Here is a 72,089-nt window from a genome sequence, read left to right on the forward strand (position 1 = left end):
GAAGTTTTAGAGCTTTACCCCCCTTCATCAATGGAGGTTTAGGGTTTACTAGTTCTATAATTGAGAATGAAGAATGATTTTAAATTTAATATTTTCTTTTTATTTGTTTAATTCTGTTTTAAAGCAAAACAACGTCGTTTTATTTAATTAGAACTACGTCGTTTTGTTTACAATAAAAATAAAAAATAAAAAATAAATATTTAAATGTAAAACTAAATAGGTCTTAAAACAAATCATCTGTCTCTCTTACTCTTTTTAATTTCTATAGTTCTTCTTCCTCAATTCCTCTTTTTTCTTAAGTCTATATTGAAATCCTTAATTCTAACTAAGAGCATCTCCAAGAGACTCTTAGTGAGCTCTCTAAAAATAATATAAATAATTGACTCTTAGTGATTTAAGAGTGGCTAAGATATATCATCTCCAACAATACTTCTTATATTCACTCTTTATTTATAATTGGTTTAAAGCATTTTTTGACCCCTGATCTATCCAAAATTTGTGCATTTAACCCCTAACCTATTATTTGATCATATTTGGCCCCTAACCTAACAAATTAGATAAAATCCAACCCATATTGAATGAAAAATTAACTGTGTTGGAAAATTAACAGCAGTAACCAATAAAAAATGACACATGATACATAAATAAAATTAATTTTCACTCTATCGGAACACTAGAAAAAGTTTTTAGGATTTTTTTTACTATGTAAAATATTTACTGTTGTCATCTCTAGTTGAAAATTAATTGTATTTATGAGTCATATGTCGTTTTTGTATTGGTGACTGCTGTTAATTTTCCAACAAAGTTAATTTTTCATTCAATATGGGTTGAATTTTATCTAATTTGATAGGTCATGGGCCAAATGTGACCAAATAATAGATTAGGGACCAAATGCATAAATTTTGGATAGGTCAGGTGCCAAAAAGTGATTTAAGCCTTTATAATTTTATTATTAAGATTATTCTTTATTGTTACATTACCAATAGTGTGAGGAGAGAGACACATCAATAAGAGCATCTTCAACAGCCTCTTAAATTAGCTCTTAAGTTAAAATTTGAGGGGGGAGAATAAAAAATCAGCTCCAACAGCCTCTTAGTGGCTCCTCAAATCACTAAGAGCCTCTCCATCCTCTCTATTAATAGAGAGCCTCTCTCCACCTCTTAGTGCCTCCTAACTTCATTTTTTATTAATAATTTATTATTGATGAGTCTCTCTCCTCACACTATTGGTAATGTAATAATAAATAATAATTTTAATAATAAAATAATAAATAAAGAGTGAATATAATGAGCATTGTTGGAGATGATATATCTTAGTCACTCTTAAATCACTAAGAGTCAATTATTTATATTATTTTTAGAGAGTTCACTAAGAGTCTCTTAGAGATGCTCTAATAAATTATTAATAAAAAATGAAGTTAGGAGGCACTAAGAGGTGGAGAGAGGCTCTCTATTAATAGAAAGGATGGAGAGGCTCTTAGTGATTTGATGAGCCACTAAGAGGCTGTTGGAGATGAATTTTTATTCTCCCTCCTCAAATTTTAACTTAAGAGCCAACTTAAGAGGCTATTGGAGATGCTCTAAGATTAAATCAAAATCGACAGTCAGTCCCTCCGTAGTCGAATCGTTAATCGTTGGTCCGGCACTCCATCTCCGATCTTTGCCTCTCTGCTTTGGTATTTTTTTACTCCTACTTGAATTTTGATTTTATATTTCTGCTACTATTTTACTTGAACTTGAACTTGAGCTTTGATATCTGGTTTTCTAAAATTATTATTTTTTGGATAAAAATTATTTTAGTTGTATTGTTTGCCCCCATAGGGGAGAAATCCTGGATTCGCCCCTGGCAACGCGCAGGTACAATTAGGGGTGTGCATTGATCGGTTCGATCTGGAAACTGAACTGAACCGAAATAACTAAACCTAATAACACCTAAAATAAGAACCAAATCTAACCGAACCGAATATTTTAGTTCGGTTCTGTTCGGTTTCAGTTTCAAATAGATTATTTTTATTTCTTATTTTACGTTATATAATTATAATATCTATACTATTTAAAATTAATAAATTATTGTGTATCAACTTAGTTATGTATTTTAACTTATTAAATCTAGTTATTGTATATCAACTTATCTAGTTAACGTTATTATATTATTTTATCATTGAATGAACTAGAGTTATTAAAAATTCAAAATTGAAAACATAACTCGTAAATTCAAATGGAGAAAAAAAGATAACCCATATAATCTATAAGTAATTAATAAATAATTTATATATAATTTTTACAAACAAGTAACGGATAAATAATTTATAACTTAGTGAATTCAAATCCATAAAAGATAGCCTATAGCATTATTTAACTTATTCGTTCAATTATTTTGTTATAAAAATCGAACTCACCGATATTACTGATATATTTCATAAACTAAATTGAACCTAATAGATCGAAAAACCAAAATTTATCAGTTAGGTTCGGTTTTTGAACACTCCTAAACACAATACTACAAACATTCCTAAAATCACTAACATAATAGCTCCACTAGTCATTTATAGTTTGTCTTATAGCAGCCTATAGTCAACGGTCAATGTGCATGCTATACATGTATTACATTGACCTATAACTGTCAGGTATTTTAGTAATTTCGATTTGATTTGAACCGATGCACACCCATTGTACATATTCAGCTCCAAATTCCCACCCCCAACTCCGTGAAAGGATGAAAATGCCCTTTCATGGGTTTTGGGTGGGAAAAGATTTTTTTTTTGCCTTTCCGTCATGCGGGCGTGTGGCTATCACGCCTCACCGTGTGGTCGGACGTGATAGCCACATGCCTCACCGTGTGGTCGGGCGTGACAGACACACGCCCGACCACAAGGTGAGGCATGTGGCTATCACGCCCGACCACAGGGTGAGGCGTGATAGCCACACACCCGACCGCACGGTGAGGCGTGATAGCCACACGCCCGACCGCACGTTGGGGCGTGATAGCCACACACCCGCGTGTCGGGAAGGGAAAAAAATAGGTTTGTTCTTCAATTAAACCCGTAAATACTTGTAAACACTATACAATTTTAATTTAAACCCGTAACATGTCCACGTGTGAATTTTTTTTCTAATTTTACATTTTAATTATTATTATTCTAAACAATTATAATTATTCTAAAAAATTCTAAATATTAAAAAATTACAACAAGTCAATTCGTTCGGTTCTAAATAATCAAATTAATAAAAACTAAATTAAATTTTAAAAAATTGAATTTTGCCCACACGGGCGTGAGGCCATCACGCCCTCACGACGTATGAATATTACGTCATCTCCTGTGGTGGGGCGTGAGGCTATCACGCCTCCACCTCTGGTGCGGCGTATGAATATCACGCTGCACCAGAGGTGGAGGCGTGATAGCCTCACGCCCTACCTCACGAATCCGAATTCCCCAAAAATCCAAATTCGAATAAACAAACGTCCAAAAATCAACAAAATCAAACAGAATTTTGTAACATTAGTCCTTTTCCTTTGTCGTCCCTCTTCCGATCCATGTTTTCGTTGATAAATTACTCCGGATTTAATCCAATAGAGTTTAGAGAGGATTTAAGAATTTTAAAATTTGGTAAAAATGTATTTTCGTCCTTTCACAGAGCTAGGGGTTTGAATTTGAGACTGAATGTAGTAATTCACTTTTATTTAGGGTATTGCTAAATACCGCCCTTAATTTCCGTTTCACCGCACTGTTTTGACCATTTTACCCTTGCCACTTTTTTTCCCCCTAAAACCTTAAAAACTCTCTCTAGTTTTCTCTCCCGGGCACAAATCCCGGATTTGAAAAAAATGGATCAAAACATTCCCGAAGACAATGAGTTCGAACACGAGGTAATATTACGAGAATTAAAAACGTTATTAATCATTTTTTTATTTTTTTTATTCGAATTTTGCCTGGGCGGGTGGCGATTACCACCCGTTCCTTAGGCCGATCGGATGAACTACCCGATCGGCCTAAGGAACGGGTGGTAATCGCCACCCGCTCCACCCATGGAACGGGTGGTAATTGCCACCCGCTCCACCCATGGAACGGGTGGTACGCGCCACCCGTTCCACCTTTGGAACGGGCAGTACGCGCTGCCCGTTTCCACCTATGGTGGAACGGGTAGCCTGCCCGTTCAGGCAAAAGTGGACAGAAATTGCCCCGAACTAATTTCGAACGGGAGAAATAGGCCCGAAGTATTTTTTTTTTGTAATTTTAATGTAAATTTTTCGTATATTCAGGTACCGATAGAAGATTGGAACCCCGATAACATTGATTATAGTTCGCGTTTTATAACGGATACCGTTTTCCCCTCCAGTCAGGATGCTATTGATTGGGCAAAAAAGATAGCTATTCAGAATGGGTTTGAGCTTGTAATATCTTCGCACAAAAATGGGGGTAAACAGAAGTTGTTGCGCTGTTCACGGGGTGAACGATATAGAGGTGTTGTGAAAAATGATGAAGATCCTGCAATTAGGAAAAGTAAAACTAAAGCGTGCCGATGTAAATTTCAGATTAAAGCCTATCAACATGCAGACCTTTCGGGATGGGGGATAAAGGCTAAGGCTGGGTTAACTGGAATGCATAACCATACAATGCGTATGTATCCAGAGGGAAGTCGGCAAATGAGCGGACTCAGTATCGCATCTAAACAAATTGTGCGTGATATGTCTTCAGCTCAAGCAAAGCCTTGTGCTATTTTAGCAGCAGTTAAAGAAAAACACCCAGAGGACAACTCAGTAATTAAACACATATATAATTACAGGGACAAAATGAGGAGGGACGCGTTTGAAGGTAGAGACCTGGCTAGTCAATTCTACCATATTGTTGTGGAGAACAAATATGTCAATTACACACAGGCTGATTCAGGTGTGATAACGCATGTGTTCATGGCACATCCAGAGTCAGTTGATATGTTCAGGACTTACCACTGGTACATCGGCATTGATTCAACGTACAAAACAAACAAGTACAAAATGCCGTTTGTTGAGATTGTTGGGATGACGCCATGCAATAATAACTTCAAGATAGCGTATGCTATTGTTAAAGACGAGACCGAAGGGAGCTATCGTTGGATTTTGCAAAGGCTGAAGATTTTGCTTGGGGATGATCTTAACCCGACCGTTGTTGTTAGTGACAGGGAGCTTGGGTTATTAAAGCCGATACAAGAAGTTTTTCCACAAGCAGCGCACTTGCTATGCACTTGGCATATTAATAAGGATGTGGAAGATCGTGTGTATAGAATCATTGGAGATAAAGGCCTTGCCTCTAAATTCAAGAATGGCAAATGGAGAACAATATTAGAATCATTAACCATTGAGGAGTACGAGACCAATCTTATGATGATGAAGGAAAAGATGAGCAGGTTCAAAGGAGTTATCTCGTCCAGATGCCAAATGCCAGTCATAACTCACTTGGCCAAATGCCAAGCATCCATAATCTCCTCTAACGACTGCCTATATACAATCGCAGCATCCTCGTCCAGATGACTCATGTGATCCAGCACAGTTTCACCCCAGCCAGATAATCGACTAACCCACTGTAAAAAAGTAAGGAACAAAAAACAAGGTTAATATCATCCCGATACCGTATCCATCGAGAATATAGAGTCCTCGGGGTCTCAGTAATGGCATCAGGGCCATACGGCATCCACATGACCTACAGATGTATAAAATTACATCAACACATACAAGTAATACACAAATTTGTTTTAATTGAATAGTATTTATAATTATAAAGCAAGTATACCTCATCTGCTGTCAACACATCAAGCCGGGCACGAAATGCTCTCAACCGCTCATCGCTCTTCTCCATCGATATAGATGGCCACAACGAAGCCCTAGGAAGATCCGGGTCAACTGTAACTGCCTCTCGATGTGGCCTGAAGCAAGGAAAATACTCGTAAATCCAGGACTGGAGCAATGTCATACAACCCGTCATCTGCCCGCAATCTCCTCTGGTAGCAATACCAAGATGACGGTATAGATATGCTAGTGCAGCTGATCCCCAAGAAAGTCCAACGGCTCCAGCCGCCGAGTCCTGCACCTCTAACAGACAAGAAGGTCGGATGCGGTCACCACTCTTGTCTACGAACAAGGTGGAACCGAGCATCAGCCACGTCCAAGCTATAGCCTGGGTCTCAGGAATCCGATCACCTCCACAGCGCTCCATGACGGAAGCGGCTCGTATACCACCAGAAGCATAATGACGGGCATCTAACTCAACCCGAGTCGCCCCAAACAAATCCATCATGCACTCCTTAAGCTCATCAACAGTCGCATCAGCAGTCACCATGGCACCATCTATGGGGATGCGCAATATCTCCCACACATCATGCATCAAAATGGTCATCTCGCCAAATGGCATGTGAAATGATGACGTGTCTGGCTGCCACCGCTCAACAAATGCTGTGATCAGTGCAGCATCTATGTGACTGTGCATAATACCAGGTAAATGGAACAAGCCAGATGACTCGATACGCGACTGAATCGTCCGGGAAGAACCACTGTACCATAATCTCAGCTTCGTGCAATACCCTGATCTGGTATGACACCTAAGGACGCCCCTGTCCTGACCGGCCCATATAGCACATGCAATATGTCCCAAAAAGCTCGGGATCACAGCACCATCAAATGGACCCCCGGGGACGGGGTCCTTCACAACCTAGTCATCCTCTACACTCCTCGATCGCTTGCTGCTACCTGAAATTACAGCAAACGGTAGACATTAATTTTTTAGTATATTTTTCAATAATCACGATTAACACAAATACAAATAAACACATTTTTTAATGTCTCCTACCAGAAGAAGATGCTGCGGTAGAAGAAAATCGTCCGTCTCGACCCCTCGTCACAACGCCACGACCTATGGGGATAGTATCAGCACTAGGACGATGCATAGAAGCATCCCCGTCCATGTCTATACCAGCCGCCTCATCCCGTCCCTCAGCACGCTCCGCCTGTGCAGCATGTGCCCTCCGGGCGTCCGCCATAAACCGCTGCTGCTCCTCCCGGTCCCGCCGAGCAGATGCAGTAACAGGACGTGAAGACGTGCGTCTAGGGTCAGCTCCCTCCTTATCCTGTAATATTATTTATTTATAAGGTATATTCAATTTAACATAAATTTTTTTTTCTATACGTTCGGGTTTGCCTACGCCCGGTCCGTGCAATTTTTTTTTTAAAAAATTCAAAATTTGCCCCTTTTTGGCCTGGGCGGGTGGTTTACACCACCTGCCCTAAGGGCCAAACGGGTGCGGCATGCGCCCCACCATAAGGTGGAGCGCATGCGTTGTACGCGTTCCACCTTAAGTGGAACGCGTACGTCGAGCGATCCACCCTAAGGTGGATCGCATGCGCCGCGCGCTCCGCCTTACGGTGGAGCGCGTGCGCCGTGCGATCCACCCTAAGGTGGATCGCTCGACACTATGCATCTCCACCTACGGTGGAACGCATAGTTCATGCGTTCCACCGTAGGCGGAGATGGATTCCGGCGCCCGCCTAGGCGAAATTCTGGGATTTTAATCCCGAATTTCGACCCGATTACTCACGATTTTGATAATTTTTTTTATAGAAATACTTACCGTAATACCCATGTATCCTTTGCCGATGCCTCCTCTTCGTGTCATCTCGTTTTTGGTCGGTTTTTTTTAGAATGGAAAAGATGTTGAGAGGATTTGGAATTTCAAAACTTATGTTTGAAATAATGAGAAGGGCAAAAAGATCAATACAGGGCGGTGAACCGGAATTTTAGTGCGGTATATAGTCGTCCACTTTATTTATTAGCAGGAGCACGTGATCCTGCTTCATGAGCACGTGATCTATTCCATTACATAAATTTATAACACGCCATAGAGACTGGCGTCGTTTTCAACGCACTGTGAAATCTACTCTAAATCTACCTTTGGCTGGTTTCAACTAGTTTTCCTGTTCGTTTGCAGCCACTTTGCTCTTCAAATCAAAGTACATACAAACAAAATTATTCTTGTTAACTTGTCTGTATAATCTGATTACTTCTCATCACTACTCATAACATCTTCTTCCAATTTTATTCAGTAAAAGAACAACAAGCAGTTACAGCGATTTCGGACTCGCGCAAGGTTTTGAAAATGGCGGATGCCAGTGAGAAAGTTGTAGCTGTGATCATGGTTGGCGGCCCAACCAAAGGTAATTGAAATTCCCGTTTTCTTATTGTACAGGTTTCATTTTTGTGTTTGTAAAATTAAATTATCCATTTCTGGGTTGTATTGTAGGTACTAGATTTAGGCCTCTTTCATTCAATACTCCAAAACCTCTGTTCCCATTGGCAGGCCAACCTATGGTTCATCATCACATTTCTGCCTGTAAAAGGGTTCGCATCAATTCAAAATCTCTTAATTTCTTTCCTTTTGTTCATTTCTTCTCTTAATTGATTTTCTTGCATTAGATACCTAATTTAGCTGGGATTTTTCTGCTTGGATTCTATGAGGAGCGTGAGTTTACTCTATATGTATCTTCAATATCTAATGAACTCAAAGTACCTGTAAGGTAATTGCTACTATACTGTCAGTAATTGGTAATTTATTTAATTTTTGTTGCTGATTCCTGTTCTGTGTTGCTTTAGATACTTGAAAGAGGACAAACCCCATGGTTCTGCTGGTGGTCTTTATTACTTTAGAGACATTATTATGGAAGATAGCCCGGTTTGATATTTTCCCCTTTCTCGTTTTTTGTGTGTTGGGTTTGATTATGAGAATCCTAAATGTATTTGATGCTTCCTTGGTTGCTGCATTTATTTTGTTGGCCAGTCTCATATCTTTCTGCTGAATTGTGATGTTTGTTGCAGTTTCCCACTTCCAGATATGCTTGGTAATGTGATTCTTTTACCATTATGGTTGTGATTTTGCTAAATAAAGTAGCCGCGACTTCTTACATAGTTATCACCGGACATTCATGGTTTCTTATTGTATTTTCAGAGGAACATAAAAAGTATGGTGGGATGGGAACAGTGTTAGTAATCAAGGTTTGTGGATGATTTGTTTTCAGATTTTGTTGTATTTCTGCCAATGCATCATGAATTTTTTCTTAAGTTGCTTTCTTTTCTGAACTTATTCTGATTGTTCATTTCTTTATTTGGGTCTAGCGCAGGTGTCTGCTGAATCAGCGAACCAGTTTGGAGAATTGATTGCTGATCCAATCAGCAAAGAACTGTTGCATTATATAGAGAAACCAGAGACGTTTGTAAGTGAACGATTTAATATGAAACTCATTGGAACCTAGTAGTCTCAGTGATTTACTTATAATGTATCGGTTGTTCAGATTTATACATTTGTGGTTTAACAATATTTGTGAATTGTAGGTAAGTGATTTGATAAACTGTGGTGTCTATGTCTTCAACCCAAAGATTTTCACTGCCATTGAAGGTGTCACCACTAATAGAGAAGGCAGAGGTTCATCTTTATCTCCTGTAGATCTTAAGTTTTATCACTTTATGTCTCAATGAAATCGGCTTGTATCGCGCTTTTCTGGAATTCTGATGATTTGATTGTTGACTAATCTGTCACAAGTACACAACTTCCGAACGATAGTGCTTCTTACCATTTTAAATTTTATATCCTCATCGTGTTGAATTTCTTTCTTTCCTGTCTTTCTTTATGGCTGAGCCCTTTGAAACCTGTGAGAATTTTCTAGACAAAATAGATGATTAAAGAGAAAAATAATTCAAGCTTTGCAAATTAGATATTCTATTGTACCGAAGCCAAAATTAATCACTATATGCTTTTACATAATGATCATCCATTTCATTTATGATTAAGTTGATTAAAAACTTACCTTTTGTAACATTTTATTTTCCATAAGATGTATGATGAATATCATATGCAGTGGCATCATGTATTGATATATATAATTTTTCGATTGCAGAAAATCTTCTTCGCCAATCCAGCTTCGAGGGTCATCAGTCATTGACAAGGTTGACCTCTCATTATATATATATGTATATATATGTATGTGTGTGTGTGTGTGTGTGAGAGATGTGAGAGAGTATTACTGTCAAATGCAACTTCAGTGATAAATTTCTGAATGCTAATAATTTTGATAAAAAAAAAAAGAATTGATACTTCTCTTATACTTCATATGTTTTTTGGATGTTTTACTATGAGTCTTCAATTACAACATGTATACTTGCAATGTTCTACGATCTTCACGGCTCAACTGTTCATGGCAGCATCCTTTTCCATATATGGGATTGTTTTGTATAACACATTTTGTCATGTTAAAAACTGCAATTTCTATTGACACGTTTTTCTCTCCAGAACGAATCTGCCTACAAATTTTGTAAGATTAGATCAAGATATTTTGTCACCTCTTGCCGGAAAGAAGCAATTGTATACATATGAAACCTTAGATTTCTGGGAACAGGTCAAGACTCCAGGGTAATGTGTTCTTTCGTTTGACTTTCGAATTTAAACCATAGACAATATCTGCCTCGTCTAAATTTCTTGTTAATAATGTAGGATGTCTTTGAAATGCTCTGATTTGTATCTTTCCCAATATCGGTCTACCTCCCCACATCTTTTGTCCATAGGGGACGGAACTAGGAGTGCTACCATTGTTGGTGATGTTTATATTCATCCGTCAGCAAAAGTACATCCAACTGCAAAGGTAATTTTTTCTTCCCTTTATTTTCATTAAACCAATTGTGCATTTTTCCCACTGTTCGTTCTAGTTCATATTATTTCTTTCGTTTGTACAGCTTGGTCCCAATGTTTCTATTTCAGCAAATGTACGCATAGGACCAGGTGTAAGGCTTATAAGTTGCATTATCTTAGATGATGTCGAAATTCAGGTACGGAACTGGATTCTGTAATGAAATGCTGATTTGGGAGCTAAACTCTTTTCGTATTCTCTGGTGGCAGGAAAATGCAGTTGTCATTAACTCCATTATTGGATGGAAATCATCTATAGGAAGATGGTCGAGAATCCAGGCAAGTTTAATCTTAAGATATTGAAGGATCTCTGTTCTTCCTTTCAAATGACAACTTACTTCACAATCTTACCTCTCCACATCTCCACAGCCATTTTGCACATAGGAAACCCTGCTCATCTTGAGCCACAGGCGTTCTTTTTTTTTTTCTTGTTGATTGAACTTAAATTTTGACTGTTCAGGCTGATGGAGACTACAATACGAAGCTCGGAATAACGATTCTTGGTACTTAATTGTGCTCATCTTCCCAACTGCATAAATTGTGGGGAAACCCTTTTGAAACAATGTTGCTTTTTGTCCCTTGTGCAGGAGATGCTGTCACAGTTGAGGATGAGGTCGTGGTTACTAACTGTATTGTTCTCCCTCATAAAACCATCAACAGTGGAGAGCAAGATGAAATCATCTTATAACGATCATCTCCATTTCCCAACTCAATCCTATCTTACCTTACCCATCCCCAACTATAATCATATGGTTCACTACACTTGGGGATTTTGTATCTTCATGTTTTTGTTTTATTAATAACTCGACTCTTATAATTGTCGCTAATTGTATCAAAACTACTCGGAGATATATATGTATTTTCGTTTTGTTTCAATTCCAACAAGCTAGTACAAAAGGAATACAGTTATAAAAAAATTGCTCTTGTAAGAAAAGACTTATTATTAGCTAGTTCGTACATGAAAATGTTCCTGGGAACATCCTTACAGGTGAATCAATGGTGCACTTCAATAATCCTTCTTCTAATCAGACATTTAGATGGCTGATTCAAAAATTAAGAAAAACATCCAGCTTTAAGACAACATCAGGTTATCATCTCTAGGAAACTCTGATGGTAGAAGACCATTTGGCTCGGATCGTAAAGTTCAGACCAGAACAAGAAAAAATAATGAGCGCCCAATAGATATTACCAAGGGCTAATTATGCAAAAATCATATTTAGCAAACATACATCAGAAGCAGAATACACCAAAATGAACACATAATACGCAGCAAAATTCAAATATCATCAAGATTAATCTATAGCTCTGGCACAGGTATGCCAGTTTTTAAGAACTACATCTCATACAAAAAGATTGGTCCTGTAAATAGATAATAGTGTATACTAAAATTATGTGCAAATACCTTTTATATAACATAACAACTAAGTTGTGATTTGTTCTCTTGGCCCGTTTTATCAACAGACGTGTCATTTCCAACATAAGGTGTCAGCCCCGATATCTCCTTCACTTGGTCAGATATTACATGAGATTGTGTCAGACAGCTACTTCTGAATTTTCTGAAGCTTTGGTTATGTTGACATACCACAACATGATATGAAAAATCACTGGTTTGCCGCTAAGTTTCACCAATATGATCAAGAAATGCAATGTACGCTCACTGGTGCGGCCGTAACTCCAACTTGTACGCTTGTATCTCCATAGGAGAGATGATTACGTGTCCCTCTTGAGCTGTATCCCCAACCTGTTCTGCGTACCCAAGCAGTTCTGTATCTTCATGCAAAAGATTTAAAGAAGTAGCTTTTGCACTCAACACTTCAAGCCCGTTTAACATGCTGAAAAGGTTTACAGGCTCGTTTGAAACACTAGCACATTGTGTTCTGCCCTTATGACAGTATGCAGGATCCCAATGCCGCCTCAGTAAAATTAGAACAAACCTATGATCTCCAATCAGCTGCTGAGGAAATTTTATAGGCCGGGGAACTTTAAAATTTACTATGTGCAAGTCACATGGTAATGAAGCAGCTAAAGGAGCGAAGGATCTTGGGGGTGGCTGAATAGATAACTCCAGGGGATTCTTCGCGACAAACGCATGTAAAGGATAGTTCAAGTGAGCTCCAACAGAATGAGAAAGAAGAGACGGGCTCAAGGGAAAAGGATTTGAAATAGGAACTGAAGTAGAAATGTTCGACTCAACAAGGATATGAAAGATTACATTCATCGGACGGTTATCCATCACTCCTTGCCCAAGACCACGCCCATCATCCCTTAACAAACGGCGGTCCAGCATAATCTCTAACCATCCATCTTCCGGGCTTGCCACACCCAACGACTGTCTAGAATGGACAGAAAACCTCTGACCATTGGATCCTTGCATGAATGCTAGAGAGGGCATTGGATAATAGTTCCCCTGCAGAGGGATCTTCTTATAAGTTTCTCTACGACTCGTCTGAAAGCCGTTTAGATCAGAGTAGAAGATCCTTTCATTATCAAGATCGGTCTTGTATCTTACTATCAATTCCCTGTCATCAAATTCCTTGCCAAGAAGCTCAACATGGTATTCTTTCTCAGTGAGAAACCCTTGTACAGTATTGCCTCCATTATAAATTCTAGTACTATGGGAGATTGGAGATTGTTCCCAAGCAGTCTTAGGATAAGAGTACACTTCCTGCATTAATGGACCTTCAGAAATAATAATGTTTCCACCTTCTTCAACAATAGGTTGAGCATCACCATCTGGTTTAAATAGGTAAGCCCCACTTGCTGGACTGAAGTACATACCTATTTCCTCACCAACAACACTCCTAGAACCATCGTTATGGGAAATCTTCTGCAACAAGCCAAACTTTGCATTGAACGTGAGAGTTTGTAGTTCATTATGGATTTCAACCACATTGCCTTCTACTCTAGAGCAAGAATATGGAGTAGGGCATGAAAATGAATTGGATCCTGAGGAATACTTCAATTTTGCTGGTTTTGCTTTTTCACATCCAGCAAAACCATTGACAATATAATAAGCTTCCAACCCCATGGCAGGAACAGAAGCCTTCCAGTGAACACGATGCCTCCCAGTGAAAATCTTGCTTTCGTCGTGCTGCAGTTCAGGAGAAAGTTGGCTTGGAACACAAGTCCAGTTTGAGTCCAGAACGGCGACATCTGGCCTATTAACAATAACCATCACAACCTCTTCTCTAGTTTGCTCTAAGGGATTAAAAAGGATGACTGATTGTGAAGTCCCTTCACGTGCAGGGATTGCTTTATGCACTGGCTGAACATCATATTTCGATCTTGCTAGCTCCACCTCAAATTGGGATGGATTATGATCAAATTTTTCGTGGCGGATGCCAAGAAGTATTTCAACAGCTTTAGACATGAAAATTTGCAAGTCCAGCAATGAAGTATGCATCCGAACTCCATAGTCTCGAACAACATGATCCCTAGCAGTACCTGTCACACCATCATGGTGTTGAAAAAGAGCTAAATTCCTCCTCGCCGCAGTCAACTTGTAGCCAAATCCTGTGGCCAACTTTTCACATTGTGCTCTCTGACAATAACCAAGTAACAAGGACATCATGATTTCTGTAGCACGAAGTGTTTGCTCTAGCACCCGATCAACAGCCTTGAAGAAAGGCCTTGAAACATAATAGCCACTCCAGTAGTCCTGTTCCCTATCAGCATAAGTAAAGAAGTCGCCAGATAAAGATGGGAAACCACCAACCTGAACAGAGCCAACCTCTCCAGGAAGGGAATAATTTATTCTATCTGCCTCCTCACGAAGAGTTTGGAAGTAATCATCTAAAGTACCAAAAGTTGCCACTGCATTTAAACTAGGATTGGAGTTGATATAGTCAAATAACATTTGGTAATTGCGAAACTGAGCCTCTGCTTCATCAACAGTGACATAACGAAAATCATCTCCAAGAGGAATGAGAAGAGTATTAGTCCTGTATAGTGTTGACTTCTTTCTATACTGATCTAGTAACATTTGGGCCCTCTCCTGCACATTTTCCTGGCTGGTTTCCTCCGGATGTTGCCCCCAAGGGCACATCTCATACAAAAAGTCACGTACTCTAGCAAAATCAAACTGACAACAAATAGCAGGCTCTGGTCCACATGTATGGGGAATATCATAAGAATAGAAGGGCATCATGTGTACAAAAATATCAGTTGTTTCTGCAGCATCCCAACTCTGACGCCAAACATATTCTAAATTCTTATGTAGTGCAAGCTCCTTCTTCAGCTCATAGTGGGTTCTTTGGATAAGCATGTTCTCAAAACCCATACGGCGGAGAAGATATGCCATGGTAGCAGAGTAACCAAATGGATCTATTGCCCAAGAATTCTTCGGAACAACCCCGATGGTGTCATTCAACCACATATTGCCCTCTGTAATCTGACAGAGAATTTGCAATAATTTCATATCTAAATATTGAACAAAAATATCACAAGCATAAATTGCACATATCCAAAACACAATAATCTCTTGATTTTCTGGTAAGATCATAACTGACCTGCAAAAGCACTCGGCCTTTGACTGAGATAATATTAAAAGAAATTTTATGATCAATGAATACATGACAATAATATATGGAGCAAAGCACAAACAAGAATACCTAAGCCTAAGAAAACTAATCACCCAAAGAACTCCGACTAACACTATCTATAATTTCACTCATTAGCACCTGCATACTACAAGTGTATGTCCATGTAAAACGTGCAAGCCATACTTGTTGTGGGATATAAGTTTACATGCCAACTCACCATAATGCTCAATCCTACAAGTGAACAAGACAAGGACACAATTGACTTATGTCTTTTTCCTAAGGGTTTGATTGGATGGGGAGTTTAGAGGGGTTAATAAGGGAAGGGTTAGTAAGGGTTGATAGAAACCCTTGTTTGGGAGGGGGAAGGGTTAGTAAGGGTTTTTACAAACCCATGTTTGGAACACACAAAAATTAAAAGGGTAAGGGTAATGGAGGGGTTTTGAAGGGTTTTTCTTAAGAAATTCTATCCAATTTTCAACCCACCAATTCGGTGGGTTTTGAAGGGTTAGAAATTACCCTTCCTTCCCCTTCTTTACCTTTCCCTACCCTTCTCTACTCTTCCTTTATTTACCCTTCCCTACCCTTCATCCAATCAAACCCTAACCAATGAATGGAGGTTAATTATTTATGTTCTTTCTTGTCCAGCTGAAACAATAATTAGACAACTATCGACGAAAATAACCAAAACCCACATTCACCAAATAATGTAATAGATAGTGACATAGTTATTAAAAGCGTGCCTCGGCTAAGGCTCCAGCCTTAGCGCCTCTGGAGCCCATAGGCGGGCGCGGTCAGTCAGGCGCGCGCCTTAGTGCACCTTGGTGCGCCTTAAGCTAGGCGCGCGCCATGGCGCACCTTAGGGTAATTTAGGGTATTTTAGGGTTGAGGGTATTTAGGGTTTTGAGGGTATTTTAGGGTTAGGGTATTTTAGGGTTTTTTAAGTTCAGAAAATAAAAGAAAAGCAGGGATAGACAAAGATCGACAGTTTTTACTCCACATATCGCAACAGTTAACTCATGCCTTAGTAGTTAACTAGAACTTAAATCATGCATTTTATGGTTTTATTGTTGTTATTTGACTATTTGTGATTATTTGTGACTAGTATTATGAATTTATGATATTTTTTTTGTGTGCGCCTCGAGTCGCTCGGGCGCGCGCCTTAAGTTGCGCCTTGCGCCAAGGCTCCAGGACCCCCTTGCGCCTTAGTGTGCCTTGCGCCTTTAATAACTATGGATAGTGATATATGGGAATCAATAAAGGACACAGCTAATGATAGCTGGAGTCTGCTAAGTCAGGGGATTGATGTGAGGTTTGGGTAAGTAGTTATATTATATATATAGGAGTAATGTGGCCAGAGAAGGACAGGACAGCTTTTGGAAATTAGTCCTTTTCTGTTCCCACAAGGCAATGCCCCTTCCTGAGCTATAAACAAAACCAAAAGGACTAATTTCCAGAAGCTGTCCTCTGTCAATACCACGCGCTATGTAAAACAACTTGCCCGAACCTCACAGCAATTCCTTACATAACAAGACTCAAGCTATCATTAGCCACATGTCCCTTTAGTTCCTTACTACCAGATTTTCCCCCTAGATCATTCTCAAGCAAAATGGCTCCAACTTAAAGAGAGATACAAGTGCATTGTACCTGCTCAATTATGGCAAAATAATGTGAATTGGCCTGCATCAAGAAAAGAAATCAAACGTTGGTTAATAAGTGAATGTAAGGGTCAGGTAATAATTAATAAATAATAATGAAAAGTACTTCAGGGAAAGGTGGAAGTAGGGATGATATCATTGTTCTGATTGCAATATCTAACAGTACAGATAGTCATATAGGGTCCATCTGTTTTCCCCCAATTGAATGTAAAAGGAAAATGACATAGAAGAAAGAAAGTAAAATTGCATATAGAGGCATTTTTGGCAATATGTATTTATGAACTCATTACGATACCTCATCATTCATAACCCAACCACCTCCAACAATCTCTAACTGGCCATTCTTCACTAATCTGGTAAAAGATTCTCTTTTTTCTTCTGTTGCATCTTTCCACCATCTCTCCAGATAAGACATTTCCTCCCATATGAACTTCCGCCGAACATCCTACAAGTCCAATTTAAGTAATCTTTATCATTATAATAGCTCAAAATCAAAACCCAAAAAATTACTCAAAAGTCAACCCCTTTTCTGTGGTAGACATAGTACACATCAAAATTGAATTTGAACAGCAAATTCAGTTAAGACCTAAGTCTTCAGGGTGCATAAAATTCATACATCATGAGAATGTAGCAAGTTGAAGAAAGTTGTAGAATTTTTTTCCTTTTAACATTGTTTCTTCACAGGAAACTAAGGGACAGACAAACAGATCAAATTCAAAATGCAGATAATACATCATATTTAGAATTGCACTGCAGGATAGGAAGACAATGAACTAAGAAGCTACTTTAGCAGAAATTCTATAATACTTGTAATTGCGTGATCAATCACACGGCATTCATTCAGATACTATTGAAGATATCCCTACTATCAAAACAAAAATATTATTATTAGCAACACATAGATAAAATAAAAAAAAAATTTAAAAAAAAAAACTCTATAAGGAACAAATCCTATTCGCGCTCTAGAACTCGTACAAACAGTAGCAACAGGAAAAAAAAGGGGAAACATTCAGTCGGATTACTCGGTTTTAACTCCTCTAGATGCTAAAAAATAATTTTGATACTCACCTTTAAAATGACAAGGTAACCAAGCAAAAAGATAAGACCCCAATTTAACTCCACTTAAACATCAAACCAAACCCTCTTATATTGTCTAGAGGCACTAAAATCATATAGTCTTTTTCTTTTTCTTTTTGAGAAAAAAATCATATAGCCTTCCCAAGTCATAGCTTCTACGTTCCAAGTCTGTTTTATGTAATAAAAGCAGTTACAAATATCGGCAACCGTATAAACTAGCAGTCACATGTTAGTCACTGTTGTGTGTATTTATGTAATAATGAAATAAAAGAAGATAATGTATTTTCATCAAGAATTTCTTGAGATTCAGGGTTACCCTTAGTAATCATAGGTAGAAAATCAAATGAACAGATTAATCTTACTCGTCCCATAACCAGATCCCAGGACTGTAATATTGTTATCATGTTGAAAATAAGAAAAATCACCCTAGATGGAGTGTAAGTTTAGCGGCCGTAGGAGTAGGGAGGCAGGGACAATCACCCTAGATGGGAGAGTTGTTCAGGCCTCGGATTGCTTCCGGTATTTAGGATCTATTATCCAAACGGATGGAGAAGTAGATGGAGATGTTGCTCATAGGATTAAAGCTGGTTGGTCGAAGTGGAAGAGTGCTACGGGTTTCCTTTGTGATCCCGGCATGCCTAATAGATTGAAGGGAAAATTCTACCGGACGGCAATTAGACCAGCATTGTTATATGGTACGGAGTGTTGGGCAGTGAAACACTGCCACATCCATAAGATGTCAGTGGCGGAGATGCGTATGTTGAGATGGATGTGTGGTCATACGAGAAAGGACCGGGTGCGTAATGAAATAATTAGGACAAAAGTAGGGGTCACATCTATTGAGAATAAAATGAGAGAAAACCGACTAAGGTGGTTTGGCCATGTGAGACGTAGAGCGCTTGATGCGCCGGTTAGGAGAACCGAAGAGTGGCAAAGGGATGTAGTGGTGAGGGGTAGGGGAAGACCTAAGCAAACTTGGAGGAGGGTGATCAAGAGTGATATGAGTTTACTGGGAATTGAGGAAAATATGGTAGTGGACAGGACGGATTGGAGGGAGCGAATCTGTGTCGCTGACACGACTTGACTTTCACGGTTTTATATGATGGTTCATGTTAGCCGACCCCGAATCATTTCGGGACTAAGGCTTTGTTGTTGTTGTTGTTGAAAATAAGAAAAATGAAAAAAAAAAAAAAACAACTCATCTAATGAATTTATTACTTTAAAATAATTTCAAAAGCACCATCGCAGCAAAAATCTGTTTAGTACATCACAGGCATAAAAAATATATGATGTATGTAACATTCCCTTCTTAAGGATCGAGCTTCAAATACAATATTCCAGATAGCAACAATTTACATCCTTACACGCCAAGAATAAGTTCATCAAGAACCGCCACAATCCCCAATGCAAGAATCTAAGTGAAACCTGGTAATCAAAATGCATTTTCACACTTGATGTAGAAGTTCCACCATAATTGAGCAAAAGTCTATGTCGAATACAGAATCAATTTAGCAACCACATATCAGAAAAAGCAAAAAATCGACTTCATTCAGCAACTCTTCACCATAATTTCAAGATATACCATACAAATTTCCACTAATTAAACTTAAGCCGTCGACAGCAGTCAATATATCCAACCAAAATGAACACCATAGTTACCTTGGAAAGTGTTTGCACAATCGTATCGAGTATGTGCCTAGATTGCTTCTGATAATACTCCTCCACAGTAAATTTCCAGCCGGGATCATTATGCGAATGAGGCACCACAAAAATCTTCAGTTTCTCAGTATCCCACTCATTTCCTTTATATCGCACTTTCCAGCCTTGTTTCCAGGGCCCGCCATCCACATCCAAGAAGTCGATCTTATCGTACAAATCCTTAGTGGTTATATCCACGATACTACTCAAGAAAGGAGCCTTGGGATCGTTATCATTTACGGATTTTCTAGGGATCGTCTTGCGAGGTTTAAGAGCACGAAGAGTAGGTTTAGATTTGAATGGATAGGAAAGGGGCTTGGGGATGCCGAAATGGAAGATTGTGATGATAAAGAAGAGGAGAGAGATGGAGAGAGCAACAGTGAAGAAGTTAGTGAGGATGAAGTTAATGAGAGCCGTGCGTTTTCGTGTCTTCCTTAATGGAAGCTTTGATTTGGAGTTTGGGGCGTTGGAGGGTAGGAGTGAGTGAGTCCAGCCGCTGCCGGCTCCTCCACGGCGAGCGTTGCCGCCAAAATAGGAGGAGAGGGGCATGTTGTGTGGTTTTATCAGGCTTGGATTTAGATACACATCAGGTAAAGGGAGATGATGAGATCTATGTTAAATTCAGTAATCAAATAATTCTCCTTTGGCAAGAGACTGGACCAGAACAACAAAGCAAATGTTTCTTTTTATACCTTAAATTCAATTTCTTGCCTTATTTTTATTTTATTATTAATACTTCTAGTAACTCATTTCAAAAAAAAAAAAAATTAATACATCATTTCAACTCGTTTAAAAGGTTGATTTGTCTGCCTCTTCAATTTGTATAAAACTAGTCGAAAACCCGTGCGATGCACGGGGTATGAAACTTTTATATAATTTAAATAAATAAATAAATTGATATATTTACTTTTAAATAATTTTATATCATGCTATGGAAAAAAATTATATTATGTATATTTGAAATTAATATATATTTTTTAATGATAATTCAAATTAAATTAATTTTAAAAATAATTGACTACTTTTTTATAGAATTTTAACTAAAGATGAATGATTTATTTATTTTTACAAAATTCAATGATTTATACTTTTTAGAAATTTTAATACATTTTCATATTTCAAATATTTTGTGAAACAATAATAATAAAATAGCAGATTAATTAAGAAATATATTAGAATATAATAAAAAATCAAAAATTGAATTAAACTATAATTAAAATTAAATATTATATTTACGATACAAAAGAATTACAATATAGGTTAAATAAAAATTGAATTAAACTACAATTAAAATTAAATATTATATCTACGATACAAAAGAATTACAATCTATGTTAAAATGGAAGCAACATCAATATATTATTCTATAAACTATTACAATCAATACTTTTCTAATGTTGCATATGAAGAAACTTTATCAATTCAATATGTTACATATAAAAAAAATAAAATTCGTAAGAATTAGTCACAAATTCATTTTGATGATAATTATTTTGGTTGATGGAATTTCATGATCACCAAGTATTCGAATTCAATTATTCATTCTGCTACAATAAGTCAGTATATCTAATTGAATCAGTTTAAGATGATGATTTCTCCTATTTTCATATCGTAATATCTCATCAAGACATTCGATCAATTTGTTCTTCATTCTTTCACTATATAGAATATCAGCCATACTCGCAGATATCACTTATTTGACTTCATTAATATTTTCTAATAATTATATATTCTTGAATTTTGTAAGTAAGAAAAACAAACAAAAGAATTGAAAAAAAAATGAAGGGACGAAAAAGATAATTAGGAGAGAACCATCTTCCTCTCGGGTTTTAATGTCGAGACATAAGCGTATAAAGAGGAGAGTGAAAATATTTTTTGCCCATTAATTAAATATTTTATTTTTTCTTAATGAAGTATTAAGTCCATAAATTAATTTTAGTTAAATAGAATTAAATCGCAATTGTAACCACTCAGTACCAAAAAAAACGTTTTATAATTAATATGTGAAATTAATTATATTAATTAGAATCATTATGCTCAACATTTGAGAATTTGAAAAGGTTCAAATAATAATATTTTCTTAATTAATATTTTTCAATAATTTGTCATATGATCATATTTCATTTTCATCTGTTAAAAACTCTTGAAACACTAACAATTTTGTACGAACCATAATATAATAGTTAAAAATTATATAAGCCAATGTTGCAAAAGCAATTATCTCAATATCAATAATTAATGTACACTTTTAGGATTTTGAGCATCAAATTTTATTTTTATGTACCTTGATTTTGAATTCGTATCTAGCATAATCCACATTTTTCAAGAATAAACATCTTATCAAGCGTATTAGACGCTTACAATCTCATTGTCTAGAAATTTGGGAAAAATAAATAAATAAAAAAGAAAACATGGATAAGATAGCGAGATCTGGATAACGACAGAAATGGAATTTCATCTCTGAATATAACAACAATTGTTTAATAAAAATAAAACAACAGCACAATTGAGAAAGCCAAAAATTGAGTTCATATAAAGCCGAAAATCTAAATTTTAGTTAAGAGTTAGCAATCGAAACGATAACACCTAGCAACATATACTAAAAAATAATACAAATTTACAAAATCTTTATTTTAGTCATTTTGAAAAAAAAAAAGACAAATAAAAAAGAAAACATGCATAAGGTAGCGAGAGGTATGGAACCTGGGTAACGACAGAAATGGAATTTCATCTCTGAAAAATGAAACTATAACAACTATTGTTTAATAAAAAGAAAACAACAACATAATTGAGAACAAAAATAACTACAACATATGAAAAAAAAATCGAATAATTACCTTGAGAAACATAAGAATTTCTTGTAATTTTTGACTTTTGTGTTTTCCGGTTTTAGTTGTTCATGCATCTTCTATTTCTGACGGATTTCTTCAATTGAAGCTATCAGTTTGGAAAAAAAAAGATAAATAAAAAAGAAAACATGGATAAGATAGCGAGAGGTATAGAACTTGGGTAACAACAGAAATGAATCTGAAAGATGAAACTATAACAACTATTGTTTAATAAAAATAAAACAACAATATAATTGAGAACAAAATAACTACAACATATGAAAAAAAATCGAATATTTACCTTCAGAAATATAATACTATCTATCGTGACTAATGAATATAATGGTGGAATACTATTTATCATGCTTTATATAGAAGTTTATTTGTGACTTTTGGATTTCCTTTGCTTTGTGTTTTTTCATCTTCCTGTAACTCTTACTTTCTTTTATTATTTTAATCAATAGGCTAGTAATTATTTAATATATTATAAATATAAATTTGTTATTTTTAATTAATTAAATATTTTTAATCTGATTTTTTACTACGTTGACAACTCATCAAAAAAACCTCTAAAACACTTCTTCTCATTTCTCTCTGCTTCCGTAATTATATATAGTATAGATATCTAATTAATTTCTTGAATTTATCGTAAAATAGAATCAAATAATCATTTAATTGCGAAAAAAAATAAGTTAAATGTAAAAAATATATTGCACGCGTCTAAAAAATAAAGTAAAATTACCCTCATCTAATATTACGGAAGACAAGTTTTAGGGATTTTATACCAGGCTCCAGGTCTTCCAACTAATAAAAAGACCTCCCATTAGTATGTTGACACCTGACAATTAAACAATCCACCTGTCAAACTAAAATAATCCAATTCAATCGTAAAATCCCAAATTAAACTTGAGCCCTAGAAAACATATCACCGATCAACTGCCTTTGTTCTTCATCTCCGGCGTTTCTGTTCTTCATTGCATCCATTGCCGGTCAATTTCTACCGTCGCCAATCAAGTTGCACCGTCGTTCGGTTCGGTTTTCTTTCCGTCTGTTCATCAGTTTCGTCGGACTCCTCACTGTCTCCATTGGTAACCTTTTCTTTTGTTGAATTGGATACTTGACTGATAAGGATGATATTTACTATGTTTTCTCGTGTTTGATTTCGCCTAATCAATTTCCTTGAAACCAGCAGACATATGTAAACTATCATAAATTTAATTTGTTTTTCTTGAGACTTTTTGAACTTGCACTATTTATAAATTTCCACAAATTTGGGGTGCTTGTCAGTTTTTATTATTAATTTAACAATGGATTGAACATACTAGACTCTGAGATTTGTTATTATAGTAATTCTTCACTGTACAAATTTCAGCATCCCTATTTCCTCTCAATCAATTTTTATTACCCAAATGAGCTTTCTTATTACCGATCATTATAATATCATCAGAGTTCTTTCCTTGTCATTTTTCTAAATCCAATTTTTATTTTATATTTTAGAATGTTTAGTTGCACCATTTTTTAAAGAAATGATACATGGTGTTGTTTAAGAAGCTCAAAGATAGCAAGAAGCTTCAAACTAATTAAGCTAGTAGCACATTTTACTACAACAACTTTGAATCAAGTAACTAAATAAGAATTTCTAATATCTTTGTTGGAACTAATTGTATTTATTTGTGTAGGTTTACCCCTACAAACTCAACATCATGGTTCATCAAATGAAGAATGGTGAAAGAGATTCTCAAAAGACACTCAATTTGATGGTTCTCGTCCAATAAAGAATGGTGAAAGGGACTGTCAAAAGAAGCCATTAACTTTTTGGTTTACATAGTTTATGATGTTATGTCTCTTGATTTTACATTGGATGTATTTTGAATATCACAATGTTTTTTTTAAATTAATTGTTTCATTAATGGTTTAACTTATTGATTGTAAAGAACAACCCATCAATTTGTTAATGTTGTGCAAAAGCACGAGGCATTTGATATTCTAAAGTTACAAAATTTGTACATAATGTCATTTTCATGATCTGTTTGAAATTATTTAGCTCTATCTTTATGTATTGTTATTTTATAAAAGGTAGAAATTTGTAATATATATATAGGAAAATGACAAGAGTTGTTGTACAACATCAATTGCAGAAGACATTGAAAATTATAGGAATGAAATGTTGTAAATACAATTTCTGCAAGCTTAAAGATGATAATATTGAGCACATATCAGTTGGGTTTGAAGTTGCTTTCCCTTCGTTCCTCCGGTTAGCTAAAAAATTAGAGATTGAAGTTAGAAGCTACAATTATGTTGGGAAGAAATTGCTTTGCTTTTGTATATATTATTATTATAAGATAAAGTAAATTACATGTAAAAATATAGAGTTCGTTGTACATAACCAAATTAATAACAAGAGAGAAAAAAAATTAAACTGATAAATATAAACTTCTTCCTTGAAGGCATCGCCAAAGATTAAAGCTAGATATTTATAACTTGCAACCAATTTTCTTCCATGTCTCAGAGTGAGGTTTAACAATGGTCTTCTCTTCAATGAAATTGAGTAACTTGGTGGCTATATCTTCCCCAACCTCCTATTCTTGAATATTTGTCTTCACAAGGTGTTTATTGCTTTGTATTACATCCCATAGTGGAAATTCTTTCTTAGCATTACAAAACCAGGACTTCCATCCCCAACATACATTAAATGATTAATGTTTCATTCAACCAAAACACAATCTCCTTTTTAGAACCGCACCCTGCATCCCAAATGCATCAAAATTATATTGATATGACCATGCCAAATATATAAGCTAGTTTATCCCCATATTTGTAATAATGCTATATTTTTTTTATATGCAACTTAAAGACAAGTATGAAGTGTTAATAAGAATTATAATAGATGATCCAAGGAACTTAAAATCAGAAAGACTAGTTGAACAAGAATATATCCCCCAAATATGAAGTGTTATTAATAACTAGATTTCATTAAAGACAAATTCATTGACGGCAACCTTATAAACAGAAGCAGAGTTTCCAAAGTGAAGCCTGGGTTTTTTCTTTTAGAAAAAGGGGAAAAACACATTATATGAATTTTTAAACAAATAGAGAAATTGTTTGGCTCTAGCGGTGTAACATCTTTGAGAAAAATAGAGAAATATGCTTTTATTTTCTTGTTCCGATGCAAACAAGTAAATGATGTAGTTCTTATTCTGATGCAAACAAGTAAATGATGTAGAAAGCCATGCGATGAAGTTGAATGCGCATTGGATACATAATATAAACATATATACATACAATGATGAGAAGAAGAAGTTGGAATTCGAAATTTGACAGGGCTCATCATGTGGCTTCATGGGTGTTTAACTAGCCAAATTCAACATCATTTTCAACTACTGCTGCTGTTGAAAATAACAACAGTTTATTACAGTGTCACAATGTGTACATGAACAAATAGTTTATTGCAGAATGTTGAAGAATGCTAAGGTTATGACTGTATATAAACACACTTCTCATAGTTTACCTTCTATTGTGTCTAATGATTTCAATTTTTCTTTTATTCTAATGATTTATACTCAATTACCTTGAACTGGATAATGATGAATTTGTTGTATATACATTTCAAAGCCCATTTCTCTCATACCTTCTATTAATGAAACTTCACTTCCTCTCTTCTCCTAACAGCAAAAATACTGAAATCAAAATCATGCAACAACACTCGAGAATGACAAACTTAAAATCATGCAACATCACTTTCTCTCTCCATTTAACTTTAGTCGCCAATTATTCACTACTTCTAAGTTCTAAGTTTTAACTCCATCAAATACTTAATCAGTGAAATCAACATTCAAGCCAGAAGTCTAAATTCCCCACAAATTCTTTTAGCTCCACTCTATAAAGGAGCAATAACCAAAGTTCTAATTTATCACAGCCAAAGATGATTGAACTAAGCCCAAATTCAAGGTAAGATAAATTTTATCTTGAAATAAAGACAATGAGTCTACTGAGGAGTCCAACACTATTATCTCAATGTTTAATCTATTTGGGTAGTAAAAATTGATTGGGAGGAAGCAGAGCTGCTGAAATTTCTGCAATGAAGAATTTGTATAAGAAAGAAACTCAGAGTTTACTATGTATTACCACTATTAAATTAACAAAAACTGATAATTTGTGGAAATTTATGAATTATGCAAGTTAAAAAGTCACAAGAAAAACAAATTTAAATTATGATAGTTTACATATGCCTGCTGGCTTCGAGGAAATTGATTAGGCGAAACGGCACACTAGAAAACATAGTAAATATCATCATTATCTCAATAATTGTGTATGTTGATCATGAAAGTCAAGTATCCAATTCAACAAAAGAAAAGGTTACCAATGGAGACAGTGAGGAGTCCGACGAAACTGATGAACAGACGGAAAGAAAACTGAACCGAACGGCGGTGCAACTTGATCGGCGACGGCAGAAATTGACCGGCAATGGATGCAATGAAGAACAGAAACGCCGGAGATGGAGAACAAAGGCAGTTGATCGGTGATATGTTTTTTAGGGCTCAAGTTTAATTTGGGATTTTACCATTGAATTGGATTATTTTAGTTTGACAGGTGGATTGTTTAATTGTCAGGTGTCAATATGCTAATGGGAGGTCTTTTTATTAGTTGGAAGACCCAGAACCTGGTATAAAATCCCCAAGTTTTACAATTGACAAGTAAGAACTTCATTTTTAATCAATTCTATGAATTATGTAATAACATTCTAAAGCACTTGTAACACATTTTCCGCATGCAGCTTTCTTTTTTTGCCACCAAATGATTAATTGATTATATTTTATATAAGTTTAGGAAGCTAACTGATATTTTGTGTAAGTTGAGATGACTATCGGAACACTTTACTTTTTGAAGGATGCAATCAAATATTTTGAACAATCTCAGAGGATAACATTATGGATTAAGCTTTAAAAAATTAACTTTGTAGTTATAAATTAATGGCAAAAAAAGTCATAATTTCTTTTGTTTTTAATAAAATATTGAAAAACTCGTGTTAAAAAGCTATGTAATCAATTGTGTTTAAAATGAAGCAGATATTAATGACCAACCCTCTCTGGCCACTATAGAGAAATGGGTTCAATGGATCAAACCAAACAACCCTTGGATAAAGCTCAACACAAACGAAAGATACAACAACCTGTCGAAAGAAATTGGAGCAGGAGGCCTGCTAAGAGACGCAAATAGAAGGTGGATTTTCGGGTTCAAACATAAAATTGGTAGAGGCGATAGCTTCATGGCAGAGCTCTGGGGAATTTACAGTGGGCTCAAGAAAACGGTGGAGCAGGGCTATCAGCACATCGCGGTGGAATCAAACTCGTTTGAAGTCATAAACTTTCTAAATGGCAGAATAGAAGATCATCAGAACCATCCACACCAGACATTAATACAAAGCATCATCTCCTTTACAAAGACGTGCAATGTAACCTTCACTCATGTCTATAGGGAAGCAAATCGATGTGCAGACAGTTTAGCCAAAGTAACAAACACGGATCCAATAGGCGTGATATATTTCACCCAACCTCCAGAAGGCATTATTCAAATTCTCCATGAGGATTATAGAGGTGTTATGAAATCGAGAAGGACTCCGGACATCCAGATTAGGTTGTGTTTTTTTGTTGTGCTTTTGTAGCTTTCTTTTTTAATCAAAAAAAAAATCTCCATATACACCAATGAAGTTTTAGCATGATAACAGTGGTGGTAACAAGTCTTTGTTACTTACTAGCTTCATTAACAAAAGTAAATAATACATTGTTACAATCATTTGTTACTTTTAAATTTTGTAGGACCCATTTCAATGCTTTTCAGTTATTCAATGATTAATCAAATTAATCACCATTAGATTTAAACTTATTAGAATCTTAGGATGGAGATTACAATCGTCCTAAAACTTAAAATCTAAATGTGACTGAATATGTGAAATTTAATAGGATTCGCTTATCATAAACTACTATATATTCATTCAATTAATATATAATTAATAATATTTTACCTAATAAAATAATTAGTTGAATACTTATTAGTATTTTTTTATAAACAGTTCAATACTTATTATTAATTCCACAAAAACTATAAATCCAATAAAATAATTAATTCAATACTTATTATTATTTCTCTAAAACTATAAATCCAATAAAATAACTAATTCAATACTTATTATTATTTCTCTAAAATTTAATAATTAAATTCATAATAATTCAAAGCACAGTAATAAACTACAACCAAAATAAACATAATTCAAACATATAACACAATTACAGAAATTCATATTTAGAATTAGTGTGTTTGTAAAAAAAAATCGTGTTATAATAGTTGTACTTCATTCATCCCCAAAATATTTTTCATGATGATTTCGAAATATTTTTATTTAACCGTTTAGTCTGATTACGAATAAAGATTATTTCTTGTCGCACTAAATCTTCAATTGTTTTAACTTTTTTTCTTGTATTTGTTGAACTTAAGAATAATATTAACTAAAATTATCTTGATTATTATCGATTGGAACAATAGAATTTAATGAAAAATTAGAGAGAATTTGAGAGATTGTAATAAAAAATGAGGAATCGTGTTTATTTATAGTATTTTTTTCGGCAATATATTGATGTTATATATCCGTTATAATCAATTAAAAAACAAACTAAAGGCGTTTTAAAAATAACTTGACTGAAAAAAGAATATTACCGTTTGATGTTTTAATAAAATATTATAGGATAAATTACATTAATAGTAATTGAACTTTGTATCAATTCACATTTTGTTACCTAGATTTCATTTTATCCTAAAAATTTACTTTAAATAATGATAATCGGACAATTAAATACAGTTAACTGGTCAGTGACCGATCAACGCGAATTTGAACAATTTTTTTATGACTCTCAAAGGTCATGTTTGATAAAGAGCTTTTTAGAGTAAAATTAGAGGTTTGAGCCACTTTAGAGCTTTTTTACTAGTCAACCCTCTAATAGAAGTGTTTGGTGAAGAGAGGTTTGAAAGAGTTTATTGGGTCCAAAAATCTAATTTTGAAATGGCTCATTTTACAAGCCTTTTCAATTAGCTTATTGCTCCATCTCTTTTGAATGACATTTTTACCCCTGATTATTACCCTTTAATCCAAAATAAATGCTTTATCATGTATTTATTTGTCATTTACCCAAACAGCTATTAGCAATCAGTTAAGTTTTACCAAACAAGTTTACACAATCAACTAGTCAAATCAGCTAATAAAAAAAAGTAGTCAACTAACAACTAATGTAATCAGCTAATAGTTATTTGCCAAACAGACCAAAGACTTTCTCTGTCATTCGATTGTCTCTCTTTCTCTCTTCTATTTTCTTACTCTCTGACTTAGATTTTTCCTCTCTCTCCATATAATTCCATTAAATTCCCCCAACAATCGATGCGGAGTAGTTCACTCCAATCCTCGCAGTGATCCAAGCTTTGGTTTAGGGCCCACTTGGTTTGATGTGAAGGAAAGAAATGATCTTTCTAGCGACTCAGTTCCTAGAGGGTTCCAAACCTAGCCTTCTAAGATGAGAGCAAGACCAGCAGCTAGGGTTTTCGCAAAGGATCCATATTTCCATGGGAAGACTGATTACATGTCTTTATCATCTTCCACAACCTCCACCATAAAAAATTCATCCCTTCCGTTTCTCCTGCGCATTTTCTTCTCTCTTTTCCTTTCCTTTCTTCTCCTCTTTGGTCGTCTTGAAATTTTAGCCAAATTCCTAAACTTAAAAAAAAAAACTAGAGTTAAAATCCTTGGCCAATCTATCCATGTACAAAATAGGACTTATTTCTGCACCATCCCCATCTACTTTCTTATAAATTTGTCAATTCAATGCATCGACATTACCTTCTTCATCATAGCTATCACAATTTCTGGTATCTTCCAAGAGAGACGAACTCTTGTTCCACTTCATCTCTAGGAACTCTAGCAATGTTGTGAATTTGAGGCCAGTTCAGGAGATGGCCGTGGAGTCTGCTCTCTAGAGCAAAATAATCATTTGTATGGACTCAAAGTGCAGCTATATCAAATACTCGAGTGAACTACTCCACATCGACTATGGCATTTCATTGAATATTTTGGTTTTTTCCAGTGAAATGAATCAGCCTTTCCATGATAAATCTTGACACCATGGCGTTAGATGTAAGATGACTTCGAAAAAAGAGAATGAAAATCGAAGAGAGAGTGATAATGGAAGAGAGAGCGAGAGAAAAAGAGAGAGTTTGTTTTACTGTTCCAGTTTGTTGTTACTGTTTATTATTTGATTATTAATATTTGGTAAAATTACAGTTGTCTATTGTTGTTAGTATGTAAAATGACTAATATGAATATGTTTTAAATTAATCAATAAATTAATATATAAAATTAAATTCTAAAATTAATTTTAATTATTAAATAAAAATTACAATAATAATAAATAATTTTATTTTTTCATATATATATATTGAAATTTAAACTGCTATAAAAAAATTTATAATATTTGTTCATTTTTTAAGATTAATTCTTGTCTCTAAATAGTTTAGAAGCAATCAGATCTCTTAAATCATTCATCAGAGCTGCTCTAGTTTGTTGGCCCTTATAACGTTACAAGTATAGTTCCAAGGGGGGGTTAGGAACTATTTAAAAATTTTAAGTTAGGACAGACTTCTTTTTTGTGAGAAAAAGGTTTTAACAGCGGCGCTGAGTGAATAGCAAGATACTGGCTTAGTCAACTAGTGACTAGGTCAGTTTCTTTACTTGAGTTAGGAGATAGCACTTAGAGTCTATTCCTGAGCTCAGATATTCAATGCGCACAACTCAGCTTGACCTCTTTACTTGGTCAGTTTTTGTTTAAGCAAGCAATAAATGTATAAAGGAGTTTAAGGTTAGAAATATGTTACTCAGCAGATTTATCCAGGTTCGGCCTCCAAGCCTACGTCCTGTCCCCGGAACACGTTCCGAGATTTCGAATTCTATACTGAGCTCTTTAACGGTAGAGCATCAAACCTTTTACAATCTTAGCAATTGAGTATAACAAGAGTACCTTCCTCTATACCTCTACTCAATCCTAATCTCTCGCTGAGTACTATAACCGAGTACTCAGCCTCTCCTTTCTAATCTCTAGAAATGATAAGTGTTTGTCCTAAACAATGATTGCTAAGACACCTTAGATGATTGAATAATCACTCTAGACTTTTACACAAAAGATATGAAATTTAGTGTAAGATTGCTTTGCTTTTTCTTGTAGAACTTCGCGTAGAGATTTGGTCAGCGTAATGGCTTGATCAAGTTCTGTCAAAAATGAAGCAACTGAAGGGCTCTATTTATAGAGACGTCTGAGGCATCGGTCATTTCGAATTTTGAAATAACCGTTAGAGGGAAACGGCTTCCTGTCGTTGTCATCCTGTCTTGCTCAGAGCTCTCGGCCAATCAGATTTGAGTATCTTCTGTCCTCGGTCAGCTTTTGGTCAGCTCGGTAGAATGTCTCTCCATTTATGGTAAGGTCAACTAGACAGCATTCTGTGTCTTGTGAACTTTACCCAAAGTGGAAATTCTTTATCTGGAAGTTGTTCTTAGCCAGCTGGTGTCTTGTACACTTTGTCGAATCAACTCAATAGCTTCGTCCCGAAGTTGTTCCACGAAGGTCTTCTAGATCCTTCTTCCGCTGAGCTGCGTTTTGTACATAACGACAGCGTTTTTGACATACGCGGGCCGAGTTGCCTTAAACTGTTTGACTTGGGCTTTAACTTCCGTATTGGGCTTTGGGCCTTTTAATCTTGTGTCTTATAAACAATTTAACTCAACATTGAACAAACACATTAGTAGAATAAATCAAAGAATTTAAACTTAGTGTGTTTAGAATATATTTTTTAATACACTTAAACAATTTTGTCAAATCAAAATTATGTGGAAAGGTGTTTCAACAAACTCCCCCATTTTGATGTTGGCAAAACTATTCAGCGAAGAACTCAGTATTGAGCTCCCCCATGATAGTTGACCTAATATTGCTTAGCAAACTCCCCCGTCAGGGTTGAGCTACTGACTTAGTTTTACTCTAAACATTTAAAGGTTTAATGGAGTAAGTCTAAGGTCAATTTTTAGATATAGGTCAGCTCATGGAACATATTATATTTTACTCAGTGTTTAAGCGGAAGTTTTATCATTCAGAGGGCGCTGAGTAATTTGTTGTTCAATGAGTTTTATAAGACAATGTTTTATAAACATACAAGTCAATGTCAAACATGTTATCAGCATTGGGTTCAATCAATAGGTTTTATAAGCATTAAACATAGCTGATGTAATTGAAGATACATAATGACTTAATACTTAGCATCGTATTGAATAACTCATGTTTTGGATAAATAGATGAAATTATTGATATTGATAAAAGTAGTCAGCGTATACAATAAAAGACAAAAGAAAAACATAGAGACTACACATAGCATATACTGAGCTAGCCTACATCTATTTATTTTTCTTTTGCTTAGACTGACTAAGCTCATGCTGTGTTCTAGCTTGTTCTTTCTCCCCCGTTTTGTCAGCATCGGGAGGAGGAATCCTAAAAGCGTCGGTTAAGACGGCTCTGGTCAGTTCTGTGGATAGCGCTTTAAGTCTATCGGCGCTTTCATTGACGCCGTCAAAGATAGCAACTCCATCATCTGAGACCCCGACGGGTATATTGAGTTCAGCAGCGCTGATCATGCTTACTATGAAAGCTTGAGATTTACCTATCCAGGTAAGTGCATCGGACAGACCAGCAACAACTTGATGAAATGTCTTCAGTAAGGATGTGTCGTAGTATTGACGCTGAATATTGCTGTGACGTACATGGTTGAAGGTTTGTCTGGTGACAGACAGTATTTCATTTTGCTTCATGGCGTCAGTGTCCATCTCTTGTTTGTTCAAGTTCAATAATCGAACAGCCTCTCCAATTTGCTCCACTGAGCATTGAGAATAGGAGACCATTTGCTCGTTGGTCTTGATTTGCTCAGTGTGAAGCTGAGCAAAGAGCATTTTGACTTCATCAGAAGTGGCATATCGTGTGTTCGCAGCTGACAAGGTCTGAACTTGACCTTGAAGAGTGTTGAGGTGTTGAACAATTGTCAGCTGGAGCTCAGCCAGCTTTGTGATGGAATCCTGCTTAGGTTGCTGTGCTTGAATGGAGACTATGACACTCAGCAGATCCTTGAATCCCTTAACTTCATTGAGAAGCTGAGTTACATGGGAGAGCTGAGTTGTCTCAACAGTAGAAGACCCAGCAGCAGGTGAAGTGGTTTGATGAAGGTCTTTAATTAATGTTTGCACTGAGTCGATGATTCTTTTACCAGACTCGGTGGTATGCAAGTAGCTGAGAGAGCCTTCATGAACTTGCCTAGTTTCCTCAGTTTGACCGGTTGGAAGAGGAGTCAGTGGAATAACATGGTCAGTGACTGGAAGTGTGTTTTCAATCTGCACTTGAGTCTTGGGTAGAGCTGATTGATCGGCAGAAGTGTTAATTGGAGAAGAAGTAATCCGAATGCTGTATGTGCTGACTGGAGCAGGAATGTCCTGAGTCAGCACAATGCTTGTGGTAACAGCATTGACGGGAATTGGCTCCACTTGGCTTGTAGAGTTAGCGGAAGCATTCAAGTCGGCGTGTTCCTTTGGTGAAGAAACAGAGGCTTGCTTTTCAAGAGAAGCCGATGGAGTAGAGGATGGTTGTTTTCTGAAAAATTTCAGCATGAGTGCAGAAGGATCCTTGGTCGGCTTCTGGATAACAAAGTCAGGGACAGTTGGTTGTTGAACAGGAAGGTCAATGACTGACTTCTGACTTGCCTTAACTAATCTTCTTCTGCGAGGAGGAGTGTCAGCTTGAATAGACTCTCCTGAGTGAGATGGGGAAGTTTCTTCTTGATTAGCATTAAGCTGGTCAGCTTGTTCTTGTTCTTGATCAACATTGTGTTGGTCAGGTTCTTGTTCATCTCCAGTAGCCAACCCAGTATTGGTTGGCTCAGCATCAACCTCGCTAGCTGTCTCCTCGGAGTCAGTATCATCCTGACCGCTTGCTTCTTCTTGTTCATCATCTTCTTCACTATCGCCATCTAACTCTTCCTCAACTTGTGCAATGAACTGATCGTCCAGATGTACATCATCTTCTGGATGCACAGCTTCGGTTCCTAGACACTGTGTGTAGTGAGAATCACCGGGAACAACGACGTCAGTAGGGATAGCATCAATCGGGGTCAGTTCTGAAGACTTATTCTTCTTCAGGGGATGCTCTTCTGTTTCAGGCTCATCTTGCCTGCTCCTCTTTTCAACTGACTTAGGTCTTTCCTGACCTTGATGAGTAGCTGACTTCTGCTTCTTAGTCATAGGCTCAGCTTTCTTCGAAGGACTCCCAACAGCTTTCCTTTTGCGGGCAGCTAGAGCCTTTGTCCTTTTGCTTTGCTTTGGAGCTGTTTCCTCAGCTTGTTGTTCAGCAGCAGCTTTTCCTTTCTTTATTGGCTGATTGAACTTCAAAGCCCTCAGCGAAGTAGCGGTTATCTCAGATCCTCTAGCCTTAGTTTCCTCAGATAGATCAATTTGATGATCTAAGAGGATTCTGGTGATGAGCGGTCCTAGCCTGAGAGTTCCAGTGCTTCTTTGGAAGCCAGCAATCAAGAATATTGGCATGTTGATCGGCTTATAAGTCAGCATATGCCATATGAAGCATTGCTCAAAATTCGTTGCTGAGGTAGTGCAGATGATCTTGGGATAAATGAAGTAGGTCAGCAGATAGTGAGCCATCTTTTGGTGCTGACCCATTGAGGTGCTCGAGACTTCTCTAGAGTGGCTAGAGGGTTTACAAAAGGTGGTATCGTATCCAGTTCCTTCGTGATCCCCAGATCTCCTCAGTTTTGTTCCCTCATTCTTTAACTTCAGCAAGTTAGCAAGATAAGTAGGGTTTATGAAAATGGTCTTTTCCTTTACCACAGTTACCAGATAGTCCTGGTTATCATCAGCAACTCGGAGATTGTGGTAGAACTCCCTTACTAGGTCAGGATAGGTGTGATCCCTAATGGAGAACAGCTCGGTCCAGCCATTTTTCGATATCCATTCACAGAAAGGTTGCTCGGATGTCACGAAGGCCTCAGAAACCCATCGTGAGAAGTCTACTTTCCATTCCCTCACGTCTTCGAATACCTTTGTATAGGTTCTGGCCTTGGTCGGCTTACCCTTAGAGGAGGTAGCTTGGCCAGCTTTGCCTTTGCTCGGCGTAGTGACCTTGGTGGTTTCAGGCAAAGTAGTTTGCCTGGAGGGTTCATCGGAACTGGTCTTAGGGTGATCGGCACCGGAGATGTTGACGGAAACTTTAGTCATGGTTTCAGAAAAAGGATTGGGAAGCTTTGAGAGTCTTAGAGAGAGAGAATGCTTTGCCAGAGAATTCGGTAAGTGTAAAGAAGATAAAAAATGGGGATTTACCCATTATTTATAGCGGTGAGGAGTGGATCTTATCGAATCCATGTGTCAGTTTTGCCTTGGGATTGTCAACCGACAAAGATCCTGGCTTTTATGACACATTCGGCGCATACGTCATCCTAGGTGGCTATTCGCGTGCTTTTGCATTTAATGCAACGGATCTAACACTCAGCGTTTAGAATACTAAGCGTTTTATATTCTGAGTGATCAGTAGTATAAAAGGATGATGTCTCAGTTTGAGATAACTACTTGGTGTGCACATTTACTCAGTATTGATGAGTATTTTAAGTACTCAGCATGACAATCACTCAGCATGCATTTGCATAAATCATCCAGCGTAGTAATTCACTCAGCATAAATTTACATTTAGAACAGGAATTTACTGAAGAGGATTAAACATACCAATGGCTTCTCTCAGTATGCTGAACTGTTCACGAGCCAGTGGCTTTGTGAAGATGTCCGTAAGCTGCTCATCCGTTGGGACATAGGTCAGCTTTATCTCACCCTTGAGTACATGGTCTCTTATGAAGTGATGTCTTATGCTGACATGCTTCATTCTGCTGTGTTGAATTGGGTTCTTTGATAGATCAATTGCACTTTTGTTGTCACATTTGACCTCAATTGTCTTTGTTTGAACACCATAGTCTTCAAGTTGTTGCTTAATCCATAGGACTTGAGCAACACAGTGACCAGCAGCAATTTACTCAGCTTCAGTGGTAGACAAGGCTACTGACGCCTGCTTCTTACTGAACCAGGATACAAGACAGCTTCCTAAGAAATGACATCCTCCAGAGGTGCTTTTTCATTCTAGCTTGTCTCGACCGTAGTCAGCGTCAGTGTATCCAATGAGAGTAAAGCCATGAGTGTTGGGATACCATAAACCTGCGTTTACTGAGCTTTGCAAATATCTAAGGATTCTTTTTACAGCTATGTAATGAGATTCCTTAGGGTTAGATTGATATCTAGCACAGTAGCATACTGAGAACTGAATGTCCGGTCTACTTGCTATTAAGTAAAGTAGAGAGCCTATCATACCTCGATACAATTTGCTGTCTACCGACTTACCATTCTCGTCAGCGCAGAGGACAGTGTCAGTGCCCATAGGAGTGGATATTGGCTTGCAATTTTCAAGATCATATTTCTTCAATATCTCCTTGGCATATTTAGCTTGACTGATGAAGATGCCATTCTTTCCTTGTTTGATTTGAAGTCCAAGGAAGAAGTTGAGTTCTCCCATCATCGACATTTCAAACTCAGTCTGCATTTGCTTGCTAAATTCCTTGCACATTGACTCATTAGTAGCACTGAAAATAATATCATCAACATATATTTGAGCCAGCAGGGTATCTTTACCCTTTCTCTTAATGAATAAGGTTGTATCAGCTTTGCCTCTGACATAATTTCTAGTCAGCAGGAAACTGGTCAGCCTCTCATACCAAGCACGTGGTGCTTGCTTGAGGCCGTACAGAGCCTTTTTGAGTTTATAAACGTGGTTTGGGAATTTAGGATCCTCAAACCCTGGAGGTTGATTAACATAAACTTCCTCGTTTATAACTCCATTAAGAAATGCACTCTTAACATCCATTTGAAACAGTTTAAAGTTCATGTAAGATGCATATGCACATAAAATCCTAATAGCCTCTAGCCTTGCCACTGGGGCAAAGGTCTCACCGTAGTCAATACCTTCTTACTGACTGTAGCCCTGAGCTACAAGCCTTTCTTTGTTCCTGACTACGTTTCCTTGCTCATCCAGCTTGTTGCGGAAGACCCATCTTGTTCCAATGGTCTTCTGACTCCTTGGATGTGGCACTAGCTCCCATACATCGTTTCTTCTGAATTGGTCAAGTTCCTCTTGCATTGCGCTCATCCAGAATTCATCTTCCTCAGCATCAGCGAAGTTCTTAGGTTCCTGAACTGAGACGAAGGCTACATTGCTGAGGTACCTCCTGAGTTGGTTTCTTGTCATCAGGGTATTCTCAGCGGCATCAAGGATTGCACTCTCTGAGTGCCCTTTTGGAATCCTTATCTCCTTGGGTAGATTGATGTCTTGTGCTGTCTGTGTTTCAACAATCTCTGCAGGTGAAGACTGGTCAGTGAAAACAATATTTGGTTCACTTTTACCTTTGGTCAACCCTTGAGGGAATGATCAGCGCAGTATCTTGATCAGCGGGTGCTGAGTGTGGATCATCCTCGGTCAGCGGTAGATATCTTCCTACAGGGTTAGTTTCGTCGAACTCAACATGTACTGACTCTTCTAAAACTTGAGTTCGTTTATTGAAAACTCTGTATGCTTTGCTGTTTGTTGAGTAGCCTAAAAAAATAGCTTCATCAGCTTTTGAGTCAAACTTAGCTAGGCTATCTTTGGTGTTTAAAATAAAACATTTACATCCAAAGGCACGAAAGTATCCAATGTTGGGCTTCCGTCCTTTCCAAAGCTCGTAGGGGGTTTTCTTTAGTATAGGTCTAACAAGAGCCTTATTAAGGATATAGCACGCTGTGTTAACAGCTTCTCCCCAAAAGTACTTTGGAAGCCTATGCTCACTCAGCATTGTCCTGGCTATTTCAACCAAGGTTCTGTTATTCCTTTCAACAACCCCATTTTGTTGAGGCGTCCTAGGAGCAGAAAAATTATGGTCAATGCCGCTGGCTTCACAGAATTCAACAAACCGTTGGTTTTTGAATTCTCCACCATTATCACTTCGGATGTGAGCCAATTTTAGGTCTTTGTCATTTTCAAGTTTTCTAACCAAATTTGAAAATGTCTCAAAGGTCTCATCCTTGCTACTCAGCAAGATGACCCAAGTGTACCGAGAGAAGTCATCTACAATGACCAAGGAAAATCTTCTTCCACCCAGACTCAGCGGCTGGACTGGACTGAAGAGATCCAAGTGTAGTAACTCTAACGGACGCTTAGTTGAGACAACATTTTTACTATGAAAAGATTGTTTGGTTTGTTTTCCAGCTTGGCAAGCGTGGCATAATTGATCTTTTTCAAATCTAAGTTCAGGCAGTCCCTCAACCAATTGCTTTCTTGCTAATTTGGCCAGGAGGTCCATGCTTACATGACCAAGTCTCCTGTGCCATAGCCAGGAATTTTCTTCCTTTGAAACTAAGCATACAGTTTTTGAAAACATTTTCTCTAAGTCTAGCATAAAGACATTATCAATTCGAGGGGCAGTTAAAATTAACTCATTTGTTTTTCCCTCGTATATTTTACATCCAGTAGCATCAAATATAACTTTTCTCCCATTGTCACATAGCTGAGCTACGCTGAGTAAGTTATATTTGAGTCTGCTGACTAGGGAGACTGACTCAATAGTAGGATTACCTCCGATGGTTCCTGACCCTACTATCTTACCCTTTTTGTTGTCTCCAAAACTTACGCTTCCTCCTCGTTTACGCTCAAACGTGATGAACTGAGTTTCATCACCAGTCATGTGCCTCGAGCATGCGCTGTCAATATACCACATCTTTGACTTCTCAGCACACCACAGGCTTACCTGCATTGTAACTAGTTACTTTTAGGTACCCAATTCTTTTTGGGTCCTTGCTTGTTAGGTTCACCAGGTAAAGCATCATATTTTATTTTATGGCGGCATACTTGGATGGTATGGCCATTCTTTCCACAGAAGTCACAACTGACCTTCCGTTTAGGATATCTCACTGACTGGTCAGCACCCCAGTGCTGAGTGTGCCAGCACACCTTTGTGGTGTGTCCTTTCTTCCCATAGAAGTCACACTGGACATTCCGCTGGGGATTCCATCTCTGCTGACCAGTACTTTGGTACTGAGCATTCAGAGGAATATTTCTTTTGTTTTGAACCTTTAGTTGGTTCTGGATATTTGTGACGTCCTTTCTCAATTTCTTGGAATCTGATTGGACTTTAGAGACAGACTTATGTATGATCTCCATGTTATCATGCAAAGTTGAGTTGTCCTGAAGAAGGAATCTGAGGTCACTTAGCTTGACCTCTTCAACCTCGTCACAGCGCCTGCTGAGTGCTCTAATTTTCTTATTACACTTTTTGACAAGTGTATAGAGGTCACTCAGGGCATTACCCATTTCGTTTCTAAGCTGGGAAAGTGATATTACCTCATTTGATTGCTCCTCATCATCAGATGCAATGGAGGGGTCAGCATGCTCAGAGACGCACGGCTCAGCAAGTTCGTCAGCCATGAAGCATATCTTTGCTGACTCGGTGGCCTCAGCTTCTGTTGATGAAGACTCATCACTATCGCTCTATGTTGCCACCATTGCCTTTTTGCCGTTCTTCTTTTCTTTCCTCAGCGTGGGGCAGCTTGACTTGATATGGCCAGTTTGATGACATTCAAAGCATGTAATGGGCTTTGAGTTGTCCTTCTTGTATTTGCTGTCGCTGGACTCAGCTTTATACTTATCAAACTTTCTGTAAGGCTTCTTAGAATATTTGTCATTCTTTCTGAACAGCCTTTTCATCTTCCTTGTGAACATAGCCATCTCCTCATCATCTGTTGAGCTCCCATCAGTGGAGTCAGCTTTCATGACAAGAGATTTTTGCTTCTTGTCTTCAGACTTTTCCTTCACCTCGAAATTCTTCATCGAGATCTCATGGGTCAGCAGCGAGTCGATGAGCTCATCATATTTGTAGGTAGTTAAGTCCTGAGCTTCCTCAACAGCGGTCTTCTTTGCTTTCCAGTCTTTGGGAAGGCTCCTGAGTATCTTCTTGACTTGTTCTTCCTCAGTGAAGATCTTCCCAAGTCTCTTGAGCTCATTGATGATGTTGGTAAACCTTGCATTCATGTCAGATATTCCCTCGTCATTGTTCATTTCGAACAGCTCGTACAGTCTCATCTGCTGGTTCACCTTGGACTCCTTTACTTTATTGGTTCCTTCGTATGTGACCTCCAGCTTCTTCCAGATCTCTTGCGTCGACTCACAACCTGAGATTTTATTATATTCTGCAGCATCGAGCGCATAGTGAAGCATGTTTATAGCCGAAGCATGATTTTGTAGCTTCTTGAGATCATCCTCTGTCCATTTGGCCTCAGCTTTAACAACTGTTTGGCCAGCCACAACTTCGACAGGTACAAATGGGCCTTGGACTATGGATAGCCAGGCACTCATATTTGTAGCCTGAATGAAATTTTTCGTCCTATTCTTCCAGAAGGTATAGTTAGACCCGAAGAATAGGGGAGGCCGAGTAATGGACAGCCCCTCAGGTAAGATCTGAGTTGTTTGGTTTCCTGGGAGAAACCGAGTGCTGTTTTCGCCCATAGTGGGGATCAGCTCAAGGTGGTTAAACCTTTTACAGTGAGCTTTTAGGCTCTGATACCACTTGTTGGTCCCTTATAACGTTACAAGTATAGTTCCAAGGGGGGGTTAGGAACTATTTAAAAATTTTAAGTTAGGATAGACTTCTTTTTCGTGAGCAAAAAGGTTTTAACAGCGGCGCTGAGTGAATAGCAAGATACTGGCTTAGTCAACTAGTGACTAGGTCAGTTTCTTTACTTGAGTCAGGAGATAGCACTTAGAGTCTATTCCTGAGCTCAGATATTCAATGTGCACAACTCAGCTTGACCTCTTTACTTGGTCAGTTTTTGTTTAAGCAAGCAATAAATGTATAAAGGAGTTTAAGGTTAGAAATATGTTACTCAGCAGATTTATCCAGGTTCGGCCTCCAAGCCTACGTCCTGTCCCCGGAACATGTTCCGAGATTTCGAATTCTCTACTGAGCTCTTTAACGGTAGAGCATCAAACCTTTTACAATCTTAGCAACTGAGTATAACAAGAGTACCTTCCTCTATACCTCTACTCAATCCTAATCTCTCGCTGAGTACTATAACCGAGTACTCAGCCTCTCCTTTCTAATCTCTAGAAATGATAAGTGTTTGTCCTAAACAATGATTGCTAAGACACCTTAGATGATTGAATAATCACTCTAGACTTTTACACAAAAGATATGAAATTTAGTGTAAGATTGCTTTGCTTTTTCTTGCAGAACTTTGCGTAGAGATTTGGTCAGCGTAATGGCTTGATCAAGTTCTGTCAAAAATGAAGCAAAGGGCTCTATTTATAGAGACGTCTGAGGCATCGGTCATTTCGAATTTCGAAATAACCGTTGGAGGGAAACGGCTTCCTGTCGTTGTCATCCTGTCTTGCTCAGAGCTCTCGACCAATCAGATTTGAGTATCTTCTGTCCTCGGTCAGCTTTTGGTCAGGTCGGCAGAATGTCTCTCCATTTATGGTAAGGTCAACTAGACAGCATTCTGTGTCTTCTGAACTTTACCCAAAGTGGAAATTCTTTGTCTGGAAGTTGTTCTTAGCCAGCTGCTGTCTTGTACACTTTGTCGAATCAACTCAGCAGCTTCGTCCCGAAGTTGTTCCACGAAGGTCTTCTAGATCCTTCTTCCGCTGAGCTGCGTTTTGTACATAACGACAGTGTTTTTGACATACGCGGGCCGAGTTGCCTTAAACTGTTTGACTTGGGCTTTGACTTCCGTATTGGGCTTTGGGCCTTTTAATCTTGTGTCTTATAAACAATTTAACTCAACATTGAACAAACGCATTAGTAGAATAAATCAAAGCATTTAAACTTAGTGTGTTTAGAATATATTTTTTAATACACTTAAACAATTTTGTCAAATCAAAATTATGTGGAAAGGTGTTTCAACATAGTTTTCTCACGATTTTCATTTGTATCAATATCGTATGAATTACTCAATGAGTCATACGACACAAAATCGGGATCTGCATCTGAACGTGTAAATCCTAGATACACTAATGCAGTTCTTCGAATATAATTATGTAGTGCCATTGAAGCAATCACAATATCTCTTTGTGTAGAAAATGCATACGAAGGCATCGCTCATAAAATTCTCCAACTATCCTTCCAAACACCAAAAAGTTCGTTCAGTACAATATCTAAGAGATGAATGACAACGATTGGAAGTCTCTTTATATCCTCTTGGTCCACCGCCACGTTGAAAATCAGGAAAATGATATATTATTCCTTTATATGGTGCAAGACATCCTTCAATTTGTGGATATCCAGTGATATCGGGATACTAATTACTTTTTTACCACGAGTCTTAAGTCGCGTGAGAATGAAGAAAACAGTCAGACGGGGTCGGAGACCAGCGAACCCTCTCTGATGCCTAAGTTAGTATGAGAAATACGTAACTTGAAAGCTATTTAGTGAAAGTAGTTAGTATAGAATTATGTACCTAATTTATGATTTTTATGCTATTTATAAACATTTATTTACATTAGTGTTTGTGCCATTGCACACGTGTTAGCTTGTCATTGGTTCGGAATCTATATTTCCATAATGAAATGACTTGAACGTGCTTTTTGGAGTCTGAAGCTCCTTTCCCGTATAAATTATGGAAAGATCCTTCCTAATTGGATGGCTAGCCAAATATATGAAATAATAGGGGTAAATTACATACGTGGTGTACAACCTTTACCCTAAATCACACTTTGGTGTACAACCAAAATTTTGTCACACTAAACCGTACGAACTTCAGGTGACCTCCCACTAAAGTGTACAACCGGTTTTTATGACCGGTCAACGCTGGTCAAAGTTGCCATATCATCATTTTTCATTATAGCATTAAAAAAAATAGGACCCACTATTTATAGAATTACTAAAATAGCCTTATTCTTTCTAAATTTACTAAATTATCCTCATCTTCTTCCTTCAAACCCTCTCTCTACCATTTCTCTCTCTCTCACTCCTCTCCCTCTCTCTACCATTTGCAGTCATGGAGAGGCCGTAATTGATGAAGAATTATGGGTACCCATCTCTCAATTTACGGATTTTGATAGTTTTGATCGGTGTTTTAAAGTTGGACGATTAAAATGAAATTGAAATAGTCAATTGTTAACCTCAAAGAACAATGTTAACTACGCAGAAGACACTAGGACTGGTCTTAGAAACTAAACCCTGAGCTTCAACTCGAGCGGATCCCAAAAATTCAGGTATTCCAATAATGCTATGAGAACCAAGGGATCAAAACCCTAAAACTTAGCCATTAAACTTCCAATCAATTTTAAAATCCAGATACAAGGACTACTAAATCCATAAATCAACCGTATAAACATGAATAGATTGAATGAGTAAATCGACCACCATATAGAGAGAGAAGAACGCCCACCTAAAATTCTCTCTGTGGGTTGACTCCTGCCCAGCTTCAAAGCACCAACACTCGATACAAAGACAGCATACCGCAGAATTCCAACGAAAGCTCACTTCCAAATCTGCATTTTTAACTTGATCCCATATTTTCAAAGCACCAACACTCGATACAAAGACAGCATACTCGAACCAAGAAATTCTTGAAGAAGCTGTATTACTATTTTCCATTAATAAATTAAATATAATCTGTAAGTTCGATGGAAAGTCCACCTTATTACTTGATCCCATATTTTCATTGTTCAACAATCACCAACCTTTTCTTATTATTATATATAAATTAAATTTACAATTTATTGAGTAAAAGTTCATTTTTGTTTATCATTTTTGTTGATGGGAGAGAGAGAGGAGTGAGAGAGAGAAATGGTAGAGAGAGAGGTTGAAGGAAGAAGATGAGGGTAATTTAGTAAATTTATAAGGAATAAGGCTATTTTAGTGATTCTATAAAGAGTGAGTCCTATTTTTTTAATGCTATAATGAAAAATGATGATGTGACAACTTTGACCAGCGTTGACCATTCATAAAAATGGCTGTACACTTTAGTGGGAGGTCACCTGAAGTTCGTATGGTTTAGTGTGATAAAATTTTGGTCGTACACCAAAGTGTGATTTAGGGTAAAGGTTGTATACCACGTATGTAATTTACCCAAAATAATAGGCATGAGCTTGTTTGCCTAAGCCCATTATATTATTTCGTACCATATCAGGAGCCCTCATCCCCCCCAAACAATAAGTCTTTTGCAATGCCCTTTAAGTCTTGTTCGGTCATTTTAATGTCATTATTACTTCTGACAGTAATGATGTCATTTATGACTTCCCCAATTAATGTGTCGTTTTCCTCCTAGAGCGTTTATTACATCTTAGTAATAAGTGCTTCAAATGAATTCGAAACTCTTCATTCTCCTTCTATTTTATAAATTGTAGCACAACTACAAACGTTATTTCTTCCTCTACCTCTGCAATTTTCTAGCAAACTTGTAAGTTTCTTCATACTCCTTTATTTCTTCATCTTTTTTGTAATTTCTCTTTTTCTTATGGCTCCTAAAGCTGCTACTACGAAAGTCTGTCAACCCCAACCTCAAAACCAAACTTCCAAAGATGTAGAGGTAGCCAAAAAACCTAGGAAAGTTAATCCTAGGATCCCTAACCAACCCTCTTCCTTGACCGAAGAAGATTTTGATGAGATCAAATAGCAATATGAATGGCTGGAAATAATCATAATTTCCCTTCCCAAATCAAACGAAAGAGCCCATAACTCCCGTTTCGAATTAAAATTAGGTCTTTTTACCCAATATTTGGAGTGGGAAATGAGTTTTCCACTCCTCGATGGTGTTGTTTCGATTCTTCAGGAATTCAACATCTGTCCATGCCAAATTACTCCTAACGTTTAGTTAGAACTCTTAAGCTTTAACGAAATTTATGGAGACCTTCGTATTAATTTAACTAGCTCCTTGTTTCGACGGTACTGTCATCCACTCAAGAAAAGACGATCAAGACATAGTATATTGGACAAACTATAGTAAATGAAAACCCTTTATCAAAGACAAAATTCAAAGCCACAAAGACTTTAAGCCAAAGTGGTTTTGGATTAAACCGAACGGAATCAATCCAAACAAATCCTATGAATTAGGCTTTCCTTTTGCCATAAAATGGAATATGGATCTGAAATCATCTGACACCTGAAAGCTGGAACAAGCTTTAACTGCAGACGAAGAGGCCGCAAAGGCGAAGATTGAAGCTTATACCCATAAATGGCTTTATAAGGACATGATCCATGTTCTTTAGACCGGTAGCCGAACATGCTTCTACCATCGAACCCACGACATTGTCTACCTGGGGACTGGAAGATTTGCCAAAGCTGAAGGTGTCTTCCTCTTTCTGAATTTGATTTGCTTTCACCCTTTATTTTGCAGGTAATCTGACTATGTTTATTCATGATGTTATCATAGCTCGGCTGAGATAAATTGAAAGGAAGCATGAAGCATCCCTTCGGAACCAACAACCAAACTCCGAAAATCTTCCACTAGAAATTGACAGATCTGAGACGTCCAATCCAATACACCTCCTGCCCAAGCATAGCACAAAGCTAGCACCTCCTCACATCTTCCTGCACATATCTCTTCTCCAACTCCCACTCCTCGAGGAGAAATGACTTAGGAAGCTTACTATACACCTCCTTTCGGGAATAGGATGCATGTGAACACACCCCCTTCACTAGGTGCCTTTGGAGCAACTCCAGCAATCCCCGAAGACAAAGATAACCTTGAAGTTCAAGCCATTAACTTGACTTCCTCATTTGAGATGTCGGATTCAATCGCTCCAAACAAAACTATCGGGGAAGCTTCCAACAAAGTCCATCAAGGAACCGAAGTCATCTCTGTTGAAACACCTTTCCACATAATTTTGATTTGACAAAATTGTTTAAGTATAAATTAGAATACATATTCTAAACACACTAAGTTTAAATGCTTTGATTTATTCTACTAATGTGTTTGTTCAATATTGAGTATAAATGTTATAAGTCATAAGGATTGGAAGGCCCAAGCCCAATACGGAAGCCAAGGCCCAAGTCAAATAACTCAGTACACTCGGCCCGCGTATGTCAAGACGTTGTCGTTTTTGGACAAAAACGCAACTCAGCAAACGGAAGGATCTAGAAGACCTTCGGGAACAACTTCATAATGAAGCTGCTGAGTAGTCTCGACAAAGCGTACAAGACAGCAGACTGGCAAAGGAAAACTTCCAGACAAAGTGTTTCCTCTTTTGGCAAAGTTCAGACGACACAGTATATTGTCCAGTTGACTTTACCATAATTGGAGAGACCATCTGCTGTGCTGACCGAGGACAGAAGATACACGATTGTGATTGGCCGAGTGAAGTCAGGATGACAACGACATATAGCCGTTTCCCTCCAACGGTTATTTCGAAATTCGAAATGACCGAATGACCAGACGTCTCTATAAATAGTGCCATCACAAGCTTCACAATACACATAACTTGATTAAGCCATTACGCTGTCCAAATCTCTACAAGTTCTGCAAGCAAGAAGCAAAGCAAAATTCTTACACTACATTTTCATATCTGTGTAAAAGTCTAGAGTGATTGTAAATTGTCTAAAGTGTCTTAGCACATCTTTGTATTAGGACAAAAACACTTATCATTTCTAGAGATAGAAAGGAGAGGCTGAGTACTCGGTTTTAAGTACTCAGCGGAGAGATTAGAATTGAGTAGAAGTATAGAGGAAGGTACTCTTGTCATACTCAATTGCTGATATTGTAAAATGTTTGAGGCTCTACCTTTAAAGAGCTCAGTAGAGGATTTGAAATCTCGGAAGTGTTCCGGGGACAGGACGTAGGCTTAGAAGAAGCCGAACCTGGATAAATCTGCTGAGTGAAGTATTTCTAAACCTTAACTCCTTATTTATATTTCCTGCTTAAAACAAACTAAAACTGACCAAGTAAAAGTGGTTAAGCTGAGTTGTGCGCTGCCAACGAATTAGTTCAGGAATAGACTCTAAGTGCTATTTCCTGACCTAAGCAACGAAACTGACCTAGTCACTAGTTGACTAAGCCAGTGTCTTGTCGATTGATCAGCGCCGCTGTCATATAATCTTTTCTCAGATAAAAGAAATATGCCCTAATCGTTTCAAAAGGTAAAATAGTTCCTAACCCCCCCTTGGAACTATACTTGCAACCTTACAAGGGACCAACAAGTGGTATCAGAGCTTAAAAGCTCATTACTAAATGTCTAACAACCTTGAGTTGATCCATACCATGGGTGAAAACAGCACTCGGTTTCTCCCTGGAAACCAGACAACTCAGATATTACCTGAGGGGTTGTCCATTACCAGGCCTCCCCTATTCTTCGGGTCAAACTATACCTTTTGGAAGAATAGGATGAAGAACTTCATTCAAGCTACAAACATGAGTGCCTGGCTATCTATAGTCCAAGGCCCGTTTGTACCTGTGAAAGTTGTTGCTGGCCAGTCAGTTGTTAAAGCTGAGGTTGAATGGACAGAGGATGATCTTAAGAAGCTTCAAAACCATGCTTCGGCTATCAATATGCTTCACCGTGCGCTCGATGCTGCAGAATATAACAAAATCTCAGGTTGTGAGTCGGCACAAGAGATCTGGAAGAAGCTGGAAGTCACCTACGAGGGAACAAACAAAGTAAAAGAATCCAAGGTGAATCAGCAGATGAGACTGTACGAGCTGTTCGAGATGAACAATGATGAGGGCATTTCAGACATGAACGCAAGGTTCACCAACATCATTAATGAGCTCAAGAGACTTGGGAAAATCTTCACTGAGGAAGAACAAGTCAAAAAGATACTCAGGAGTCTTCCAAAGACTGGCAAGCAAAGAAGACAGCAGTTGAGGAAGCTCAGGATTTAACCACCTACAAATATGATGAACTCATCGGTTCATTGCTGACCCATGAGATATCCATGAAAAACTTTGAGGTGAAGGAAAAATCTGATGACAAGAAGCAGAAGTCACTTGTCATGAAGGCTGACTCCACTGACGGGAGTTCAACTGATGATGAGGAGATGGCTATGTTCACAAGAAAGATGAAGAGGCTGTTCAGGAAGAACGACAAATATTCTAAAAAGCCTTACAAAAAGTTTGATAAGTATAAGGCTGACTCAAGCGACAGCAAATACAGAAAGGACAGCTCAAAGCCCATTACATGCTTTGAGTGCCACCAAGATGGCCAAATTAAGTCAAACTGCCCCACGCTGAGGAAAGAAAAGAAAAGTGGGAAGAAGGCAATGGTGGCTACTTGGAGTGACAGTGATGAATCTTTATCAACAGAAACTAAGGCCACCGAGTCAGCGAAGATATGCTTTATGGCTGACGAACTTGCTGAGCCATGCATTTCTGAGCATGCTGACCAATCTGATGAGTCAGATAATGAAGAGCAATCTAATGAGGTAATCTTACTCTCTCAACTCAAAAATGAAATGGGTAACGCCCTGAGTGATCTCTATACACTTATTAAAAAGTGTAACAGGAAGATTAAAGCACTCAGCCGGCGCTGTGATGAAGTAGAAGAGGTCAAACTGAGTGACCTCAGATACCTTCTTCAAGACAACTCAGTTTTGCATGAAAATATGAAAATCATTCATGAGTCTGTCTCTGAAGTCCAGTCAGTTTCAAAGAAACTGAGGAAGGATGTCACAACCATTCAGAACCAATTAAAGGTTCCAAACAAAAACAATTTTCCACTGAGAACTCAGTATCAAGGTACACAGTACCAAGGTACTCAGCAGAGACGAAATCCCCAGCGAAGAGTCCAATGTGACTTTTGTGGGAAGTTAGGACACACTACTAAAGTGTGCTGGCACGCTCAGCACTGGGGTGCTGACAAGTCAGTAAAAAATCATAAACAGAAGGTCAATTGTGACTTCTGTGGAAAGAATGGCCATACTGTCCATGTATGTCGCCATAAAATAAAATATGATGTTATACCTGTTGCACCTAACAAGTCAGGACCCAAAAAGAATTGGGTACCTAATGCAGGTAAGCCTGAGATGTGCCGAGAAGTCAAAGATGTGGTATATTGACAGCGCATGCTCAAGGCATATGGCGGGTGATGAAACTCAGTTCATCACGTTTGAACGTAAACGAGGAGGGAGTGTAAGTTTTGGAGACAACAAGAAGGGTAAGATAGTAGGCTCAGGAACCATCGGAGGTAATCCTACTATTGAATCTGTCTCCCTAGTCAGCGGACTCAAATATAACTTACTCAGCGTAGCTCAGCTATGTGACAATGGGAGAAAAGTTATATTTGATGCTACTGGATGTAAAATATATGAGGGTAAAACTAATGAGTTAATTTTAACTGCCCCTCGGATAGATAATGTCTTTATGCTAGACTTAGAGAAAAAGTTTTCAAAAACTGTGTGTTTAGTAACAAAGGAAGAAAATTCCTGGCTATGGCACAGGAGACTTGGTCATGTAAGCATGGACCTCCTGGCCAAATTAGCAAGAAAGCAATTGGTTGAGGGACTGCCTGAACTTAAATTTCAAAAAGATCAATTATGCCATGCTTGCCAAGCTGGAAAACAAACCAAGCAATCTTTTCACAGTAAAAACATTGTCTCAACTAAGCGTCCGTTAGAAATGCTACACTTGGATCTCTTTGGTCCAGTCCAGCCGCTGAGTCTGGGTGGAAGAAGATTTTCCTTGGTCATTGTAGATGATTTATCTCGGTATACGTGGGTTATCTTGCTGACCAGCAAGGATGAGACCTTTGAGACATTTTCAAATTTGGTTAGAAAAATTGAAAATGAAAAAGACCTAAAATTAGCTCATATCCGTAGTGATAACGGTGGAGAATTCAAAAACCAAAAGTTTGTTGAATTCTGTGAAGCCAGCGGCATTGACCACAATTTTTCTGCTCCTAGAACACCTCAGCAAAATGGGGTTGTAGAAAGGAAGAACAGAACTCTTGTTGAAATAGCAAGGACAATGCTGGATGAGCATAGGCTTCCAAAGTATTTTTGGGGAGAGGCTGTTAACACAACATGCTACATTCTTAATAGGGCTCTAGTTAGACCTATACTCAAGAAAACCCCCTATGAACTTTGGAAAGGACGAAAGCCCAATATTGGATACTTTCGTGCCTTTGGCTGTAGATGCTTTATTTTAAATACCAAAGATAGCTTAGCAAAGTTTGATTCAAAAGCTGATGAAGCTATCTTTTTGGGCTACTCAACAAACAGCAAAGCATACAAAGTTTTTTATAAGCGAACTCAAGTATTAGAAGAGTCAATACAAGTAGAGTTCGATGAAACTGACCCTGCAGGTAGATACCAGCCGCTGACCGAAGATGAACCAAACTCAGTAACCATCGCTGACTCAGAACCAACTACTGAGTCATTCACGAAAAGTCTGACCAAGAGTAAGAGTGAACCTAAGATTACTTTTACTGACCCATCTACTTCTGCAGAGATTGTTGAAACAGGAACAGCACAAGACATGAATCTACCCAAAGAAATAAGGATTCCAAGAGGGCACTCCGAAAGTGCAATCCTTGATTCTGTTGGGAATACCCTGATGACGAGGAATCAACTCAGGAAGTACCTCAGCAATGTTGCTTTCGTCTCAGTACAAGAACCGAAGAATTTCGCTGAAGCTGAGTACGATGAATTCTGGATGAACGCAATGCAAGAGGAGCTCGATCAATTTCGAAGAAATGATGTATGGGAGTTAGTGCCTCATCCAAAGAGTCAAAAGACCATCGGAACAAGATGGGTCTTCAGGAACAAGATGGACGAACAAGGAAACGTAGTCAGGAACAAAGCAAGGCTTGTAGCTCAGGGCTACAGTCAGCAAGAAGGTATAGACTACGGTGAGACCTTTGCCCCAGTGGCAAGGCTAGAGGCAATTAGAATACTGTGTGCATATGCATCTTACATGAACTTTAAATTATTCCAAATGGATGTCAAAAGTGCTTTTCTTAATGGAGTTATAAACGAGGAGGTTTATGTAAATCAACCTCCAGGTTTTGAGGACCCTAAGTTCCCAAACCATGTTTACAAACTCAAAAAGGCTCTGTACGGCCTCAAGCAAGCACCACGTGCTTGGTATGAGAGGCTGACCAGTTTCCTGCTGACTAGAAATTATGTCAGGGGTAAAGCTGATACAACCTTATTCATTAAGAAAAAGGGTAAAGATACCCTGCTGGCCCAAATTTATGTTGATGATATAATATTTGGTGCAACTAACGAATCAATGTGCAAGGAGTTTAGCAAACAAATGCAGACTGAATTCGAAATGTCAATGATGGGAGAACTCAACTTCTTCCTTGGACTTCAAATTAAGAAAGGAAAGAATGGCATATTCATCAGTCAAGCTAAATATGCCAAGGAGATCTTAAAGAAATATGACTTGGAAAATTGCAAGCCAATATCCACTCCTATGGGCACTGACACTGTCCTCTGCGCTGATGAGAATGGTAAGTAAGTAGACAGCAAGTTATATCGAGGTATGATAGGCTCTCTACTTTACTTAACAGACAGTAGACCGGACATTCAGTTTTCAGTATGCTATTGTGCTAGATATCAAGCTAACCCTAAGGAATCCCATTACATAGCTATAAAAAGGATCCTTAGATATTTGCAAAGCTCAGTAAATGCAGGTTTGTGGTATCCAAATACTCATGACTTTACACTCATTGGATACACTGACGCTGACTATGGACGAGACAAGCTGGAAAGAAAAAGCACCTCTGGAGGATGCCATTTCCTAGGAAGCTGTCTTGTATCCTGGTTCAGCAAAAAGCAGGCGTCAGTAGCATTGTCTACCACTGAAGCTGAGTACATTGCTGCTGGTCACTGTGTTGCTCAAGTCCTATGGATCAAGCAACAACTTGAAGATTATGGTGTTCAAACAAAGACAATTGAAGTCAAATGTGACAACAAAAGTGCAATTGATCTTTCCAAGAACCCAATTCAACACAGCCGAATGAAGCATGTCAGCATCAGACATCACTTCATTAGAGACCATGTACTCAAAGGTGAGATCAAGCTGACCTTTGTCCCAACGGACGAACAGCTGGCGGATATCTTCACGAAGCCACTGGCTCGTGAGCAGTTCAGCATACTGAGAGAAGCAATTGGTATGTTTAATCCTCTTCAGTAAATTCCTGTGCTAAATGAATATTGAATGCTGAGTGAATTACATGCTGAATGATTTATTGTTTGCTGAGTATCTCATTGAAACTGACTGAATATACAATACTGAGTAAACTTGCACACTGAGTAAATTAGTTTAGAACTTGAACTTAAAATCATCCTTAAATAATGCACTGACCACTCAGAATATCAAACGCTTGACATTCTAAATACTGAGTGATTAATCCGTTAGCATAAATTCCAAGCACGCGTATAACCTAGGATGACGTATTCGCCGTAATGTGTCATAAATGCCAGGATCCTTGTCGGTACATGATCCCAAGTCAAAACTGACACATGGATTTGGTTAAGATCCACACCGTTCAACTCGTCTATAAATTATGGGCATTTCCCCATTTTTTACTCTTTACGCTTAACAAATTCTTAAGGCTAAGAAATTACTCAAATTTCTCTCTCTCAAATACCTCTATTCTCTCCATCTTAGAAGAATGACTAAGCTATCCTTCAACGTCTCCGGTGCCGGCAACAATAAGTCCAGCTCCGATGAACCTTCACGAAACCCTTCCACCTCTAGCAAGGGTAAAACTGACCAAAACTCTGGAAAAGAGAAAGCTGTGAAGATACGAACCTACTCCAAAGTCTTCGAAAGTGTCCTCGATTGGAAAGTGGAGCCCTCCAGATGGGTTTCTGAGCACTTCGTCCAACATGAGCAACCGTTTGCCGAATGGATTGCAAAGAACGAATGGACTGGGTTGTTCTCTGTCAGAGATGAGATGTATCCTGACCTGGTAAGGGAGTTTTACCACAATCTCATGGTTGCCAGTGACTCCCTTGACTATCTAAGCACTAAAGTACGAGGAAAGACGATCTTCATCAACCCTCTGTACATTGGAAACCTCCTCCAGCTCAAAACTGAGGGAGTCAGGCTGAGGAAGTCTGGAGATCAGGACAAGACCGACTACGTCCATACCTTCTGCAAACCTGAGGGTCACTCAGGCGAGATCTCAGCATCTTCAATGGGATAGCACCAAAAGATGGCTCACTACCTGCTGAGCTACTTCATTTACCCTAAGATAAACTGCACGACCTCAGCAACGAACTTTGAACAGTGCTTCATATGGCACATGCTGACGTACACCCCCATCAACATGCCGGTCTTCCCACTCGGCATGTTCCTGTTGAGAAGAAACAGAGGCTTGTTTTTCCAACGGCGTTGTAGTAGAGGAAGTTGAGGGCCGTTTGAAAAATTTTAATTGGACGGTAGAAGGATCCTTTGTTGTCTTAGAGAGGACAAGTTCAGGAATGGATGGTGGTTGCATACGAGGGTCACTGACTATTACCTCACTGGCCTTAACCAGTTTTCGCCTTCTACGCGGTGGAGTGGTATGATGAGCAGGTTCTTTTGAGTGAGTAGGAGAAGGTTCCTTTTGCTCAGTATGAATCTGGTCAGCTTGCGCTTCAACTTGTTCAACTCCCGCAGCCAACTCAGTGTCAGTCTGCACAGCTCCACCTGCTAACCCAGTGTTAGCATCCTCAGCTTCTATTTCACTGTCATATTCCTCAGAGTCATCAGCGTCATCCTGACCGCTGGCTTCAACTTCTTCTTCTTCAGCAGTGCTGTCTCCATCAAGCTCTTCCTCAACTTGGGAGATGAAGCGGTCATCTAACTGGACCTCAGTTCCCTCAGCATCAGTACCTTGGCATTGAGTGAAGTGAGAATCACCCGGTACAATAAAATTCGTCGGTATGACGTCGAGAGGGGCCAGTGTTGAAGACTTCTGCTTCTTCTGAGGGAGCTCAGCAGCTTCCTCAGTGTCAGGCTCATTTTGCCTGCTTCTCTTCTCAGCTGACTTTCCAGCTGACCTCTGTCTCTTTGCTGGAGACACAACATTAGGTGTCTCAGCAGATTTTCTCTTGCGAGAAGCTGGGGCCTTAGTTCTTCGCCCTTTCTTAGGCTCAGCTATAGTCTCCTCAGTCTGATCAGCTTGGCTAGCAGCAGCAGTAGCAGCTTTTCCTTTCTTCAAAGGCTGCCCATATTTCAGTGCCCTCAGCGAGGCAGCTGTGATTTCGGTTCCTCTGAAAGATTCCTCACCTTCGAGGTCAATCTTATGGTCGATGAGGATCCTGGTAATGATTAATCCCAACCTCATTGTACCCGTGCTGCGTAGGAAACCAGTAACTAGGAAGACCAGCATGTTGATGGGGGTGTACGTCAGCATGTGCCATATGAAGCACTGTTCAAAGTTCGTTGCTGAGGTCGTGCAGTTTATCTTAGGGTAAATGAAGTAGCTCAGCAGGTAGTGAGCCATCTTTTGGTGTTGTCCCATTGAAGATGCTGAGATCTCGCCTGAGTGACCCTTCGGTTTGCAGAAGGTATGGACGTAGTCGGTCTTGTCCTGATCTCCAGACTTCCTCAGCCTGACTCCCTCAGTTTTGAGCTGGAGGAGGTTTCCAATGTACAGAGGGTTGATGAAGATCGTCTTTCCTCGTACTTTAGTGCTTAGATAGTCAGGGGAGTCACTGGCAACCATGAGATTGTGGTAAAACTCCCTTACCAGGTCAGGATACGTCTCATCTCTGACAGAGAACAACCCAGTCCATTCGTTCTTTGCAATCCATTCGGCAAACGGTTGTTCATGTTGGACGAAGTGCTCAGAAACCCATCTGGAGGGCTCCACTTTCCATTCGAGGACACTTTCGAAGACTTTGGAGTAGGTCCGTATCTTCACAGCTTTCTCTTTTCCAGAGTTTTGGTCAGTTTTACCCTTGCTAGAGGTGGAAGGGTTTCGTGAAGGTTTATCGGAGCTGGACTTATTTTGGCCGGCACCAGAGACGTTGAAGGATAGCTTAGTCATTCTTCTAAGATGGAGAGAATAGAGGTATTTGAGAGAGAGAAATTTGAGTAATTTCTTAGCCTTAAGAATTTGTTAAGCGTAAAGAGTAAAAAATGGGGAAATGCCCATAATTTATAGACGAGTTGAACGGTGTGGATCTTAACCAAATCCATGTGTCAGTTTTGCCTTGGGATCATGTACCGACAAGGATCCTGGAATTTATGACACATTACGGCGAATACGTCATCCTAGGTTATACGCGTGCTTGGAATTTATGCTAACGGATTAATCACTCAGTATTTAGAATGTCAAGCGTTTGATATTCTGAGTGGTCAGTGCATTATTTAAGGATGATTTTAAGTTCAAGTTCTAAACTAATTTACTCAGTGTGCAAGTTTACTCAGTATTGTATATTCAGTCAGTTTCAATGAGATACTCAGCAAACAATAAATCATTCAACATGTAATTCACTCAGCATTCAATATTCATTTAGCACAGGAATTTACTGAAGAGGATTAAACATACCAATTGCTTCTCTCAGTATGCTGAACTGCTCACGAGCCAGTGGCTTCGTGAAGATATCCGCCAGCTGTTCGTCCGTTAGGACAAAGGTCATCTTGATCTCACCTTTGAGTACATGGTCTCTAATGAAGTGATGTCTGATGCTGACATGCTTCATTCGGCTGTGTTGAATTGGGTTCTTGGAAAGATCAATTGCACTTTTGTTGTCACATTTGACTTCAATTGTCTTTGTTTGAACACCATAATCTTCAAGTTGTTGCTTGATCCATAGGACTTGAGCAACACAGTGACCAGCAGCAATGTACTCAGCTTCAGTGGTAGACAATGCTACTGACGCCTGCTTTTTGCTGAAACAGGATACAAGACAGCTTCCTAGGAAATGGCATCCTCCAGAGGTGCTTTTTCTTTCCAGCTTGTCTCGTCCATAGTCAGCGTCAGTGTATCCAATGAGTGTAAAGTCATGAGTATTTGGATACCACAAACCTGCATTTACTGAGCTTTGCAAATATCTAAGGATCCTTTTTACAGCTATGTAATGGGATTCCTTAGGGTTAGCTTGATATCTAGCACAATAGCATACTGAAAACTGAATGTCCGGTCTACTGGCTGTTAAGTAAAGTAGAGAGCCTATCATACCTCGATATAACTTGCTGTCTACTTACTTACCATTCTCATCAGCGCAGAGGACAGTGTCAGTGCCCATAGGAGTGGATATTGGCTTGCAATTTTCCAAGTCATATTTCTTTAAGATCTCCTTGGCATATTTAGCTTGACTGATGAATATGCCATTCTTTCCTTTCTTAATTTGAAGTCCAAGGAAGAAGTTGAGTTCTCCCATCATTGACATTTCGAATTCAGTCTGCATTTGTTTGCTAAACTCCTTGCACATTGATTCATTAGTTGCACCAAATATTATATCATCAACATAAATTTGGGCCAGCAGGGTATCTTTACCCTTTTTCTTAATGAATAAGGTTGTATCAGCTTTACCCCTGACATAATTTCTAGTCAGCAGGAAACTGGTCAGCCTCTCATACCAAGCACGCGGTGCTTGCTTGAGGCCGTACAGAGCCTTTTTGAGTTTGTAAACATGGTTTGGGAACTTAGGGTCCTCAAAACCTGGAGGTTGATTTACATAAACCTCCTCGTTTATAACTCCATTAAGAAAAGCACTTTTGACATCCCTTTGGAATAATTTAAAGTTCATGTAAGATGCATATGCACACAGTATTCTAATTGCCTCTAGCCTTGCCACTGGGGCAAAGGTCTCACCGTAGTCTATACCTTCTTGCTGACTGTAGCCCTGAGCTACAAGCCTTGCTTTGTTCCTGACTACGTTTCCTTGTTCGTCCATCTTGTTCCTGAAGACCCATCTTGTTCCGATGGTCTTTTGACTCTTTGGATGAGGCACTAACTCCCATACATCATTTCTTCGAAATTGATCGAGCTCCTCTTGCATTGCGTTCATCCAGAATTCATCGTACTCAGCTTCAGCGAAATTCTTCGGTTCTTGTACTGAGACGAAAGCAACATTGCTGAGGTACTTCCTGAGTTGATTCCTCGTCATCAGGGTATTCCCAACAGAATCAAGGATTGCACTTTCGGAGTGCCCTCTTGGAATCCTTATTTCTTTGGGTAGATTCATGTCTTGTGTTGTTCCTGTTTCAACAATCTCTGCAGAAGTAGATGGGCCAGTAAAAGTAATCTTAGGTTTACTCTTACTCTTGGTCAGCCTTTTCGTGAATGACTCAGTAGTTGGTTCTGAGTCAGTGATGGTTACTGAGTTTGGTTCATCTTCGGTCAGCGGTTGGTATCTACCTGCAGGGTCAGTTTCATCGAACTCTACTTGTATTGACTCTTCTAATACTTTAGTTCACTTATTAAAAACTCTGTATGCTTTGCTGTTTGTTGAGTAGCCCAAAAAGATAGCTTCATCGGCTTTTGAATCAAAATTTGCTAAGCTATCTTTGGTATTTAAAATAAAGCATATACAGCCAAAGGCACGAAAGTATCCAATATTGGGCTTTCGTCCTTTCCAAAGTTCATAGGGGGTTTTCTTGAGTATAGGTCTAACTAGAGCCCTATTAAGAATGTAGCATGCTGTGTTAACAGCCTCTCCCCAAAAATACTTTGGAAGCCTATGCTCATCCAGCATTGTCCTTGCTATTTCAACAAGAGTTCTGTTCTTCCTTTCTACAACCCCATTTTGCTGAGGTGTTCTAGGAGCAGAAAAATTGTGGTCAATGCCGCTGGCTTCACAGAATTCAACAAACTTTTGGTTTTTGAATTCTCCACCGTTATCACTACGGATATGAGCTAATTTTAGGTCTTTTTCATTTTCAATTTTTCTAACCAAATTTGAAAATGTCTCAAAGGTCTCATCCTTGCTGGTCAGCAAGATAACCCACGTATACCGAGATAAATCATCTACAATGACCAAGGAAAATCTTCTTCCACCCAGACTCAGCGGCTGGACTGGACCAAAGAGATCCAAGTGTAGCATTTCTAACGGACGCTTAGTTGAGACAATGTTTTTACTGTGAAAAGATTGCTTGGTTTGTTTTCCAGCTTGGCAAGCATGGCATAATTGATCTTTTTGAAATTTAAGTTCAGGCAGTCCCTCAACCAATTGCTTTCTTGCTAATTTGGCTAGGAGGTCCATGCTTACATGACCAAGTCTCCTGTGCCATAGCCAGGAATTTTCTTCCTTTGTTACTAAGCACACAGTTTTTGAAAACTTTTTCTCTAAGTCTAGCATAAAGACATTATCTATCCGAGGGGCAGTTAAAATTAACTCATTAGTTTTACCCTCGTATATTTTACACCTAGTAGCATCAAATATAACTTTTCTCCCATTGTCACATAGCTGAGCTACGCTGAGTAAGTTATATTTGAGTCCGCTGACTAGGGAGACAGATTCAATAGTAGGATTACCTCCGATGGTTCCTGAGCCTACTATCTTACCCTTCTTGTTGTCTCCAAAACTTACACTCCCTCCTCGTTTACGTTCAAACGTGATGAACTGAGTTTCATCACCCGTCATATGCCTTGAGCATGCGCTGTCAATATACCACATCTTTGACTTCTCGGCACATCTCAGGCTTACCTGCATTGTAACTAGTTACTTTTAGGTACCCAATTCTTTTTGGGTCCTGACTTGTTAGGTGCAACAGGTATAGCATCATATTTTATTTTATGGCGACATACATGGACAGTATGGCCATTCTTTCCACAGAAGTCACAACTGACCTTCTGTTTATGATTTTTTACTGACTTGTCAGCACCCCAGTGCTGAGCGTGCCAGCACACTTTAGTAGTGTGTCCTAACTTCCCACAAAAGTCACATTGGACTCTTCGCTGCGGATTTCGTCTCTGCTGAGTACCTTGGTACTATGTACCTTGATACTGAGTTCTCAGCGGAAAATTGTTTTTGTTTGGAACCTTTAATTGGTTCTGAATGGTTGTGACATCCTTCCTCAGAATGTGTTTTTAACAAAATTCGCTAAGTGGTATATAACAAAAAATTGCCAAACAACAACGGATTATAACATTAAAATCATAATGTTATCAAAATTTACAACAAGATTACCGCAATAACAACATTAAAATCATAACATTATCAAAATTTACAACAAGATTGCCACAATAAACTCCTAACAAATCATTTCAAAGTGAATTGTGATGGGCCGGCTCTAGGGGGAGGCTGCCTAGGCGTCCGCCTAAGGCCTCCGACTTGCGGGGGCCTCCGATCGGAATTTTTTTCAAATTTGATAATTATTAAAATTGCAATGGTTAAAAATACGTAGATTTAGATATATAACAAAATGTATTGTTAGGTTGAATGGTAAAAGCATAGTGGCGTTGTTTATGAGGGTGTGCGTTCGATTCCCAAATTTTTAAGGTTTGGTTCTCATTTTACATTTCTTTTATTCCTGATTTTAATAAGAATATGTTTCTTATTAGTATATTTTTTTTTGGTAAGAAAGGAAAGGAAAAAAACAAAACCAACAAAAAACCTACACCGGGATCAGTCTAGGAAGGCTGACTCCAATCCTATCCTCTAGGAGAGAAGGCAAAAGAAAAGAAAATTTCTTATTAGTATATAAAGTTCTTTTCTCTTTATTTTTTTATATGTTTTGGTTTTTTTATTATTATTATATAATTTTAATAATTATTTTTTTATAATTTTAATTTTTTCTTTAAACTAAAATGTTAATATATATTTAATCTAAAATGATTAATATATACATATTGATTTACCTGTTACAATATATTTTAGGAGACAATTAATTTTACTAATTTACTCATGCTATTGAGTTAATTACATATAAGAGTTAATTACATAACGACTTGTATCGATCAAATTTTTTATGGTGAGTATTTGTACAAAATCAAAATAAAAATTATAATTTAGTAGGATAACAATTTATAAGAAGGTCCGAATATTTATGGATCACCGCAAATCATTTCTTATCCTTAAAAATAGTATATATATTTTTTAGGCTTATATGGAATGAGCTCGGTATTCGAGTTTTATGACGTGACTTAATAAAAAATAATTTTTTTTTGTAATATAACATATTGAGTAATTACAAAACAACTTGTACCGATCAAATTTTTTATGCTGAATATTTTTACAAATTCAAAATGAAAATTATAATATAGTAGGACAATAAATCATAAAAAGGCTCAAATATTTATGGACCGGCCCTGAACATAGGCCATGCGTGCGATTGCCTAGGACCTGAGCCACAATGGTCTCAAATTGTTTTTTTACTGTGTATATAGTAATGGGTAAATTAAAAAAAACCCTTTGTGGTTTCACCGATTTCCGAAAAAACCCATGTGGTTTGTTATTACAAAAAAAGGAATGTGTTATACGCTGTTACCTGAAAAACGGAAAATGGCTTAACACCGTTAAAAAGCTGACGTGGCATAAGGTTAAAATTGGAAAAACGAATTTTTGTCCTCTCTCTCTCTCCTCCTCCTTCTTCGTCTTCTTCTTGTTCTTCTTCTCTCCTCTTCCTTCTTCTCTCCTTCTTCTTATTCTTCTTCATCCTCCTTATTCTTCTTCCTTCTTTTTTTTCTTTTTTTTTTAAGTTTCGATTCCAGAAATCTGGAAATTTCCATAAATCTGGAAATTTTCAGAAATCTGAAAATTTTCAGATTTCCGGAGTATCGGAAATTTAAAAAAAAATAGAAGAAAAAAAAGAAGGAGAGAAGAGAGGAGGAAGAAGAAGAAGGAGGAGGAGGAGGAGGAGGAGGAGAGAGAGAGAAAGAGAGAAAATAAAAAAAATAAAAAAAATCGTTTTTTCAATTTTACCCCTGTGCCACGTCAGCTTTTTAACGGCGTTAAACCATTTTCTGTTTTTCGGTAACGGCGTATAACACAGTCCTTTTTTTGTAATAACAAACCACAGAGGTTTTTTCGGAAATCGGTGAAACCACAAAGTTTTTTTTTGGAATTTACCCTATAGTATTTTTTTTTTAAATGACCAAATAATATGATATTTTAGATCTAAAAGATGTCCAAATTTCTATTTTAAACTTTTAAGTACATTTTTTTTATTAAGGCTTCTTTATCTCTTTTTTTCATCTAGGCCCATAAAACAATTAGGACCGACCCTGTCTAGGATCTCTAAAATATTGGAGCCGGTCTTGGTGACGAATGTGGACGGAAATTTTTCCCTGTATTGGAAGTCCAGACCTTTTGGGATGAGACATGGAAGTCCAGACGTTTTGGGATGGATGTATCTCACGGTACAGAACAAGATTGTCACAATAACTCTTAACTAATCACTCAGGGCGTTACCCATTTCATTTTTGAGTTGAGAGAGTAAGATTACCTCATTAGATTGCTCTTCATTATCTGACTCATCAGATTGGTCAGCATGCTCAGAAATGCATGGCTCAGCAAGTTCGCCAGCCATAAAGCATATCTTCACTGACTCGGTGGCCTCAGTTTCTGTTGATGAAGATTCATCACTGTCACTCCAAGTAGCCACCATTGCCTTCTTCCCACTTTTCTTTTCTTTCCTCATCGTGGGGCAGTTTGACTTAATATGGCCATCTTGGTGGCACTCAAAGCATGTAATGGGCTTTGAGCTGTCCTTTCTGTATTTGTTGTCGCTTGAGTCAGCCTTATACTTATCAAACTTTTTGTAAGGCTTTTTAGAATATTTGTCGTTCTTCCTGAACAGCCTCTTCATCTTTCTTGTGAACATAGCCATCTCCTCATCATCAATTGAACTCCCGTCAGTGGAGTCAGCCTTCATGACAAGTGACTTCTACTTCTTGTCATCAGATTTTTCTTTCACCTCAAAGTTTTTCATGGATATCTCATGGGTCAGCAATGAACCGATGAGTTCATCATATTTGTAGGTGGTTAAATCATGAGCTTCCTCAACTGCTGTCTTCTTTGCTTGCCAGTCTTTTGGAAGACTCCTGAGTATCTTTTTGACTTGTTCTTCCTCAGTGAAGATTTTTCCAAGTCTCTTGAGCTCATTAATGATGTTGGTGAACCTTGCGTTCATATCTGAAATGCCCTCATCATTGTTCATCTCGAACAGCTCGTACAGTCTCATCTGCTGATTCACCTTGGATTCTTTTACTTTGTTTGTTCCCTCGTAGGTGACTTCCAGCTTCTTCCAGATCTCTTGTGCCGACTCACAACCTGAGATTTTGTTATATTCTGCAGCATCGAGCGCACAGTGAAGCATATTGATAGCCGAAGCATGGTTTTGAAGCTTCTTAAGATCATCCTCTATCCATTCAACCTCAGCTTTAACAACTGACTGGCCAGCAATAACTTTCACAAGTACAAACGGGCCTTGGACTATAGATAGCCAGGCACTCATGTTTGTAGCTTGAATGAAGTTCTTCATCCTATTCTTCCAAAAGGTATAGTTTGACCCGAAGAATAGGGGAGGCCTGGTAATGGACAGCCCCTCAGGTAATATCTGAGTTGTCTGGTTTCCAGGGAGAAACCGAGTGCTGTTTTCACCCATGGTATGGATCAACTCAAGGTTGTTAGACCTTTAGTAATGAGCTTTTAAGCTCTGATACCACTTGTTGGTCCCTTGTAAGGTTGCAAGTATAGTTCCAAGGGGGGTTAGGAACTATTTTACCTTTTGAAACGATTAGGGCAGATTTCTTTTCTCTGAGAAAAGATTATATGACAGCGGCGCTGATCAATCGACAAGACACTGGCTTAGTCAACTAAGGACTAGGTCAGTTTCGTTGCTAAGGAGACTATAGCTGAGCCTAAGAAAGGGCGAAGAACTAAGGCCCCAGCTTCTCACAAGAGAAAATCTGCTGAGACACCTAATGTTGTGTCTCCAGCAAAGAGACAGAGGTCAGCTGGAAAGTCAGCTGAGAAGAGAAGCAGGCAAGATGAGCCTGACACTGAGGAAGCTGCTGAGCTCCCTCAGAAGAAGAAGAAGTCTTCAACACTGACCCCTCTCGACGTCATGCCGATGGATTTTATTGTACCGGGTGATTCTCACTTCACTCAATGCCAAGGTACTAATGCTGAGGGAACTGAGGTCCAGTTAGATGACCGCTTCATCTCCCAAGTTGAGGAAGAGCTTGATGGAGACAGCACTGCTGAAGAAGAAGAAGTTGAAGCCAGCGGTCAGGATGACGCTGATGACTCTGAGGAATATGACAGTGAAATAGAAGCTGAGGATGCTAACACTGGGTTAGCAGGTGGAGCTGTGCAGACTGACACTGAGTTGCCTGCGGGAGTTGAACAAGTTGAAGAGCAAGCTGACCAGATTCATACTGAGCAAAAGGAACCTTCTCCTACTCACTCAAAAGAACCTGCTCATCATACCACTCCACCACGTAGAAGGCGAAAATTGGTTAAGGCCAGTGAGGTAATAGTCAGTGACCCTCCTGTGCAACCACCATCCATTCCTGAACTTGTCCTCTCCAAGACAACAAAGGATCCTTCTACCGTCTAATTAAAATTTTTCAAACGGCCCTCAACTTCCTCTACTACAACGCCGTTGGAAAAACAAGCCTCTGTTTCTTCTCAACAGGAACATGCCGAGCATAACACTTCTACCACTTCTACAAGTCAGGTTGAACCAAGCACTGCCCATGCTGTTTCCTCAAGCATGATGCTGACTCCTCATCCCTCTGCCGTCAGCACTGACAGTGTTCGGGTTATGACTTCCATCAACAACCTCTCTGCTGATCAATCAAACTTACCTCCAACTCAAGTGCAGATTGAGCCAAGTCATCCAGTCACTGACCAGGGTACTCCTTTCACCCCACTTTCTTCTGGTCATACTGATGTACATCGGGATGCCACTGAGTCCGGCAAAAAGCTCCTTGACTCAGTGCAAGCACTCATCCACGATCTTCAACATTCCGCTTCGCCTGCTGCTGGATCTTCAATTCCTGACGCAACTCAGCTCTCTCAAGTCACTCTACTTCTCAACGAAGTCAAGGGACTCAAGGATCTGCTGAATGCCATCCTGTCATTACAAGCCCAGCAAGCTAAGCAGGATTCAATTGCCAAGTTGGCAGAGATACAGCTGTCAACAATTCAACATCTGAACTCACTCCATCAGCAAGTTCAGAAGTTGTCTGCTGTGAACACTGACTACGCCACTTCCTCAGAACTCAAGATGCTCTTTGCTCAGCTTCATACTGAGCAACTTAAGACAAATGAGCAAATGGTATCCTATAGTCAGTGCTCAGTCGAGCAAATTGGTGAGGCCATACGGCTACTTAATCTCAACAAGCAAGAGATGGATACTGACGCGATGAAACAAAATGAGTTGCTATCTCTTGCACAACAATCCTTCAATCACATTCGTCATAACAATATCCAGCGTCATCATTATGACTCAGCACTCTTGAAAACCTTCCACCAAGTCTTTGCTGGTTTGAAAATGGATTGGTTATCCATAAAGATCTTTAAAGCTTTTTGTTCCGCTTCTTGCTCACAAAATGAAGAAGGACTTGTCTACAATCGCCGGTTGGCTTGGTCCAACCAAGAAAGACATGGAATTTTTTTGGCGTGGCTTTTCTATTTCTATATGATATTTCGTATACTGACTACCAGACTCGATGATACTTCCATCCGTCAATCAAGGCGTAGAGCAAAGGGGGGTGAGAAAGCAAGCAAGACACGAGGAGATATAGGGGATAAATCCACCGAGAACCCTTGTACACGAAAGCGCTTAGCAAACTCTGCGGCTACCCTTATGAGAGATCAATGACTTCGCCTCACTAATATCAACACCTAGTGCTGATAGAAGCGCGCGATAACGTAAAGCCACTTGCTCATCTGCAATAACTACATCGTCACCAAGTCATACCCTGAAGTAGGGTTTTTTTCCGAGATCCTCGGAATATACCTCCGAAGGAGTATTTTGCTCCACTTAGTAAAAGCTTCGTGAAGCAGCATGACACCCTCTTCAGATTCGGGAGGTTGAACGATACTAGAAAGTTTACTTGCATTTACTCGCTTTGCAAGTTTTATCAACTTAGCAACAGTGAATAGAGAAAAAAAATACTTAACTAGTATGTCCGCCCTCTCATCCCGTCCTCGTATTATCTTTCTATGAAAGAAGAGAGATAGATTTAAAACAGTTTACAGAGAACGGAACCCCTATTAGTAAGCTTAGCAGACAAAAGCTGAGAAAACCAAAGATCAAGGACCTTTCTACGAACCTGAGGTTGGAGGTTCATTTAAAGTTTTTTTCCTGAGGATTTAATTCCCTTGTGCCTTTCCTGCGGTAGGAGGTCTCAGCAACCAACCCTTTACTTTACCTAGCTTACCTAGGACTATGTAATTAAGGTTGGTGGCACTGACTCCTTGACTGAAGCTCTCATTTGGCAAGCCAAAGCACAAGCCTTCAGTGTAAATATACTCAGTGCTGCTGATCTTCATATACCAGTCGAAGTATCAGCTGATGGCGTTGCCATTTTTGATGGGGTCAATGAAAGTGCTGACAAACTCAAAGAGCTTTCACAAGAACTGACTCGAGCTGTCTTAACCGATGCGTTTAAGCTCCCTGAAGTTGACAAAACGGGGGAGAAAGCGCAAGCTGCTAGAGCTCAACATGAGCAATATCAGTACGAGAGAAGTCAGTCACAGGGCAAGAAAAAGAAATAGTTAGGCTAGGTCTTAACTTTTGTAATATGTGCTATATGTGCTATTTTATTTCTTTTGCTGTGTAACTGCTGACTTCTATCAATATATCATACTTCCTTTTTTTTTCTTATTCAAATACTGAGTTATGATATATGCTTAACACTTATAATATTTATTGACTAAATGATATGCTGATAACATGTTTGACATCATACTATGATCTTATGAAACATTCTGATAAAGAACTCATTGAACAATAATTTGCTCAGCGCACTCTGTATATCTAAAAACTTCCGCTTAACACTGAGTAAATAGAATATGTAATATAGCTGACCTTCACCTAAAAACTGACCTTAGACTCACTCATTTAAATTCTTAAATGTTGCAATTAAAACTAAGTCAGTAGTGCAACCCTTACGGGGGAGTTTGCTAAATGATATAAGGTCAACTATCATGGGGGAGCTCATACTGAGTTCCTTGCTGAATAGTTTTGCCAACATCAAAATGGGGGAGTTTGTTGAAACACCTTTCCACATAATTTTGATTTGACAAAATTGTTTAAGTATAAATTAGAATACATATTCTAAACACACTAAGTTTAAATGCTTTGATTTATTCTACTAATGTGTTTGTTCAATGTTGAGTATAAATGTTATAAGTCATAAGGATTGGAAGGCCCAAGCCCAATACGGAAGTCAAGGCCCAAGTCAAATAACTCAGTACACTCGGCCCGCGTATGTCAAGACGTTGTCGTTTTTGAACAAAAACGCAACTCAGCAAACGGAAGGATCTAGAAGACCTTCGGGAACAACTTCACAATGAAGCTGCTGAGTAGTCTTGACAAAGCGTACAAGACAGTAGACTGGCAAAGGAAAACTTCCAGACAAAGTGTTTCCTCTTTTGGCAAAGTTCAGACGACACAGTATGCTGTCCAGTTGACTTTACCATAATTGGAGAGACCATCTGCTGTGCTGACCGAGAACAGAAGATACACGATTGTGATTGGCCGAGAGCTCTGTGCAAGTCAGGATGACAACGACACATAGCCGTTTCCCTCCAACGGTTATTTCGAAATTCGAAATGACCGAATGACCAGACGTCTCTATAAATAGTGCCATCACAAGCTTCACAACACACAGAACTTGATCAAGCCATTACGCTGTCCAAATCTCTACAAGTTCTGCAAGCAAGAAGCAAAGCAAAATTCTTACACTACATTTTCATATATGTGTAAAAGTCTAGAGTGATTGTAAATCGTCTAAAGTGTCTTAGCACATCTTTGTATTAGGACAAAAACACTTATCATTTCTAGAGATAGAAAGGAGAGGTTGAGTACTCGGTTTTAAGTACTCAGCGGAGAGATTAGGATTGAGTAGAAGTATAGAGGAAGGTACTCTTGTCATACTCAATTGCTGATATTGTAAAAGGTTTGAGGCTCTACCTTTAAAGAGCTCAGTAGAGGATTTGAAATCTCGGAAGTGTTCCGGGGACAGGACGTAGGCTTAGAAGAAGCCGAACCTGGATAAATCTGCCGAGTGAAGTATTTCTAAACCTTAACTCCTTATTTATATTGCCTGCTTAAAACAAACTAAAACTGACCAAGTAAAAGTGGTCAAGCTGAGTTGTGCGCTGCCAACGAATTAGTTCAGGAATAGACTCTAAGTGCTATTTCCTGACCTAAGCAACGAAACTGACCTAGTCACTAGTTGACTAAGCCAGTGTCTTGTCGATTGATCAGCGCCGCTGTCATATAATCTTTTCTCAGAGAAAAGAAATCTGCCCTAATCGTTTCAAAAGGTAAAATAGTTCCTAACCCCCCCTTGGAACTATACTTGCAACCTTACAAGGGACCAACAATCTCTTCCTCCAAGAAGCAGATTGTTGAAGAAAGCAACCTTTTATCTTCAGAATCTGATACCGAAAGGTTGCTTTGGTATGAGAAGGCTGCAGAGAGAGAAATAGAACAAAGAAGCCGATTGAAGCAGATAGTTGTTCCTTTGCCTTCAAAAAGTGCATTTGCCACCAAACGCACAAGTAGGGGTGTTACAATAAACGCTAAAGAACCAGCTGTCAAAAAATGGAAGATCGGCAAAGAAGAAAGAACCAAACATAAGGTTGATGGCTGAAAGCAACTTCCTCCAGGCGTTAATCCTAGGATAGTTAACCAAGTAACTGATTCGGTTAGGAAGGCGCATCGAAGGCGGCGTCAATAGTGGTGGTGGAGGGAGAAGTGGATGACGGGTTGTAAGATGTGGATTGAGGAACATTAGTTGATTCAGAGGAAGCGGGAACTGAAACCACTGATACCATGTTGAATTTATACTAGGTATATGATGAATATATTATAAAAATATAAGATGGAGAGAGTGAGAAGTATAAGAATATAATGTATCAGAATATACTAAATTCACTTTATTGTGATTAGGTCTGAAGCCTTCTATTTATAGTGATAAATACAAGAGTTTGTGTAGGAATAGGAATACACAATACGTGTTATGGACATATGTAAACACTAACTATATAAGAATATTTTTAATAGATAATGAGGAATATTATCTCTAACAATATATTCCTTCTAAACCCATTATCGTCACAAGAGGAAGGACCTCAATGGTACACTTCCACTTGTTTCTCCAATCTTCCTCTTCTTGTCAGCCGTAATCTCTGCCTTCATCTCCAATTCATGGTAAGCATCCCATAAAGTATCATTTGCCATTAACTTGATCACAAAGGTTAAGCCTCTTCATGCATTCCAAACCCATGGGCTCCATTACTGGTTCTACGATCAACAAATGCTAGTGATTAATTACTAGAAACCACATCGACTTACAATCGGGTCAATGAATGTAGTTTTCTATTAACCACGTGTTGCTATGATGAGTAAGAAGTAGTAAACTGAATATAATTAAATCTTACAATTTGGTTCTTTAATGTAAAGTTCTTTTATGTGTTCGACTCAAATTTTCTTATTAATACTTAAGCTTCATTTAGATAAATCTACATTTTCTCTAGTTTGGAGAATTAGTCAGATTCATTTGAACAGATAAGTCTGAAATATAATGAAAGTGAGTGAAATTCATAGAAACATAAGAGTATACTTGTAGGTTGAAATAAGTTTTCAATTCTTAACAACTAAACTTAAGCTAAAATAGAATGAAAAAAAATTAGTCTTGAAAGTACAACTTTAGGGAAATAAAACTACAAATAACTTAGAAAAAAATAGGAGAAGAATTCAAAAGCAACGATAACATTCTTTTTACGTAATGCACATATTTATAATTTAAAAATGGATACAGGACCACAAATCACTACGCCAAAACCCTCTTCAGACGACAGTTAAAAACCGTCGTCCCGCGAGATATAAATCTGTCATGGGGCTCGCTGCCGTCTATTGCACCTTCAAACGACGGTTAGGTTTTGTCATGTTTCGTCATCACACATGACATTAGCCTATTTTCTTACTGTCATTTTACCCTTGTTACGATGCAGCTTATTTATTACTGTCGTCACCTTTAATGTCATCAAATGCCATTTTTACAATTAAAACCGTCAGGTTAGCGTGTGGGAAATTGGCATATTCAATTTGAGATGACAGTTCGTATAATAATTTCTGTCATTATAGCCTGTTTAGATGGCACACGTCTTAATCAATCACGTCAAAGGATTTTTTTTCATGTAACAGAAACATTAATTTTAATGTCTTTTTATTGATGTTTACATGACATTTTTAAAAATTAAAATGTCATTTTATGCCTTCTTCTTCGTTTGAATTTCTTGTTTTTATACCTGAATACAGAAACATTCTAAAATATGAAGATTAAATTCTGTATATCAATGGTTTCAATTTTATTGGAGACCAATACTCATAATATGTTTACATTTGTGCCTAACGTCAATCCATATCTTGAATAACCAATACATTTCTGAATTAAAACACAAAAATAATAACCAATATCTTCCATAAGTCAATCCATATCTTGGAGTAATAATTAAGCCTATAATCCCAAAGGTCTTGCTATCTGCAAAAGCCAAGCAGGTCATTAATATTACACACAACCCTAAACTCAGTAGTAATTACGTGACCCTTCCCCTAACACGGCCTTTCACGTACCACAATCATATCACTATAAATATATGCATCATAATTCAGAATCATACCTTCAACGGCCAGAAAACTTACCAACAATGGATCCCCTTGTTGAAACTCCAGGAGAAATAATTGCTGACTTGGGTAAGTTGTACATGGAGAACCCAGAGTGGCTTCTGGCCATCAATGGTACGTATGTCAATCCATAGTTGTTATGTAACCCTTCCTGGTTTCTTCTATGTATTTCTAATGATTCTTCTTGGATGATAACGTACAGGTCCTCTCGATGGTAACTTCTTCCAATGGTCGATCAGAATGAAAGGCCCCCAATACACCCCATATGAAAGGGGTGTATTTGAAATCAGAATCAGATACCATCCGAATTTCCCAAACAGACCTGCAAGAGTAATATTAACTCAGATCAGTAAGATATAATCACCTATATGAAACATACACTAATAGATCTCTCCTCTTATTCTCAGTTTTGGTTCCGGAATAGGATATATCATCCTAACGTGGCTCCTCATGGGTCGATTCATCTTCCCCGTATCCTTAATAACCATCGCTTTTCCACTGCCATGGTATAATGCAACCATTTATCTATTTCATTTGATAAACATACAACATCATATTTTTGTTCTAATTATTCTATGCATTTTGTAGTGTATGTGGCACATATATGATCTACTTCTACAGCCCTACAGTGAGGAGCCATTTCCTGGGCAAGAAGCAGTTGCTGAGCAATACCGCAGCAACAGGGAAGAGTATAAGGGGATCGCCCGGATATGGACTGAGGAGTATGCAAAGTGTATATGAGGGTGTTCAAATATCCTAAGCTGTCTTGGCTAAGTGAAAGGAGAATCGGAAGGCAATGTGAGCTCCAAATGTGGTTCTCATTCCAATTCCAAATTTCCTTTCACTAGTCAAAACAGCTAAGGAACTTTGGACTGTCAATTACAACCGAAAGGCAACACTCATCCCCCCTTTTGTAATATAACGTAGAGCTTTGCTATTCAGTTTGTATGTATGTGCAAGTCGACTAAACTGACCCTTTTACAATGCTCCTTCCACTTGGGTTGTACTCGTGATACTCTAAACTTGGTAATGAGGTTTATGATGCTGTCAAAACAAGGGACTCTGTTTGTGCTGAATGAATCATAAACCTATCACCATGTTTAATGTTGTTGTTACGATATCAAACTGAGTGGAAAGGAACATAGTAAGAGTATGGCCAATGCACATACATAACCCTTTATGTAGAGCTTGTTATTCAGTTCGTATGTATATGTATATTCTATCTAATCAAAATATATCTTATCATTTGCAAGCCATATCAGTACATGCAATTAGCCTAAATTTACCCTTTAATGCGTGCTTCATACATGCTTCATAAACGAATTGCATTCAGAGTATGCCTAATCAGCCACATACTTAATGACCCTTTTACAATGTTCCTCTAATACTTGATGCATGATTAATAAACTACATGCCCAAATGAACAATCGTACACATACTCATACAAATCCTCAAACATAAGCATCAACAGAACATCATACATAAACATGTTTCATACACATACACATACTCAATCACTTCTAGCAGTATAACTCATAGGTGTAAGAGTAGTGCCAATCTTAATGAACATTCAAAGCTTTAGAGTATGCCTAATCAGCCACATGCTTAATGACCCTTTTACAATGTTCCTCTAATACTTTATGCATGATGAATAAGCTACATGCCCAAATGAACAATTGTACACATACTCATACAGA

General features: G+C 38.2%; 4 protein-coding genes across 4 annotated transcripts; 2 read left to right on the forward strand and 2 right to left on the reverse strand.

Moving 5' to 3' along the window:
* The first annotated feature begins 3,807 nt into the window (after positions 1-3,807).
* On the forward strand, positions 3,808-5,508 carry LOC136233617 (PKS-NRPS hybrid synthetase cheA-like). The gene is made up of 2 exons (XM_066023346.1): positions 3,808-3,867; positions 4,261-5,508. The coding sequence occupies exons 1-2, from the start codon at positions 3,826-3,828 to the stop codon at positions 5,506-5,508; spliced, it is 1,290 nt and encodes a 429-aa protein (XP_065879418.1). The 5' UTR covers positions 3,808-3,825.
* Position 5,509: 1 nt separating this feature from the next.
* Positions 5,510-7,646, reverse strand: LOC136233618 (protein MAINTENANCE OF MERISTEMS-like). Its single transcript, XM_066023347.1, has 5 exons — positions 7,599-7,646; positions 6,821-7,097; positions 5,768-6,720; positions 5,607-5,677; positions 5,510-5,558 (listed from the first exon to the last, which is right to left on the reverse strand). The coding sequence occupies exons 3-5, from the start codon at positions 6,458-6,460 to the stop codon at positions 5,510-5,512; spliced, it is 813 nt and encodes a 270-aa protein (XP_065879419.1). The 5' UTR covers positions 6,461-6,720; positions 6,821-7,097; positions 7,599-7,646.
* Positions 7,647-7,877: 231 nt separating this feature from the next.
* LOC136232530 (uncharacterized) lies at positions 7,878-11,576 on the forward strand. The gene is made up of 16 exons (XM_066021747.1): positions 7,878-7,977; positions 8,071-8,181; positions 8,268-8,365; positions 8,441-8,541; positions 8,618-8,696; positions 8,802-8,862; positions 8,970-9,016; positions 9,142-9,234; positions 9,353-9,443; positions 9,916-9,964; positions 10,308-10,427; positions 10,509-10,656; positions 10,748-10,840; positions 10,911-10,979; positions 11,161-11,203; positions 11,288-11,576. The coding sequence occupies exons 2-16, from the start codon at positions 8,124-8,126 to the stop codon at positions 11,386-11,388; spliced, it is 1,251 nt and encodes a 416-aa protein (XP_065877819.1). The 5' UTR covers positions 7,878-7,977; positions 8,071-8,123; the 3' UTR covers positions 11,389-11,576.
* Positions 11,577-11,952: 376 nt separating this feature from the next.
* On the reverse strand, positions 11,953-20,338 carry LOC136232529 (alpha-mannosidase 2). The gene is made up of 4 exons (XM_066021746.1): positions 19,633-20,338; positions 17,192-17,341; positions 16,886-16,918; positions 11,953-15,090 (listed from the first exon to the last, which is right to left on the reverse strand). The coding sequence occupies exons 1-4, from the start codon at positions 20,218-20,220 to the stop codon at positions 12,355-12,357; spliced, it is 3,507 nt and encodes a 1,168-aa protein (XP_065877818.1). The 5' UTR covers positions 20,221-20,338; the 3' UTR covers positions 11,953-12,354.
* Positions 20,339-72,089: the final 51,751 nt, after the last annotated feature.

The sequence above is a fragment of the Euphorbia lathyris genome, chromosome 6 (genome assembly GCF_963576675.1).
Source record: "Euphorbia lathyris chromosome 6, ddEupLath1.1, whole genome shotgun sequence".
Lineage (NCBI taxonomy): Eukaryota > Viridiplantae > Streptophyta > Magnoliopsida > Malpighiales > Euphorbiaceae > Euphorbia > Euphorbia lathyris.

Excerpts from the sequence above, each read along its gene's own strand:
- LOC136233617 (XM_066023346.1), top strand. The coding sequence starts at position 3,826 with ATGGATCAAAACATTCCCGAAGACAATGAGTTCGAACACGAG. Across the intron at positions 3,868-4,260 it reads ACAATGAGTTCGAACACGAG|GTACCGATAGAAGATTGGAA; the intron begins GTAATATTACGA and ends TCGTATATTCAG.
- LOC136232529 (XM_066021746.1), bottom strand. The coding sequence starts at position 20,220 with ATGCCCCTCTCCTCCTATTTTGGCGGCAACGCTCGCCGTGGAGGAGCC. Across the intron at positions 16,919-17,191 it reads GTTGGGTTATGAATGATGAG|GCCAATTCACATTATTTTGC; the intron begins GTATCGTAATGA and ends TTCTTGATGCAG. Across the intron at positions 15,091-16,885 it reads ATTTTGCCATAATTGAGCAG|ATTACAGAGGGCAATATGTG; the intron begins GTACAATGCACT and ends ATTCTCTGTCAG.
- LOC136233618 (XM_066023347.1), bottom strand. The coding sequence starts at position 6,460 with ATGCACAGTCACATAGATGCTGCACTGATCACAGCATTTGTTGAGCGG. Across the intron at positions 5,678-5,767 it reads ATGTGTTGACAGCAGATGAG|GTCATGTGGATGCCGTATGG; the intron begins GTATACTTGCTT and ends ATACATCTGTAG. Across the intron at positions 5,559-5,606 it reads CTATATTCTCGATGGATACG|TGGGTTAGTCGATTATCTGG; the intron begins GTATCGGGATGA and ends ACTTTTTTACAG.
- LOC136232530 (XM_066021747.1), top strand. The coding sequence starts at position 8,124 with ATGGCGGATGCCAGTGAGAAAGTTGTAGCTGTGATCATGGTTGGCGGC. Across the intron at positions 9,965-10,307 it reads GGTCATCAGTCATTGACAAG|AACGAATCTGCCTACAAATT; the intron begins GTTGACCTCTCA and ends TTTTCTCTCCAG. Across the intron at positions 10,428-10,508 it reads GAACAGGTCAAGACTCCAGG|GATGTCTTTGAAATGCTCTG; the intron begins GTAATGTGTTCT and ends TTAATAATGTAG.